This window comes from Manihot esculenta, chromosome 2 (genome assembly GCF_001659605.2).
Source record: "Manihot esculenta cultivar AM560-2 chromosome 2, M.esculenta_v8, whole genome shotgun sequence".
Lineage (NCBI taxonomy): Eukaryota > Viridiplantae > Streptophyta > Magnoliopsida > Malpighiales > Euphorbiaceae > Manihot > Manihot esculenta.
The window spans coordinates 36,670,571-36,742,659 of record NC_035162.2 but is presented as its reverse complement, the minus strand read 5'-3'; the positions used below and the strand labels follow the sequence as shown (position 1 = coordinate 36,742,659).

The 72,089-nt window shown below is 36.5% G+C and overlaps 2 protein-coding genes across 3 annotated transcripts in view; one reads left to right on the top strand and one right to left on the bottom strand.

Moving 5' to 3' along the window:
• Positions 1–9,186, top strand: part of LOC110609382 (26S proteasome regulatory subunit RPN13) — a 15,933-nt gene extending 6,747 nt beyond the window's left edge. Inside the window, exons 8-13 of the mRNA XM_021748924.2 lie at positions 1,622–1,740; positions 1,859–1,882; positions 3,517–3,611; positions 3,691–3,768; positions 3,852–3,906; positions 8,650–9,186. Of these exons, the coding sequence (XP_021604616.1) occupies positions 1,622–1,740; positions 1,859–1,882; positions 3,517–3,611; positions 3,691–3,768; positions 3,852–3,906; positions 8,650–8,786 (508 nt within the window). The 3' untranslated portion in view covers positions 8,787–9,186. The remainder of the gene's footprint in view (positions 1–1,621; positions 1,741–1,858; positions 1,883–3,516; positions 3,612–3,690; positions 3,769–3,851; positions 3,907–8,649) is intronic.
• Positions 9,187–46,593: 37,407 nt separating this feature from the next.
• LOC110609720 (cycloartenol synthase 2) lies at positions 46,594–54,810 on the bottom strand. Of its 2 annotated transcripts, none has more exons than XM_021749497.2 (19): positions 54,724–54,810; positions 54,424–54,649; positions 54,146–54,334; positions 52,656–52,745; positions 51,974–52,168; positions 50,695–50,779; positions 50,065–50,231; positions 49,752–49,940; positions 49,450–49,563; positions 49,218–49,343; positions 48,995–49,117; positions 48,565–48,663; positions 48,340–48,396; positions 48,212–48,258; positions 47,821–47,964; positions 47,437–47,614; positions 47,157–47,237; positions 46,956–47,039; positions 46,594–46,764 (listed from the first exon to the last, which is right to left on the bottom strand). In XM_021749497.2, the coding sequence occupies exons 2-19, from the start codon at positions 54,619–54,621 to the stop codon at positions 46,642–46,644; spliced, it is 2,289 nt and encodes a 762-aa protein (XP_021605189.1). In that variant the 5' UTR covers positions 54,622–54,649; positions 54,724–54,810; the 3' UTR covers positions 46,594–46,641. The 2 variants fall into 2 exon arrangements, with proteins under 2 accessions (XP_021605189.1, XP_043809688.1); XM_043953753.1 differs by having other exon boundaries at positions 54,424–54,661; positions 54,724–54,805.
• Positions 54,811–72,089: the final 17,279 nt, after the last annotated feature.

Sequence of the window (72,089 nt, the reverse complement as noted above, 5' to 3'; positions counted from 1 at the left end):
TATAGATTGAGTAAACTAATAGCTCAAAGTATAATTTTAACTCAAAACTAACACTTTAATCCACAAAAACTTACAAAAAAAAAGGAAAAAAAAACAACAATTAAAAACTAAAATAGATAAAATTTAACTAACTTTTTAGAAGAAATAAGCTTGGAAATAGAGTAGTTTATAATGGATCTAAGTTTATATGAGAAATATGCAAGGAAGATTGAAATTTGAAAGAGAAAGGGAAGAGAAAACTTAAAAAATATAGTCTTTGAAGCTGCTGAAAAGTGTAGAAACTAATGAAAATGAGAATAGGGAGCAAAAAATAAAAAATATAAAAGAATTTTAATTATTGGTAACGGCCATTACCGTTACGTAACGGTCGGTAACGGCCGTTACCGTTACGTAACAGCCGTAACGGCCGTTACGCATGCAAATCAGGAGGGGCCATTATATAACAGGATAACGGGTAACGGCCCCCCCAAAACCCGTTACATAACGGCCGTAACGTAACGGCCGTTATTTAAAACCATGCCTCCTATACTAAATTAATACTTATAGATATTAGAAATAAGCCTTCTGTTAGTCAAAGAGTAGTTTTTATCTTATTTTTACCTACTTTTAAGCTATGCTTAATTTGTAAATAAGTACTTATCAATTTTAGGCCAAGTTGGTGCTAAATTTTTACAGTGTAGTCCTATTCAGAAATGGTTTAATTTGAACTATTTTTATTTTGGCAAATTACTGCATGAACATGGTTTGCTTCGGGCGAGTATGAAAATTTTAACTAAATTGAAAAAACAATTGGCCAAAATATATAGTTTATCTTTAGTAAGGTGGGCTCCACAATTTAAAATTATATTTTGCTGACTTAGCATGCCACATAAGCATACTCGAACTCTTGACCCCTTGGTTAAAATTGTTAATGACCTTTCTAATTTGACTAAAATTGTAAAAAAAAAAAAGATTGAAATTGAAAAATGACGTTAAGGTTTGGCTAAAAATGATTGTTTACCCTTATTTTTTTGTATTGACTATAAAGGATCCTAACTGATTTGGGGCTGAAATTTAGTTTAGTTTATTTATTTATGTTTATGATGAAGGATGAAGGCATTAGAATTTTGATTGGGGTTTATTTTCCCTTGGAGTTCAGCAAGTGAGATGTCCATATTTGATCTTGCATGGGTATTTACATTTGATCCTTTAAGTAAAGCCATTTTAATATAATTTGAAATAGGTTTCTTGACAAAATCCAAATTATTGCTTACCTTTATTTTCTATTAATTCTTTTCATTAATTTAGCTTGATTTTGAATCATGGATCTTTCTTTCTCTCAATGGATGGATGGTTGAAGATTTGAGTGTTATGAAATTATCTCTATAAAAGTACATTGGAGTAGTCATGGAAAAAACTGATGACACTGATTTAACCAAACAAATTTGTAGGTTCAATGTTTTCTGGTTGTAACACTATTTGGTTTAGTTTGCTAATAATTTTTACGTATTTGGTGGGGTCTAAAAATTATGCAATAACTGATTGGATTGACTGATGGACACCCCAAGGAGCATTGATACTTACAAGATATAGTTTGGCACTTAATTTGTCATTTTGATAATTATTTTATTATAATTTTCAGGGCAGGTAACTTAATTGTACCAAATTTAGGTGCGGAAGTAATTAGTGATGTAACCTCTTCATCAGGACCAGTGAAATTGGAAGACCTACAAAGGATCTTGAATAATATTGGGCATACAGGTATTCCTACTCCAAACATATATTTAAACACCAGCCCCTCTTTCCTCTTCATCTCTCATCACTATCTTAGTGTGCTGGTTTAAGCTGACTGGTGTTATGTGATGATACATGGGTGCAGGTAGCGCTGGAGATCCAGATGGAGGTAATTATTTGGCATTTTACTGTCTATATATGCAATAGCAGAAAAGAAGTCCAAAACATTGATGATACAATTGTGTTCTGATTAATCTTGTATTTTTCATTGTTCCACCTATTAAAGATATAGCGTAGTCTCGTATAGTTTTTAAATAAAACTTCATCGATTGCTTTTATTTATTTATTTATTTATTTTAAAAAAAGAAGTCTCTTTGTTCTAGATCTCCCAAGAAGTAATCCTAGACTTCACATTAGTGTTAGTCTCCTTATATTTCTTCTAGTTTTGGTGCTCATGAAAGTTGTTTTGAGCATGCCCTAAGACACAAGGAAAGGAGCCAAGGGCGAACTGCTGTTTTAGCTGGGTTTATTCACCTCATAAATCTAGCTGTGGAAAATTGCAAACTGAACAAGCATCACATATTTAGTCATAAATTTTCATGATCAAATTTCAGTTTTTTGCGTGGTGCATAATGCCCAATTTCACCTTGCACTGTCATAAAGTTAAAAATTCTAGGTGATCATGGCATCCAAGTAGTTAAAAAGAAGAGGAGGAAATAAAATATGACCTGCTTCTGGTATGAATAGTTATTGTTCCAATTGTTGCTTGATGATCGAGTATATATTCTATAAGTAGAAAGTACATAATAAACAATAAATTTGCAGATAAAATAATATTCATCAAATGTACATGTTGATTACTTTCACTTGATTTCTTAGAACTTCTAAACAGTTTAAACCTTGGTACGGCCAAAATAAATCTGTATTCAGCATGTGAAACTTTTAAGTTGAAACTTATTTTCTTATCTTGCATTTTGTTTATTTCTCATGTAATTTGTTACAACATTGAAGGCTTTTTCGAAGGTAACTTTGTTTTAACAGAATTTTGCTTTGTTAAACTATGCGAGTGATCAGAGCAAGTCTTGCATTGTGGTGGGAAAGCAAAATGAAAGTGTTAGCATAAAATGGCACCTTATTTCAAAGATGTGTGCCTCTTTGGGAGTGTCCACCAATGCTTTATGCCTAGGTTTTATAGGTCTTCAGCAATTATATGTGCCTATGGCATTTAACTTTTACAAGCTATGTTAGGGTGTATATTAAAAGATACTATTTTACCAACAAAAGTCTTATGATGTTACAGTTTCACTACTATGAGAAATTTGTTACAACATTGAAGGCTTTTTGGAAGGTAACTTTGTTTTAACAGAATTTTGCTTTGTTAAACTATGCGAGTGATTGGAACAAGTCTTGCATTGTGATGGGAAGGCAAAATGAAAGTGTTAGCATAAAAAGGCACCTTATTTCAGAGATGTGTGCCTCTTTGGGCGTGTCCACCCATGCTTTATGCCTAGGCTTTATAGGTCTTCAGCAATTATATGTGCCTATGGCATTTAACTTTTACAAGCTATGTTAGGGTGTATATTAAAAGATACTATTTTACCAACAAGTCTTATGATGTTGCAGTTTCACTACTATGAGAAATTTATTCCAGTAATATTGGAACTGAGGGTTGCGACTTTTGATTGCTGAAAGGAAATATTATCATTTACTTGTCAGATTAGGGTACACTATGCTGTAGATGGTAATGCATGCATTACCACTTATTTTCTGATGTGAGTATTATGTTTTCTTTGGTTGTGATAGGCTTGGGATTAGGGGATATCCTGAAACCTGATTTAATAATGCCATTGATTGATACATTGCCGTTGGAAGAAAGACTAGCTTCATATTTGCCTGAGGTATAAAATAGCCTTCTGGTTGATATTACCTGGTATATTTTATTTTATCGCCATGATTTTGAGGAAACTAATGGTGCAGGGTCAGTGGACTCCAGAGGATATTTTGGAGTTGCTGCAGAGCCCACCTTTCCGTCAACAAGTGGATTCTTTTACTTATGTGAGAAAATGGAAACCTGTCACTTTATTTCCGATCTTTGATGTACCAGGCCATTACTTATGCAACCATTCCCTTGTTTGCAGGTACTTCGAACTGGACAGGTAGATTTGTCTCAATTCGGGATAGACCCTAGTAAATGTGAGTGATCTCAAATTCCAAATCTCTAGCCTTTATATTTCTTTCCTAGATTTTATTGTTCTGTTGAGCTAGTCTTTCATATATTTTTATCACCTGGATGGAACATCATATCATTTGAAGTGTTAAGCTTACCTTCTCTTAGGTATGCATGAAAATACATGTTAACTCGATAGTGGGTTATTGTCAAATTTAGCGTAGAAGATTCTGGTTACTGTCTATAGTGCAGAAGCAGACCTGGTTATTGTTCCATAGTGCTGTAGACCCTGCTACTGTCAAATTTAAATTAGAAGATTCTGTAAAACCCATTATACGGTAAATGAAACAAAAAAAAAGCAATTTTAAACTTAGTTAATGAAATATCTTTTCATTTATAGTATATCAGTACTTCAATTATAGTACATCAGTACTATTCATATCAGTTATAACTTTACAAATTACAACATAGCAATCTTCTTTCTCCTGAGAAACTTTTTTAAATTCTGGTGCAGCGTCTTCATAATGTTTTGTTTTGTCAGGTTCTTGTGTGTCTTGCTCACCAATATAGATATCCTTAATAAAATCTTGGACATTTTCTGCAGCAGCCAACCCCTCCAATTTTCTTATAAATTCACCGAAAGGAGCTGCTTGTACAATTATAAAACAAATGCTTAAACCATATGAGTGATATACCAGTTTATATCAGCTAATAGTAATATGTCAGTACTTAAATAGTCATCATTGTTATTCTGGCCATTATGGACTTGGGAAGTATGTTTTTCAAATAGTAATGAGATAAGGAAAAGATAAAAAGAGCATCATTATTGTATTTGAGAAATAAAACACCGCATATGAAAACTAACTTGATGTACTTACAAGATTAAGATATAATTTGCTTGCAAAATCATCAATCAATATTGTATTTGAAGCATCATACTCCTTATACTCTATCCAAACCTTTAAACATTATTTTCTTTCAAGGATTGCCAAGGATTCCAGTTTTGAAACGGTGTATTTATCTTGATTCTGCATAATACAACAATACAAATAAAATGTTATCCAAAATTCTACCAAGAGATAGATTTTTTTTTTTTGACGTTAAAGAGGAACTTGCTCAAAAAAAGAAGAATTTAAGATCCTCCTTTTCCAGCTTAGCTAAATGCACACCAATGAATTGTTGATCTAAGTTCTTTAAATTGAATTATTTAGGATATCAATAGGTAAGCTAAATACTTTAGATGATTGTATATAAAATAAGAATAGTCATAACAAGTTCAACATCATATCATCAGGCGAACATGAGCATAAAGATATTCGTGTATACATAAACCCACTAGCGGGTTAACATGTATTTTCAAGCACACCATATATTTGTTGATCTAAATTCTTTAAATGGAAGTATAGAGAAACCCACTGGTAGGTTAACAGGTCTTTCCATGCACACCATAGATTAGTTGATCTAAGTTCTTTAAAATGGAAGTAAAGATCAACCCACTGGTGGATTAACAAGTCTTTCCATGCACACCATAGATTAGTCGATCTAAGTTCTTTAAAGTGGAAGTAAAGATCAACCCACTGGCAGGTTAACATGTATTTCCATGCACACAAGATTTGTTTATCTAAGTTCTCTATATGAAAGTATAGACAACCCACTTGTAGGTTAACATGTATTCAGAGGCACACCAAGGATTTGTTGATCTAAGTTCTTTAAATGGAAGTATTTAGAATATCAATACCTAAGCTAAATACTTTAGATGATTGTATTTGAAATAAGAATAGTCATAACAAGTTCAACATCAAAAGAGCAACCCACTGGCGGGTTAACATTTATTCCCATGCACACCAAAGATTTGATGATCTAAGTTCTTTAAATGGAAGTATTTAGGATATCAATAGCTAAGCTAAATACTTTAGATGATTGTATATAAAATAAGAATAGCCATAATAAGTTCAGCATCATATTATCAGGTGAACATGAGCATGAAGAAATTCGTGTATACATAACCCACTAATGGGGTTAACATGTATTTTCATGCACACTATAGATTTGTTTATCTAAGTTCCTTAAATGGAAGTATAGAGAAACCCACTGGGGAGGTTAACAAGAATTTCCATGCACACAAACGATTTGTTGAGCTAAGTTCTCTATATGGAAGTATAGAGCAATCCACTGGCGGGTTAACATGTATTCCATGCACCTCCCTTAGCATAACCATGATCTGATCCCTGCCTTCAAACTCTATGGGCATATTGAAATGGTCAAGGGATTGGTGGAATCACCATTTTTATGGAATTGAATCACGGTCATGGTTGCAGTTTTTAAAAAATATTTGCCAAATTTATAAACTAAAGAGAAAAAGAGATGTTTAATGATATGGTTACAACTAAGATACACATCCAAATAATGAGCATAAATCCATCAAATAAAAAAGTTCAAATCCATCTTTATTTGACATCATTAGCAATAATCAATTAAGGCTAAAATAACAAATAGTAAAGAATAACTATTTATACTATAAATTTAACAAAAGGAACTTTGGCATAACATATTTTTGTTCAACAAATAAGTAAAAAACAACAAAAATAAAGATAAATGAAATAACTCGACTTTCAAAAATAAAGATAAATGACTCGACTACTGTAGGATATATATGTTGAGAACTAGAACTAGAAAGACAATCTTTGATTTTAGCTCAAGAGAGTAAATGAAAGGTTTGTGGATAGATAGTTAACTTTTATGGAAGTTTGAGAGAGAATGAGATGCAACAGCTTGAAACTCCCCAAACTAGAGAAGAGGAGGAAGATTTGTTGCTTCCATTTGGTCTTGTAGAAAAGGTGAGATAATGGACCGTTATCATTACTCAACGGTAAATAATGGCCCCGTCACTGTTAAATAATGGGTGGAATGGGTGTTCCAGGCTCAAATTTTCCTTTGCCTTTAATAATGGGTGCAATGGTAATGGAAGGGTCAACAACCTATAAATGATGGCACAACCTTTATTTGAAACCATGACCATTAGGGACCTTGACCAATTGTGGGAATCTTGGTTAGAGAATTAAAGGAATCTTGATGGATTTATAGCACAAAGAGCCATATTTGAGGGACTACTGAGAAATGTGAAATCTATTATTATTTAAAAACTTGTTTATGAAAAAACTGACTTTTTGAAGTTAATAATATTTTATGCATTAACTGGGTCCTGATTTGCTTATGTGGTAAACATCCAATTAATTTGGTTTAAATTATGCCAAAATTAAAATCCTTAGGACTCAGTATACCTCATGAACTTTAGGAGCTAAAATGACCAAAGGATTTTATAGTTTCTTTGTTGCTTTACTTTGATGATATGTTGAATAGAAGTTTGCTTCTTTTTTTTTTTCTTTTCTTTTGTTTTTATGCCTTTCACCTGGCAAGGACTTAAAAAAAAATAAAAAACGGATGAAAATGCATCTGGGTTTTTATTTTTCTGTTTTTTTTTTTTTTTTTTTTTTTGGGGGGGGGGGGGGGGGGGTGGTCCAGACTAGCTTGCAAATTGAGTAACATCTTAAATAACTTGTCCAACTTAAATTTCAAAGTAAAAATTGGAGATTCTAAATATAATTGAATTAAAAATTTTGTTGAAATAATTTGCTTTGCTCACGGGCTATCTTTTGTTTGTTTGTTTGTTTGTTTGTATATTATTTATGCATGCAATTTTGGTGGATCAATAGAGTTAATTTTTGCTAATTGAAGAGCACAAACTAAAAAGGATTGAAGTGTAAATTTTTGAAAGGTTTAAGAGTAAGAAAAGAAAATCTTTAGCATTTACCAGTGAATAGGTCCAATCTTGAACAATGTGATTGTAAAGGTTACATAGGATTAGGACTTGTGATGTTATGGCAGGAGCTTTAATGAAAGGTTAATTGCTAAATAAGAAGCTTTATTAAAATTTTCAATTGTCAACTATGAATTGTGTAGATGACCTTTAATATTCCTATCTGTTGTAGCATCTTGAAATCTCAAGTGGAATGGTTTATTATTAACGGTAACTCCAAATTTAATATCGACCAACGTCCAGGTCCAACCTCAAATAATTTTACAAATTTCGTGATTTGATTGTAAAGGAAAAAACATATAACTTTATTTAAGAAGGGTATAGCTTTAGGACTTGAGATGTTATGCCAGGAGGTTTTATAAAAGGTTAATTACTAAATAAATTGTAATCTTTATTAAAATTTTCGTCTTTATTTGGGGGACTATGAATTAATTTTGCAGATGAAATTTAATGTTTGTATGTACTGTGGCATCCTTGGCATCTCAAGTGGAATGGTTGATTATTAGCAGAACCTCCAAATTTATAGAGAACTTTAACTTCCATGGGTCCACTTCTCCTGGCATATCTAATTTATTTACATGCCAATTGCACCTCTCCTTAGTGCACCTGCTCCTCTCTTTCCACTGCTTATAGCAGTCATAACATCTATACAATTTCCTCTATCTTTGTGGACACTTCTAGTTGCAACATTTGGTCCACTATTCCACTTATGCCATAGATGTTTGTTAATCACACTTAAAGATGCGCAATGGTGTATGCTCGAATCGGAAAATCATGAAGTAGCTCATTTTCACATGAATATTAAGGTTAAGAGTAAATAGTTTTCGCAGATAAAGGAATTGATCTCTAGTTGAAGATTTCATGTTTCAGATTTATTTTTTTTACCCTTTTATTAAATAGTGATGGTCCTGATTACTTTCTAGTAATGTTGTGTTTTACCCTGATGTTGCAGACAAGTTCACAGTTTCGTCTTTTCTAGAAGCACTTGAAGATTCAGTTTCCAAGGTTCCTGAGGAACCAAGACAAGAGAACGAGGATTTAACATCTCGGTCTTGTGATCGAAATGAGCCCATGGACGAGAGCCATTAGTGGAGGCAGTTTCCTCCAACCCTGTTGTGCATCTCTTTTGGTGATTCATTACAGTAGAGACCTTCTGCCTGATATCTGTCTCACCCGTTTTTTGGGTCATTTTCACGTCTCTGGCATTGGGCAGGTGGAACAGTAACTAGGAAAAGGAAAGTGTTCATTTGGGTTTAAGTTTATGATTTATGTGAACATGGAACAAATCTTTTCTTTTCTTTTTTTTTTTTTTGAAAAAAAAAAAAGAAGAATTATTACATGTGCTCAAAACATTTAGGGGATGTTTTTTTGGTTCTCAAATCATTGTAGGAGGTGATATTTGACGGTTGTGATACATTGAGCCATTTGATTTTAGTATGGTTCATGGAAATTAATAGTGTGTGTAAATGATATATGTGTGGTGTTTGCATATGAGTAGCCAACGTTGATAGTGTTCCATTAATGTCGGGTTGGGTCGATGAACATTTTATAGTTTATTATCATTTTCAATGTTATGTTTTTCTTTCTCTAAGCTTAGGGATTACTCTCAAAGTTTTTAAGATAATTTGTCTGATTGGATATAAAAAAAAAAATTTTAAATTTTACAATATCTAAAATTTTTAATTTTATTGTAATTAAATTTAATTTTTAAAATAATTTTAACCATTTTAAAATTGATGCATTTGTTATTTTTTTAACTTTAATTAATTACATATTCTAAAAGTATTTAATTTTTATTATTTTAATTTATAATTTAAAATTAGTTAAATTTAAAATTTATTCAAAATGGAGATTTTATATTTTAATAATAAGACTGTTTATACTTTCAAAAAAAAAAGACTGTTTATATATATTTAATTAATATTTAAAAAAATAAATAATTTAAAATTATTAAAATTATTTAAAGGATCAATTATAATTATTTAAAAAAAAAATATAATTTAGTCTCTATTGCCATTAGGCAATAGTCTTTTCAGAAATTTATTAAAATTTTTTTTTTATCGACAAAATAATCCTTTCATATATTTCTGTTATAAAAAATATAACAAAAAATAAAATTATTTTCCATCTTCTCCTCTTCCTTCTCATTCTCTTTTTTCCATTCTTTCTCATCTTCTTATTTTTTTATTTTTCTCTTTCTTTTTTTTCTTTAAAGAGAGGAGAAAGAGGCGATTATTCTTTTTCTTCTTTGTTATCATCATTTTCTTCTTCTTCTTCCTCTCTCTTTTTTTTTTTCTTCTATCATCATATTTTTTTTTTTAAGAGAATGAAGAGGAGGGAGTATTTTGTTGACGGAGAAAAACGATAAGTACGTTTTAATAGATTTGAGAAAAGATAAAAGATATTTTAATAGATTTCTGGAAATATAGGGATTGACTTTTTAATAATAGTAATACTCAAAAACTAAATAAGAGATTTTATTTGAGAATAAAATTAGATTTTAAAAATTTTCTCTTTTATTTTACATCTATTTTTAATGAAAAAGAAAACGGAAGGATTATTTCGTTAATAGAGTAAACAAAATAAGAACGTTTTAATAAATTTTTGAAAATATAAAACTGACTTGTTAATAACGATAATATTTAGGGATTAAATAGTAAATTTTTTTAAAAAAAAGAAAAAAAATGTAATTATGATATTGAAAATTTTAAACATAATATTTTAAATTTTTATTTTTAATTAAATAAATTATTATAACAATTAGTTATAATTACACTAAATTTAAAATTATTTAAAGTTTTGACTTTTATTTACTATAACACGATAACGTAGGGAGAATTTATTACTGTAATATTCAAAAGCTTTATTTTCATTATTAAAAACAGTTACTTTTCTCTTATTATTTCAAAATAATGTTGTTTTTTAGAATTATTAATATTATTTAATATGCATTATATGTTTAATACTCATTATAATACTATGAATTTTATATATATACAATTATAATTATCTAATAATTTTATAATTATTTTTTATTTTTTCAATATTATTTAATGTTTAAATTTATCATTTTAATAATTTTATGCCATAAATTTAACTTTTTCAAAATTTGAATTTTATTAATGATAAATTAATTTAAATAATAAAATTATTATCTGTGAATTTTAATTTTAAAATTACCATCCATTTATAAATTTAAATATATATAAATTTTAAATTTTTTTAATTTTTAATCAATTTAAATGATAAAATCATTATCTACTTAAAATTTTAGTTATATATTTATAACTAATTAGATGAAGGTAGATTACATAATATATAAATTTTTTAAATGTTAACATTTATTAAATTTAATAAATTATTTTTAGCATAATAAGCAATTTAATTCTACCAAAATTTAAAATTAATAACATTAAAAACTAAATCCACTTGTATAATATTATAAATATTTTTTATTCTAAATAAAGATTATAATAAAAAATTACTATAGATATTAAATAAATTAATTTTATAATTATTAAATATTATATATTATAAAATAAAACATACAAAATTTACAATAATTATTAATTGTACCTATATTAATATTTATATTATTTTTAATATACTTATAAAAAATACTTTTTAATCAATGTAATATAAAAAAAAGTTTAAATAAGTCATTATAAAGTTTCTTTAGGGTTTGTACTATAGCATGGTATTTTATAATTTTTTATAGGAAGTAAAATATGGATTCTAAATTATAATTTAATTATCAGTAATTACTTGTTATTATAATAAATTTTAATATTTTATTTAAATATTTTCAATTTTAAACAATCAAACATTTTTTTAGAAAAAATGGATTTGTTTGAAATTTTTTAATATATTTATTAAAAATTTTGAAATATAAGAGATTACCGTCCCGAGTTTGTTTAAAAAAAATAATAAGATTATTTTTTAAATACTTTTTAAATTTTTTAAGTATTTCGATAATAATAAAATTATTAATATTTAAAATTAAGGTAATCACTTTGCTATTTTATTTTTTAAATTATTAATTTGTGATAATCATTTCATATATTTTACAATTATTATCTTTTAAATTTAAATTTATTATCTAATATTTTAATATTGTAATAATTATTTTTAATATTTTTAAATAATATTTAAATTTATTATTTTAGTAATCATATCTAAAAATTTTAATTTTTATATATATATGAATCAAAACCTATAAATTTAATGGCAAAATATGTTAAAAAATCAAAAATTTTAAAGACAAAATGCATCAAGATTAAAAATTTAAGATAATAATTATTAAAATATATTTAAATATTTAATTAATTGTCAAATAAAATTAATTAAGCTAAAAAAATTAACAATTTAAATATGATAATATGATATCATGATAATTATTTTAATATTTTTAATTAATATTTAAATTTATTATTTTAAAATATTATTTCAAAATTTCAATTTAAATATTATTAAAATTATTAATTTTTAATAATTATCCATTTTAAAATTTAAATTCAATTATAAATAATTAAATAATATAAATTAATTTTATAATTATTAAATATCATATATTATAAAATAAAATATATAAAACTTACAATAATTATTAATTGATATTTATATTATTTTTATTTTACTTATAAAAAATATTTTTAATCGACGTAATATATGTAGAAAATTTAATTAAAGATTAAGAATGCTATCTCTTTTAGTTCAATCACAGCTTATCAGTCAATATATTACTGATTTTAGATAAATGTTTTTTTAATATTCAAAAAAATTGAATTTATATGTAAATTTTAACAAAATAAAGTAAAATTCATACTCATGAATAAAAATATTATATTTATATATATATATATATAATTTTTTCTAATATAAAAAATTAAAACTACAAAAAAAATAAATTAAGTATACAGATAAACTATAATTTAATTATCAGTAATTATTCATTATCATAATAAATATTAATATTTTATTTAAATATTTTTAAATTTATTTATTAAAAAGATTTATTTGAAATTTTTTAATATATTTATTTAAAAAATTAATTCTCCATCAATATATATGAGTGTGTAATTAAGAATATAATTTTAAAAAAATAGATAGTAAGATTATTTTTTTTAAGTATTTAAATAATAATAAAATTACTAATATTTAAAATTGAAGTAATCACCTTACTATAGTTTTTTTTAAATCATTAATTTTTTATAACTATTTCATATATCTTACAATTTTTATTTTTTAAATTTGAATCTATTATTTAATATTTTAATATTGTGATAATTATTTTTGATATTTTTAAATAATATTAAAATTTTTTATTTTAATAATCATATCTAAAAATTTTAATTTTTTAATCATATATATATCTAATGATAAATATATTAAAAAATATCAAGATTTTAAATGTACAAAATACATCAAGATTAAAAGTTTAAGATAATAATTATTAAATTATATTTAAATATTTAATTAATTCTCAAATAAAATTAATTAAACTCAAAAAATTAGCAATTTAAATATAATAATATGATATCGTGATAATTATTTTGATATTTTTAACTAATATTTAAGTTTATTATTTTAAAAATCTTATCTCAAAAAATTTAATTTCAATATTTTTAAAATTCTTAATTTTTAATAATTATCCTACATAATTATAAAATAAAATAAATTAAACTCATAAATAACAAATTTAAATATATAAATATCTAAAACCATTTTAGGTGATATATGAATAATTTATTAATTTAAAACTATTTAAATAGTAAAATAATTATTTATTTTAAAATTTAATGTTAATTGTAAATAGTTAAATAATATAAGGGTAAGATTGGTAATCTATTATTTTCCTCTATTTTCACTTATATATATATATAAATTTAATTATTTTTAAAAAATTCATAGAAAGAATAAAATATCAATAAATTTAATTTAATTTATTAAATAATAATTAAATTTACTTAACAAAATTATTTATTTATTCTTATCATAAATTTAAAAATAAAGCGGCCAATAAAATATAAAAAATTATTTAATAAATATTTCTAACAAAATAAAATTCTAATGATAATAAATGGAATATTAAGCTATTAAAATATAAAAATAATTTTACAAAATAAAGATAAAAATGGAATAAAATATTTACAAAAAATTATTAAACAATTTATGTTAACTTGATCAACTAAACTGCACTGTAACCTTATAATTCTAAATTAATACACTTTCAACACTTTATAAAATCTCAAAATTTATTTTTATCAATCTATTTTAATAATGGCTAACTTATTAAATTAGCCGTAGAGAATGAGTTTTAGTGCATTTAATTTATAATTTTATTGGTTAAATTAAATTACATTTATAAAATATCATTTTTATAAAAGATAATTATCATTTTATAGGATATTATCATCATTGTCATTTAAAAGAAAATTATTACTTATCATTTATAATTATCATTTAAAAAATAAAATTATCAACTATCAAAATAATTAAATATTCTTGTAAATAATTTAAAGGATTAAGGGTATTATGGAAATCATTATTCCCCCTCTTCTCACTTTTATATATAGTATAGATTTTTATCCGACATGCAGATGTTAGGATTCCGCTTTTTCCCGAGTCTCTTCATTCTTCTTTTTTTCTAGTGCCTTATCTTTTTTGTCCACAGTTAGAGCTATCCTATCACAAGCTTGGAAATAGATCAAAAATTTTATTGTTACCACCAAATGCAATAATTCTTACCTTTTCTCGTTTGCAAAAGAAGATGTCGTCTTTGTCCTCAAGAATAGACCTTGGACCCTTCACTACTTTTTTTTGGTGATTTGTGAGTGGCTAGCTGACCTGCCTCTTGAGGAAGTTACCTTCAACAGCTCTCCTTTTTTGGGTGTATATTTTAGGTCTTCCACTCAATAATCTAACTACCCAAAATGCTCAAACAATTGGGAACTTCCTGGAGCATTTTCTAGAAGTTGATCCTTCTACTCTCTCAACTGGAACATCACATAGTCTCCGAATTCGTACTTTCATCCCTTTGGACAAAGTCTTTATTACGGGCTTCCACAGCAAAAGGAATTATGGTACCATTCACGGGGTTACTTTCAAATATGAGCCAATGCTCGATATTTACTTCAACTGTGGATTTTTGGGTCACTTCTGCAGCTCCTGTCCTAATCCACGACACACCACAGATGTACAAAGTACTAGAAAACATTTCGCTTTTGGGCCGTGGATGAAGATTAATTCACCAAGAAAAGACAAACCAACTACATCATCACAGAAGACGATGGACAATACAATGACCCATTACCATGCACCTGGAGTCCTAAAGAATCCCTCCTATCATGACAATCGGCTGCCATCTCCCCCCTCTGAGGTCAATGGATGCCCTCCGGCGAGCTTTGCTAATAAAGTAGCAGCGACTAATCAACCGACTGTTGGAATAGAGAGGCTCAATCAATATTCAATGCCACCTTCCTTTTCGGTGTTTACACAAAACCCATAGATGAGAGTGCCCGACACACTTCCCTGCCATCTTCATTAAAAGGAGTGCCCTCAAATCAAAATGGTGAAAACAACACCTTTGAATCTTGATCCTACAGAGATCCCTTAGCTTTTTAAATAATATATGAGATCCATTGGACGACCACATGCAGAATTCTCTTTTCAAAAATTTTCTTTTTTTGATCCAACACTTCCAACTTCAGGCTTTAAATGTTTGGTTATCCTCTGTGCCTTCCGTCTACTGTACGCCTTCCTCCTACTGCTGTTGAAGTTAATATAGACCGCCCTACTCAACCAGTGGAGCCTTATACTCATATGGGTCCTTTAATATTTTGCAAAAATGGATCTGCGAGCTTCCTAAGCCCATCTATGGAACCTGACAAAACGGGCTAAACTATAGAACTACTTAGGGATCTGGACCATAAACCCAGCAATGTTGAGCCAAATGTATCCAATGTCAACCTTGGGCTCAACCTGGCAAAGCAAATCTCTAGGCCTTTGCCATCTGAATAGGGCTTGGAAAAAGAGATTACTGAAGAGTAAAATGGTAGTATTCAAAAACAGTAGAGAAAATGGCACACTCTAAAAGTACAGTCCCTTTTCAAATGTCCTGTTATCGATATCCAATGGCACATTATTGGACTAGAGTATTTTGCTCTCTAGACCAACTGATTCAACTTGTTGGATTCATGGCTAGGACAGGTTTGCCTCTTGCAAATGGAGGAATATAAGAAGGAAATGCTACAATAAGTGCAAGTTAGGGTCAAACCTCCTTGCCCGTGAATGCCAAAAACACTAGAATTTGGAAGAGAATGGCCCAAAACCATCTTTCGAATGTATTAATTCAAGAACTACCTTCTCAACCAGGTGGTTTGACCAAGCACGATAAGCAAGATAAAGATGTGTTTTTAGCTATTGCAACCAAGAAAGCATGTGTTGCAGACCAATCTTCAGAAATGGTGGAGGAAGCCAGCTATAAATAGCCCCATTCCCATCCATGAAGCTGATCCCTTGGAATGATCAGGGTGCAAGGAACCCCTTAACATTCCACCACCTTAAAGGACTATGCAAATCCCGTTCCCCAGATTTTTTGTTCCTTATGGAGACAAAATTCTTCCTGCTTCATTAGAATGAAATGTAATTTTTTGGGTTTCCTTGATATGATTACAGTGGATCCATCAGGCACTGTGGGTGGATTGTGTTTCACATGGAAATCAATAATGAATGACACTCTTGTCAAATATTCATCTTTTTTCATCCATGCCAATATTTTTTTTTATCAATCCAAACAGGTTTCTTGGCTTATGGTGCTTGTTTATGCTAGCTTAGTTGAATAGGAGCGCATTGCTCAGTTGGATTTCTTGCTTAAATACAAACAACACCTTAGTGTTGCGATTCTTTTTGTGGGCGACTTCAACTCTGTTCTATGGACTTGAGAGAAATCTGGTGATAATGCTATCTCTTCCTCACAAGGTTTTAAGCTTAGGAATCTTATCAATACGGGTGGTTTGGTTGTCCTTAGGTTTAGAGGTCTGGTATTTACTTGGAACAATAGAAGGGACAGTCATCAGAACATACAAAAAAAAATTGACAGATCATTGGCTTCTTATCATTGGCTCTCCTTATATCCAAGTGCATCAGTTGAACATCTAGAGGATAGAGGTTTGGATCACCACCCTGTTTTAATCTCTATGGTACTCTCTCATCCAAAAGCTAAGAGGCAGTTACATTTTGATGAGAGATGGATTTCAATACTAGAAACATCACTGACCATTGAGGGTGCATGGAACACAACTGTTGTTGGTTTAGCTTCCTTTCAGTCCTTTTCTAAATTGAAAGTCCGTAGACACACACTCTTCCAGTGGAGTAGGAACAGATTCCACAACTCTCAAATAAGGATCTATCCAACTGCAGAGTAGACTTGAAAATGCAAAGAACACACCAAGCTGGGATGGTGAAGTTGTTAGATCCGTTGAAAGAGAATTATCAAATGAGATAAAAGAGGAAGAGCAGTATTGGGAACAGAAAGCCAGAATGAACTGGCTAAAATCTAGAGACTGAAATACCTCCTTCCATGCCAAGGTGATCCAGAGAAGGAAACAAAATTTTATCTGGGGCTTATATGACAATGAAGAGATATGGAAATCTGAACTAAAAGACATCCAAGGCATAGTTGATAATTATTTCAAGAACATCTATTCCTCACACCACCCTTCTGATTTAAGTTAACTGAGAATTTCTCTCCTAGAGTTTCTGAAAATGCTAATGTACGTCTTATTGCCCCAGTTACGACTCTGGAAGTTAAGAAGCTGTGTTTTCTATGCATCCATCTAAAGCCCCAGGCGAGGACGGGTTAACTGCTTTGTTTTATCAGAAATATTGGCACATCATTGGGTCTGATATCATCCAAGCAGTCTCCCATTGTTTTGAACGTGGTCATGTGCTAAAAAATATCAATCACACGGTCATCTCACTGATTCCTAAAGTGCAACAAGTATTATCCATAAAAGAACTTCGACCAATTGGCCTTTACAATGTATTTTACAAAATCATTGCAAAAATTATGTGCAAATGTCTTCAACTATTCATGGATAACCTTATTGACCCGAGCAGAATGCATTTGTTAAGGATTATCTCATTTTAGATAACATCCTTATAGCCCATGAACTTCTACATTCTACGAAATTGAGGAAAAGAAGCACTAATTATGACATGACACTTAAACTAGACATAAGCAAAGCTTATGAATGCATTGAGTGGGCCTTCCTAGAACACATGATGCAGCGTTATGGTTCCAAAAAAGATGGATTCATTGGATAATGCAATGTGTCTCCACTGTTACCTATTCGGTTCAGATTAATATGCATCGTTTGAGCTTCATTATTCCCTCCAGAGGACTTCATTAGGGAGACCCTCTGTCTCCATACTTATTTCTTCTGTGTGCCGAAGGTCTATCGCATGCCATTAAATCATTCAACCTCCAAGGACTATCCATCTTTAGATCGGGTCCAAAGGTTTCACATCTCCTGTTTGCCAATGACTCCTTCATTTTCTCATAAGCATCTCGGGCAGAGGCTATTGAGATAATCAAAGTGCTTCACCTATACTCCTCTGCCAGCGCCCAACTTGTCAATTTGAATAAGTTAGCAGTGATTTTCAGTTTATTGGGGTTCCCCATTGCCCATAACTAGGATTTTTTCCTAGGCTTACCTTTAGTGATCCCTAGAACCAAGGAACAAACCTTTACCTTCATTAGAGAGAGGATTGAGAAGAAAATAGCATGATGAAAGGAAAAACTTGTTCTATTAGCGGGAAAGAAATCTTGATTAAAGTGGTTGCTTTTGCTATCCCGGTCTACACTATAAATGCTTTCGACTACCCGGTTCCCTTTGTACCAAGATCAATAGCCTTATATCTAACTTTTAGTAGAGTGGTCAAAAGAAATAAAAGAAAATGCACTGGATCTCTTAGGAAAAAATATATGAACATAAACATCAAGGAGGCTTAGGTTTTAAAGATATGGCAAGCTTTAATAAGGCTCTGTTAGCCAAGCAGAGTTGGAGGTTGCTTTCAAAACCAAATTCACTGCTGGCTAGGTTATTGAAAGGAAAATACTTCCCCTATTCTTCATTCCTCCAAGCTACTCAAGGTAGCATAGCCTCATGAGGATGACAAAGCTTACTTTGCGGTCGTGATTTACTCAAACAAGACATGCAAATCTGATACTTGGGTTCCTAATTTGTACCCTCTAGTTCCAACTGTCAAGCCTAATCATCAACTGGGTATCCCAATCGATCCACAGAAATTCAACATCTTGGAAAGTTAATGTTTTGGAAGTAAATTTTATGCGAGACTCTGTCAATCAAATCCTGGCCATTCCACTTAGCTTGTCACTAAAGAAGGACCGTTACACTTTGCACTTGGAAGCTTTCGGGGAGTATACAGTTAAATCAGCATATAGAGTGGCAAGGAGCGTAGAGATTTCAACTCGAGTTATTATGGAAGGGGAACCGAGTCCAAACACAAACCAAAGAAATGTTCTTTTTTAAAAAAACTCTGGAGTCTTAACCTTCCAAGCAAGCAAGATCAAAAGTTTCTTATAAAGGTTCTATTTACAAAAATTGCCTAGCAATGCTAACCTCCATCATAAGCTACATCATATTAATCCTCATTGTGTTTTTTATGGGAAAACTATTCATCACATTTTCTTTGGTTGTCCTCATGTGGTAGGAATCTGGATTAATTCTCCTATTCGGCTAAGATCATCTTTGTTTCTGCACTCTAATATGCTGGACTATTTGGGATGAAGTCTGCAAAACTTTAAGTAGGAGGAACCAAACTTGATTCAAATAGCAAGTTTCCTATTGTGGCACATCTGGAAAGACCGAATGATACAGGACTATTTAGACTCCGTCAGGAGTTTCAACCAATATCGTTTTGTTAAGACGAAATAAGAGAAAAGATAGGCTAAAAGACGAAAAGTCTGATTGAAATTTTTTAAAAATTGGAAAGTGAGTTCCTAATAGCCAAGGGAGGCTATTTATAATAGAAATAAAACCCTAATATGCAGAAATAATCCTAATCCTAATAGAAGTCTAAAATCCTAATAGCTAAGGGAGGCTATTTACAATAGAAATAAAATCCTAATATGCAAAAATAATCCTAATCCTAATAGGAGTCTAAAATCCTAATAGTCAAGGGAGGCTATTTACAATAGAAATAAAATCCTAATATGCAAAAATAATCTTAATCCTAATAGGAGTCTAACTGTTCCATATCATTCCCTTCCACTTGTAAAGAACTCGACCTCGAGTTGTCTTCAGCAGGATAGTACTGAAATAGATCCGCCACGTTAAACGTCTTGGAAATTTTCATCTCATGTGGAAGGTCAAGAACATAGGCATTGTTATTAATCTTCTGAATGATCTGGAATGGACCAATCTTCTTGGCGTCAAGCTTTTTCTATCCTCCACCACGCTCCTTGCGTAAATACACCATAATTTGATCACCGACATTGAAGGATTTGAAACGTCTATGTTTATCAGCTGTAGCTTTATATTTATCATTGGCTTTCGTAAGGCATTGTTGTACTTGCTTGAAAACATCCACGTGCTGCTTTGCTAGGTTGCTTGCTGCAAGATGGTTGTGATAACCTGTGGGAAGTGCGATAAGATCAACTGTATACGCTGGGACTTTCCTGTACACAACAGCAAATGGTGACATCTTTGTGGAGCTGTGAATCGCACTGTTGTAAGCAAATTCTGCTTGGGCAAGAGCAAGATCCCAAGCAGTTTTCTTGTTATTGCAGATGCAGCGTAGAAGACTGCCAAGCGTGCGGTTTACCACTTCAGTTTGTCCATCAGTTTGGGGGTGAGAAGCACTGCTGTATCGAAGTTCAGTCCCGAAGCGTTTCCATAAAGTCACCCAGAAGTGAGCTAGAAACTTCACATCTCTGTCAGAAGTAATGGTTTTGGAGACACCATGTAAGCGAACAATCTCCTGGAAAAACAGTTTTGCTACATGGGAAGCATCATTAGTTTTCTTGCCGGGAATGAAATGCGCCATTTTAGAGAACCTGTCAACAACAACAAAAATGGAATCAGATCCACGTTGAGTACGTGGAAGACCAAGAACAAAATCCATAGACAAGTCCTCCCAAGGATGGGTTGGAATAGGCAGTGGAGTGTATAAGCCTGTATTCTGCGAATGTCCCTTCAGAGTTTGACACACTGGGCACTGCTGAACCATTCGACCTGTATCCTTTTTTAATTGAGGCCAGTAAAAACGTTCCTCCAACCCAGCAATAGTCTTGTCACGCCCCAAATGACCACTCAAACCTCCTCCATGGATCTCGCGAATCAACTTCTCCCGCAAGGAAGATCGAGGGATGCATAACCTGTTCTCCTTAAAAAGAAAGTCATCATGTATCAAGAACCCATCAATAGGCTGGTGAGTCTGGACTTTAGCCCATATATCAGCAAAATCATCATCTATAGCATATAAATCCTTCAGGAATTCAAAACCTACAACCTCCTGATTAACTGTAATCAACAGAGCAGCCATTCTACTCAAAGCATCTGCCACCTTATTACTATGGCCAGCCTTATGTTTGATGACATAATGAAAGGCTCCAAAGTAAGCTGCCCATCGGGCATGCATCTTATTCACATGTTTTTGAGTTTTAAAATGGATCAGAGACTGATGATCTGTGTGAATAATAAATTCTCGTCCCATCAAATACTGCTCCCAAGTTTTAAAAGCCCGGAATACTGCATATAGTTCATGCTCATAAGTAGACCACTTCTTTCTAGCTTCATTCAGTTTCTCACTAAAGAAGGCAATAGGCCTTTTAGACTGTGACAATACTCCTCCAATCCCAACTCCACAAGCATCACATTCAATCTCAAACAGTTTATCAAAATCAGGTAGAGCAAGAATAGGGGCAGAAATAAGCTTATCTTTAATCTCTTCAAAGCTCTTGTTGGCAGCTTCAGTCCATGCAAATTTCTGCACTCTCTCTTTCTTCAAGCAATCTGTGATAGGGGCAACGATGCTGCTGAAATTTCTGATAAACCGTCGGTAGAAAGTGGCAAGGCCATGAAAGCTGCGAACTTCAGAAATAGTTTTGGGGATGGGCCAATTCCGTATTGCTTCTACCTTCGTCTCATCAACATGTATCCCTTCTGCACTAACAACGAATCCCAGGAACAGAACGCGCTCCGTCATATAGATGCACTTCTTAAGATTAATAATCAACTCACTTTCTTGTAGCTCCGTCATGACTTGACGGAGATGCTGAAGATGTTCTTCCTCACTGCGACTAAATATCAAAATGTCATCAAAATAAACAACCATAAATTTGCGTAAGAAAGGACGCAAAACCTGGTTCATGAGTCGCATAAAAGTGTTAGGTGCATTTGTTAAACCAAAGGGCATAACTAGCCACTCATACAAGCCTTCCTTAGTCTTGAAGGCAGTCTTCCATTCATCTCCCTCCTTGATCCGAACTTGGTGATAGCCACTTTTGAGGTCGATTTTAGAAAAGACTTTAGCCCCGGATAGCTGATCTAGCATGTCATCCAATCGTGGGATAGAAAATCGATATTGAACTGTAATTTTATTGATGGCCCTGCTATCCACGCACATTCTCCAAGTCCCATCTTTCTTTGGAACTAATAGGGCAGGTACTCCGCAGGGGCTAATGCTCTCCCGAATATGCCCCTTCTTTAGTAATTCTTCCACCTGTTCTTGGAGGATTTCACTCTCCTTTGGACTCATCTTGTAATGAGGCAGATTCGGTAATTTTGATCCAGGAATGAGATCAATCTGATGTTGGATATCCCGCAGGGGTGGAAGCTTTGATGATTCCTCCACTATCTTAGGAAACTCCTTTAACAACTCTTTGACGGGCGGTGGTAAAGATGGTGCATCCTCCATTGTACCTTTTGCTCTCACCAATAAAGCTAGTGTGCCTCCAGATTTCTCAACTGCGCCTGATAGTTTCTGCACTCCCGTAGAAACAGCAACAACATTCTTCTCTTCCATTTTAGAATGTTTCGCAGAACCGGAAGGCAAGATAGTAATCTTCTTTTGATTCCACGTGAACATGTATGAATTCTCCTTCCCTTTATGCAAAGCATCAACATCGAACTGCCAAGGGCGACTGTAATACCCGGCTAGACTCCAGTATCGGAATTCCTACCGTCCGGTGGAATCTCGGATGTCGAAAACCTCTAGAAGGGTAAAATCATGTTTTATAAATGTTTTAATGTATTTCATGGGTTTAAACAAGAAAGAAATTAAGTTTGAATGAAATTAGTCTTGAGAGGAAGACTCAGGTTCGGCGGCCGAACCTCGGCCGCCGAACATGCATGCACTTCGGGAGTGCCTTAGGCCCCCGAAGGCATAAGTGAGGGAAGTCCAGGTTCGGCCGCCGAACTTTATGTTCGGCCGCCGAACATGGCATGCATGCGGAGGCACGTTAGGCCCCCGAAAGTGGCCTGGCCAGCCACCTATAAAAGGGTCCCCTTGTTCGAATGGGCGAGCTTTTCTCCCCATTTTCGACTGAGCTCTCCGCCGTCCCTCACCGATTTTGAGTCCTTTCCTTCAAATCTTTCATGATTTTCATGAGTTTTTACTTTGTTTTGAAGATTTTTGAGTAAATAGCAAGTTTTGGAGCTTGGAGGTTCAAGGAACTCGATCTCTCCCATCTCTGAGCTAGGGTCGTTTTTCCTCTCGATCTTCAAGAGGTAAGAGGCGATCTTGAGCTCATTATATGTTTCAAACAAGTTTTAAGTTGATTCATAGGGTAGAAATGCATGTTTAGGTTTTGGTTGGTTTTATGGGTTTATGTTAAGTTTTTTAGCAATGTATGATGTTTGTGGATGTTTGATGTGTTGTAGTTAGGGTTTAAGATAGTTTGAAGCCCCTAGGAGCTTGTATGCTTAAGTATGCATGTTGTAAAATAGGAAAATGCATGATTAAATGAGTTGGGAAGTTTTTATGCATGGAAGAGGCTGAGTTCTGCCCTTGGGAAGAACTCAGGTTCGGCAGTCGAAGGCTCTTTCGGCCGCCGAACCTGCCTGTGGAGGCCAGCTTTGGCTGCCGAACCCTGCTCCCGAAAAAGGACTTTCGGCTCTGAAAGGGACTTTCGGCCGCCGAAGGTGCCACCGAACATGCATGAGTTTCGTCTCTGGAGGGAACCTTCGGCCGCCGAAAGTGCCGCCGAAGGTGCATGACTTTCGGCTCTGGAGGGCCTTTCGGCCGCCGAACCTGCCGCCGAAAGTGCCCTGTTCAACCCTCCTTTGCATGATTTATGTGATTGTTTTAAGGTGTTTTAGAGGGTTTTTGGAGAGTATTTTAGAGTCATGTTTATGTATGTTTGGTCCCTCATTTGAGTCCACCTGTGTAGGTTCGGACCCGAGGAACCGAGGACCCCAGCAGTGAGATAGCTGTTTTCGAGTCTTGTCAGAGCTAGCCAGAGGTGAGTGGAATAACTCTTTATGTTCCAAAGTAAATAATGAACGTTTTAGCATGATTCACGCATCATGAATGCCATGGGATATAATAGGTTGTTGCATTAGAATCCACGAATATGTTGCATTGCATTCTTTGTTGTGGATGTGGGTGAATGCTGTATGATCCAATTAGTCCCTGAGGAAAGACTAGGACCCCATTCTACGGCCTGGCACGGTATGAAAGACCAGGACCCCATTCTACGGCCTGGCACTGTAACGACCCGAAAATCGGACCGCTACCAGCGCTAGGATCCAGGTCGACTTAAGGCCGCCGAGACCCGTAGCAAGCCTGACATACAACCTGTAAACCAGTTTAATCCCCATACATGATCAACATCACAAAAAAAAAAAATTAAAACTTTTCTTTCATTCATTTTCTCATACACCAAACTCAACTTGTCCATGCACTAAGCATAAACATAACCATAAACATTGACCCCCTCTTCGGGATCTCATCAGTGCCCCAACGGGTGACATAACCTGTGTTGAGTTGGTTTACATAAATATCATAAAACATCTGAGATCATGTATCAAAAGGGATAACAACATTCTATGGTCAAGCACACCTCTAACATCCATGAACATCATTACATTACATACTATACTAAACATAACATAACTATATATCATTTTACAATTTTTATCATGTCCACATTCTATCTATTACATACACAAGACTTCATAACTCTTGTTGACCTCCTGGTCTACCCGGTACCTGCAAGCCTGGGGGTTAAGGGAGAGGGGTGAGCTATAAAGCCCAGTGAGCAGAATAATAAAAACATTATATTAACATTTCATGCTCTCATGGAATGCATCACATCACAAACATATCACATTAAGGATGAGCTTGTCACCAATAGCCCTCTACATATCCAATAGTGCCAGAACGTAGAATGGGTCCTGGTCTTTCTCTTACATAGTGTCAGCGAACGTAGAATGGGTCCTACTGGTCTTTCATTCCATACCGTACATATCATATCGTCACATCATAGGTCGAGGGCTATGGATCATCCAACGTTCATCCACATCAACAATAAAATATGCAATGCAACATATTCGTGAATTCTAATGCAAACAACCTAGTATATCTCATGGTATTAATGATGCGTGAATCATGCTAAAATGTCCATTATTTACTTTAAAACGTAATGAGTTATTCCGCTCACCTCTAGATAGCTCTGACTAGACACTGGAGCAGCTGACTCACTGCTGGGGTCCTCGGTTCCTCGGGTCCGAACCTACACAGGTGGACTCAAATGAGGGACCAAACATACATGAACATAACTCTAAACTACTCCCCAAAAACCCCCTAGAACATCATGAAACAATCATAGAAAAACATGCAAAGGAAGGCTGGACAGGGCACTTTCGGCGGCAGGTTCGGCGGCCGAAAGTCCCTCCAGAGCCGAAAGTCAGGCAGGTTCGGCGGCACCTTCGGCAGCCGAAACTCCCAGACAGAGACGAAACTCATGCATATTCGGCGGCACTTTCGGCGGCCGAAACTGCCCTCCAGAGATGAAAGTCCTCTTTCGGGGGCAGGCTTCGGCAGCCGAAGGCTGCCTCCACAAGCGGGTTCGACGGCCGAAAGTTCCTTCGGCGGCAGAAACTCAGCTCCAACATGCACAAACGCCTCCCAAACCTTTCAAACATGCATAAACCTATTCTACAACATTCCCAATCATACACAAACAAGCATACAAGTCTATGGGGGTCTCAAACTAGCCTAAACCCCCAACTACAACACATCAACATACCCACATTGCTCATAAACACACATTAAACCCATAAACTCAAAACAACTTAAACATGCATTTCTACTTCATAAACTTGTATAAAAATTGTTTAAAACACAACATAAGCTAGAGATCGACTCTTACCTCTTGAAGATCGAGAGTAGAGGCGATCTAACTTAGAGTTGGGAGAGATTTTAGCTCCTTGGGTCTCCAAGCACAAAACTTGCCCTTTTGCTCAAAAATCTTCAAAACAAGGTGAAAACTAGTGAAAATCGTGAAAGATTTGAAAGAAGGAACTCAAGATCAGTGAGGGGCAGCGGAGAGCTCACCTTGGTCGAAAATGGGGAAAAGCTCGCCCGTTTTCGGCTAAGGGACCCCTTTATAGGTGGCTGGCCAGGCCACATTCGGGAGCCGAACGTGCCTCCGCATGCATGCCATGTTCGGCGGCCGAACATGAGGTTCGGCGGCCGAACCTGGACTTCCCTCACTTATGCTTTCGGGGGCCTAAAGCACTCCCGAAGTGCATGCATGTTCGGCGGCCGAACTTGAGGTTCGGCGGCCGAACCTGAGTTTTCCTCCAAGGCTATTTTCATGCAAAAACTCATTTCTTTCTTGATTAAAAACATAAAACACATTAAAACATTTTATACAAACATGGTTTTACCCTTCTAGAGGTCTCCGACACCCGAGATTCCACCGGACGGTAGGAATTCCGATATCAGAGTCTAGCCGGGTATTACAAGCACGGTATGGAACGCGAAGACCAGGTGCCCAGATGAGGCCCTGGGGCAATGGTAAGTAATGCTATGATATGACAGGAAGATCAGGACCCCATTCTACGGCCTGGCACGGATATGATGCTGGGACTATTTGGTGACAGGTTCACCCTTGATGTGACTTGTCTGTGATATGATGCATTACATGATGGCATATGTTTTAAATGATTCTATTATTCTGCTCACTGGGCTCTAGTAGCTCACCCCACTCCCTTAATCCCCAGGTTTGCAGGTACGGGCTAGATCAGGAAGTCAAGGAATGTAAAGTCTTGTAGATGTAATAGTTAGTGGTGGACATGATAGATTGTAAAATGATGTAAGGTTATAAACAGTCATGTTATGTAATATTGTTATTGAGGATTAGAATTGTGCTTGACCATAGTATGATTGGATAATCCCATGTATATACATGATCTATGTTTTATGATGTTTATGTTCAACCAGGCTTGATGTTTGATGAAATACCCCATTGGAGCATATGATGAGGCTCCAGTGTGTGGTTTATGTTTACGTTTATATGCATGCACAGGTTGAGTTGGTGAATGAAAAGAAAAGTTCAAAATTTTTATGTATGATCATGCATGGGATTAAACAGGTTCACAGGATGAATGTTTGGCTTGCTACGGGTCCCGGCGGCCTTACGCCGATCTAGATCCTAGCGCCGGTAGCGGTCCGATTTTCGGGTCGTTACAGCGATCTAGCAAAATTCCTCAGTAATCCATATCCACAACATCACAATTAACAGGTTCAGTATAAGATTTACTGATCGAGATAGGCACGCTACAGATTCTGTTGACCTCAATTGTCGGTCCTTCCTTAATCCATCCAACTTTGTATGGTGAGGGGTGAGGCTGTGTAGGCAACTGTAATTTTTCTACCAATTGCTTAGCTATCAAATTCTTACAACTACAGCTATCGATAATTAGCCTGCAAATTGCCTCTCCTACTCGACACTTGGCCTGAAAAATCTTCCTCCTTTGCGTCTCATCCTCCTGTTTAGTTGAGCATAATATTTTCTTCACTACATAGGTGGCTGCCTTTCCTTTATTGTCGACCACAAGATTGGCGGCCACAGGATTGGCGACTGGTTGGAGGTGTGCGGTGGCGGCGGGTTGGTGGATTCCCTGCTGCAAGATCAATTGTCCGATCATCTCCCTCAATTCTGCCAAAGATGCCTCAATCGCAGCAAGTTGCGCCTCTTGATTATCTGCCATGGTCGAACTTCGCTCTGATACCAATCTGATACAGGACTATTTAGACTCCGTCAGGAGTTTCAACCAATATCATTTGGTTAAGACGAAATAAGAGAAAAGATAGGCTAAAAGACGAAAAGTCTTATTGAAATTTCTTAAAAATTGGAAAGTAAGTTCCTAATAGCCAAGGGAGGCTATTTACAATAGAAATAAAATCCTAATATGCAAAAATAATCCTAATCCTAATAGGAGTCTAAAATCCTAATAGCCAAGGGAGGCTATTTACAATAGAAATAAAATCCTAATATGCAAAAATAATCCTAATCCTAATAGGAGTCTAACTGTTCCATATCACCGAAATGCTTGCCTTTTTGAAGGTAGAGAAACATGAGCTCATGAGGTAATTAGTGCTACCATTAACCATTTTAATGATTTTTCCATGGCCAACATGCTAGAGTCTAAAGTAACACATGCATTGCAACTAGAGATATCAGCCGAAACATGTTGGATAGCCCCTCCCCTAGGAATTTTCAAGATAAATTTTGATGCAGCAACAGATAACAAAAAATTCAAATGTGCTAGTGCAACTGTTGCTCGCAATTGGCCATATCTTATATTGAAGCTGAAGAATGTGGAATCATATAGCAGAACCTCTTATAGTGGAATGCCTAGCTTATAAAGAAGCACTATTTCTAGCTATGAACAAATGTTTTTAGAAAGTGATATTTGAAGGTGATTCCTTGATTGTCATTCGATCATGTTTGGGAAGACAAGCGCCTTTAATTATCCGGGACTTAATTGGTGACATTTTGACCTTAGCTCAGCAGTTTGATGAAGTGTCTTTTTATTTTGTTAGAAGGCTAGGAAATCAAATGGCTCACGTTTTAGCCAAAAAAATTTATTTCTAATGATGTTTTTAGATGTAATACGGGTAACCAACATCTTTTTACATCCTCAGCTATGCCGTTTTAATGGCTTTAATGCAATCTAATCTTTAAACAAAAAAAAAGAAGAAAAGAATACGATAAAAAGTCTAAATCAACCCTTAAATTATATGTCAATGTTCAAATAAGTCCAAAATCAATTTTTAGGCCTTATTTACCACGAACTCTCTATTAAAGGTCAAACTGATCCTACATTTAATGATAAATGTGCGCATGCATTTAACATTGATCTCCGGTGAATACATATAATTTGTTTTAGTTTAATATTTTTTAGCTGAGAAAATAATTAAAAATATTTTTTCTTTACCTTTTACACTGTGCTTTACTTTCTCTTCCCTGATATGGTCCTTTTGATCTTTCTCCATGATTTTTCTGTTTTTTTAATTTGATATTTTCTCTCTAATTCTAATCAATTCGTTAGATTTTTTTTCTTTTTCACTTTGTGAACCGTAGATTACTATACTTTTAATTAAGAACAATAAAAAACACTAATCTTACAAAATCCAAAATGCCAACTCAATAAAATCCAAGAAGACCTAAAATCAGAGATTTAAATCATATAAAAATGCAAGAAACTAACACAAAATACAAGCTCATCAATCCAATGACAATGGAGAACTCAAAAATTTTAAATTACAAGTTTAAAACTAATTGATGATCTGAGATCCAATAGAATAGGGTTTTACAAGGGTTCTTGTATTACAGAATAAGGCTTAAAACTTTCTGAGGAGGGGACTCCTCTTTTATACATTGTCTTGCTTGCTGGTGACGTGTAAAGGTCTCTCCAGGATTGGGCCACGCGTCTCTGCCATACAGATTCGGGTGTACTAGGGTATCAGCTGCCTGCTACATGCGTAACGGCCTCTGATTCTCCTCATGCGTACGTTCGAGCGGATCTGCCAGGCTGTCTGGTGAGTACTGTTCTGGACCCCGGGCTGGGCCGAGAGTTGGGCTGGACGCTGGGCCTGAGAGGGGTCTGCTGGTCAGGGATCAGGCTGGACTGAGTGAGGAAGCTTGGTCGAGCCCGGCCCGGAAGCTGGAATGAGCCAGGCTTGTTGGAGGTATCAAGTACGTGGGCCTCTGTGTCATGGGCCTTTGGCTGTGGTCAAGCCCCTGTTCTGGGGTGAGGAAATCCAGCGGTCATCAATTGCCCCTTCACCTTCTCGGGAGTTATTGCTCCAACTGCCGAGGGGGTGAATATCAAGAACCATCATGGCCGCGCCTGTTCGTGTCCAGGTGTCTTTATAATACTCTTTCATTTTTTTATCTTTGCGCAGTTTCTGAATCCTATCTGCTCTTTCCTCTTTCGGACTTTTCTTTATTCTCCGCGTTCTCGGTTATTTTTGCTTTCCTGTCATTGTTATCTGGACATGTCTTTTCTTTCCTTTCTCATGAACATCTTTTAAGGATTCTGACAGCATTAATTGAGAATTCGGCTCTACCTTGTCCTGCAAAACATAAACTTTTGGATATATATATTAATCTCACCTCTTTACCATTCCCAGGCACTTTGTTGGAACAGAGAGATTTTCTTGTTTTATCTGTGAAGGATCCATTTGGTGCCTTCTTCAAGCGGGCGAAGGCGAGCTTGATATTACCTTGCTGTGTTGCCCCAGGAATTTGTTTTAATCTTACTTTTATCATCTCGACGGAAAATTGTGCTAACTTATCTCTGTTTTGGGACTCTTTCGTAGTACCTGAGACGAAGATGAGTCAATTCAAAATTTCAGAGGAGTGGATGTTACCTCTAAGGAGTTTGAATGTTGCTTTGGAGATCCGTCTGGTAGGGCGGTCGATGGGTGGGACCATTCGGCAAGTTGCTGAAATTATTTTGCCCAGATCTTCTGGCCGACCTCCCCCGTTGCTGCCTTCTTTGGATATAAATGGAGGGGGCTCAAGTGCTCGGCTTGTTGTTTTCTTTGATGTGAAGCACCAGTATTATTAGTCTCTTTGATGTGAAGTACCAGTATTATGCGAGATTGAGGTCTGCTATACTTAGTCAAGCTTCTGCTGGTACCTTCACACGTTAGCCCGACGATCCTCCTGAGGTCGTAATCTGAAGCCTGTGTTTTTTTATGCGTGATATACACACAGCATATGACATGTGAGTTTGTCACGCGTATCACACTTGGGCAACCGAATGCCGACCTACAGAGGATCCATGGGAAACGCTTATGAGGATTAACTTCTTGGCTTTCTGCAGCTCTTTCTGCCAAACTCACATATCAAGCTGCGAGAATTGCTCCGAACTGAAGACCGAAGTAATAGGATAGGCGATAACGATGTAATCGTAGATGATGACGTATGTGGCTATGTAAATCCTTTAAGAATAGTCTTTCGTCCCGTAGTGTAGGCCTTTGTAACGTGCTGTAATGTGCTTTTCTTTTAATGAAGTTCTTGTTCTGCTCTCATACTCAAGCTGTTCTTCCTTTATCATGTGTGAAATACTTTAGATTGCTCGCCTTATAATTTTAACCAACTGAGCTCTGTCCTTCTTTTTGCCGAGCTAACCATATCTGCGAGCTCTGATGAGTTGCACTCCGGATCTACTTAGTCAACTGGGCTTTCAAGTTTCCGAACTGGACTGTCTGACCGACCTGTGAGCTTGGTCTTTACTTCGTGAAATAAGCTATGAGTCTCCTTTATCTGGCCGAGCTCTTAGGCCATGTTGTCCGAGCTGGACAAACCGACCTGAGAGTTCTGTCTTTACTTAGTGAAATGAGCTATGAGTCTCCTTTATCTGGCCGAGCTCTCAAGTCACGTTGTTCGAGCTGGACTAATCCGACCTATGAGCTCGGCTTCTGATGAGTTGGACTCTAAGCTCTCAGCTCAGTATAGATCCGAGGTACCCTTGTCGTCTCTTTCCGATTGCGTAACCCTTGCTTTAACTATAAGTCAAATTCTATGTGATGAGTAGGTCTAACCTTTATCACGCTTTCAACTGCTTGCCTCTTTGAGTTTTTCCTTCTATTTCCTTGATACTTACCACGAATGTGGTGAAGTGATGAATCTTGTGGGTTAAGTTGTCTTGGCCGAAGATCAGGTCCGAACAAGTTGGGCTTGCCTGGGCCTTTAAATGATGGGCTATCATTGTGGACCTGGCCCTTGATAGATGTAGACAACCCCAGCGATCATCCTTTTGCCCCTTTACCTTCTCTCCGGTTATTACTTAACCGTTGAGAGGGTAAACTTCGAGAGCAATTAATGATCGCGCCGCTCCAAGACAAAACTGTTCAGATCAACGTTCCGTCTCATCATTGCCTTTCATTTCGAATTCCTTCTGTCTTCCGAAGGAATTAGCTCTCTTCTGCTCTCTGTCTTCCTGCGACTCCTTTTGGGTTTTTCACCTTATTGTGTTCTCAGGTACGCTCCCTTGTTCTTCAATGGCAAGTTCAAAGCTTCCTGATGTTGTTAACCTTGAGTCACGTATTACGTCTTCCAATATAACTAATCACATCTCCCGGAGGCTTTTAGATACTCCGTTGTATTTTATTCGAGCACCTCGTCCAAATGAGAGGATAGTTCTTCCTTACTCTCCCCCTCCTGGTTTGATCGATCCCCAAGAGAATCGCCGTATAGTATTTTTTCTAAAGCAAAGGGAATTTGGTCTGCCATTTCCTTTTTCCCCTTTCTTTATTGAGGTCTTCGAATACTTCGGGGTAACTCCTCGGATGTTATCCCCAAACTCTATTTTATTCATGTCTTGTTTCGAGTCTATCTGTCTGGGTTGGGGTTTCGCACCTACGGCCTGTTTGTTTGCCACTTTTTTCCGCCTGGTTAGGGCGAAGCAAAACTTCTATTACTTTTCCCCCCGTAATGGGCTATCTCTTCTTACGGGCTACAAGGATTCAATAAAGGGATGGGTAGAGAATTTCCTTGTGGCGGAGCTGAAACTGGGGTCCTGCCGATCATGGGATGTGGACCTAAGTTGGGGGGAGATCTTTCCGGGCTGTAACGATCTGCCCGAATTGAGTCTTATTGAGCAGGTCGGGTTGTTTCGACTGACTTCCGTTGAGAGGAAGTATGACGTCGAAAAGTGTATGTTCGCTGCCAATCTTAGGGATATCCGTGATATGGGTATAGTGTTTTGTCCAGTTATTCTGTTTCTTCTTTTCTCATAATATCAGAAGATATGCTGACTCTTTATAACTTCTTATTTTTTGCAGCTTCTGAGGTAAAAATGGATGGCATCAAATTCCCCAAGAACTTTGCCCTGTCTCGGGAGAATATGCATGCAATTTTTGACGCCTTTGGGGATGGGCGTTCGGTAACTGAGATTGCTGCGGAGCTGGCTCAGGCCGCTTCCTCCAAGAAGGTCAGCCGACCTCCTGTCAAAGCTTCTTCTCGATCTTCCAAGCCGAGCTCCCGCAGCTCCAAGTCAGTTCGGCCATCTAACCGTGATGGGTCGAGCTCAACTTCGACGCCTGCGGAAGGATCCAGGGAGACTTCCTTAGCTATTGTGGAGCAGGCCCAAGCTACTGGACAAGTGGGGCAAGATGTTGCCCATTCTGCTGAAGAGGTGTTAGGGGGAAAGTCTCAATCCCCTGTTGAAGACAAAGAGACCTCTGGGACTGGGATGGAGATCATCCTCCTAGAGGATCAAAGCCCAGAGGTTTCTGTTGAAGGTGCCCCTGCCCCTGTGAGAACTGAGCCTGAGGGCACTCCAAAAACTGGGGAGAAACGTTCAACCCCTTCTGGAGCGTCTGCCCCTTCTCCTGCCCGGAAGAGACCCAGAACTGCTGCCAGGCCTTCTCCACCTCTTCCTCCTATTGGGAAAGGGAAGGGCGTTTCTGCTGTCCCTTCGTCATCCCCTACCGTCGACGTTCTAGATCCGTCAGCTATTACCTCTGAATCTCCGGCCAGTGCCGTTGCCGCTCTTCTCAGGAAGCGAATGTTCAGCGGAGCAACAGAGGCTTCGGATCCTCGCCTTCTGGCTCTGACTGGCCATCTGGCCAGTTCGACTAAAGAGCAGGTGTCCTTCCGGTCTCGCTCTCGTGAGGAGCTCGGATCCACCATTAGAGAAATGCTCCTGATGGTAAGTTATTTTTTCATTTCTCTCTGTGTTTGGTTTATTTCTTTTTCCTAAATGTTGGCTTCTCTTACCAGGTGACAGGTCTTTTTATGGAAGTTGATGCTCGCGACCACTCTCTCCGGGAGTCCGTGGATCGCCAGATCGAAGAGGCGCGACGCGATGAGAACCTGACTGCCACCAGCGACGCAAGAGGTCACCTGGCCGCCGCCCGGGAGCAGATCCAGACTCTCCAGGTGGAGTTACATTCTGCACGGGAAGCCACTAAAAAGGCTGAAGACAAAGCGGCTGAGGCAGCAGAGCACAGCAAATCCCTGGAATCAGAGCTGTCCCGTACTTGCGGGATTCTCCAGGAGACTGACAAGAGGGCAGCTGAAGTGGAAGCTCGTTGTGTAGAGGTTGTGAAACAGCTGTCCTCTATGACAGCGGCCCTTCAGGAGAGGGATGATGCTATTGGCCAGAAAGCTGAAGTCCAGCGCCAATATGAGGCCTTAAAGGCTGATTTCGAAAGACTTCAAGCTTACCTGGATGAGGTGAAAGCTCAGAAGGGAGGTGCCCTAGCCCGGGTGGAGGTCCTTGAGCAGGAATTGGGTGCAAGTTCTGTGGAGTTCAACCTTCGCCATCAACAGCTTAAAAATGAAGTCAGGGCTGTGGAGCGTAAATGTTTAGCCCTGCTCGAGGTGGTAAAGTATGCCGAGGGGAAGGCTCAGCTAAATCGTGAACAGTATATAGCGGAGTATCAGGAGTCTGATGAGCTGAAGGTTAAAATCGAACAGGCCTGTGAAGCTCATCTTCAGGACTACAAAGACTCTTCTGAGTTTAAGGAATTTGTAGCTGAGGCCTGTGAAGAGCATCTCGATGAGTTTAGAGCTTCTGGTGAGATGAAAAAGGCTATCCTTGATAAGGCCTTCCGCATGTATGCGACTGGCTACAATCGCGGTTTAAGAGAAGCTAGACAGGCTCCTGATATCCCTTTGGCCAAGCTTCGCAAGCGAGAAGTGGACTCAGATGGTGAGTCAGTGCTGTATGGGGAGGATGATTTCCCTATGCCTCGAGGAGATTCCCGGAGGAACCGAGATCGGCCAGCTGAGTCTTGTTCAGAGGAATCCGAGCTAGGGTCGGAGGAAGACGACTCTGATTCTGTGAAAGAGAGCCTTCACCCTGGGTCAGATGTTGCTCCTGTCATTAATGTTGCGAGCTCTGGCCCAAGGGACACCGAGCTTCCTTCTGAGGGGGCTGTAATTAGAGATAATGTAGGTGAGGGTGTTCTCACTGGTGTAAGTCCTTTAAGGGCTATTTATCCTTCCACCTTGCCGGAGGGATAATTTGTAATTATCATCTTAATGAAATATCAGTTTCCTCTACTATTCTTGCTCTTTATGTGTCTTCTTTATGTATCTTTGAATTCATCTTAAGTTGCGAACTCAGCTCTTTAGTCTGATAGTCAGAGAGAGCAAATCTCATACCTTTTTATTGGCGACTTTGCATGTTTGCTTTTTAGCCCTGCCTTCTTGGCTGTGACTTTGTATACTTGTTCCAGATAAACTGATTTAGGCTTTGATTACAGCCGTAGTATCCTCCTAAGGATTTCATTTATGAGTCCTTCTATTGAGGGAGCTCGGTCTTTCTTCTTGGCCTTTATGTCTTGATCTTGAGGATATGAATCTATCCGAGCTGGGAGCTCGGTTTTGGGCTTTTAAGCATATCGATCCGAGTTTGGGAGCTCGACCTTGGCACTTCTTTAGCTGTGACGTCCCTTTAGTAGGTCGGACCCTTGAATTTTCTTAGCGGCTCCGGGCCTCTCTGTTTTTGTGAGGTCGGAAATATATTGTTGTAAATTGTCCCTGTATGGGAAATTTTTATTTTTGGGAGGCTCTTAAGTCCTTCGCCAACTAGTTTTGTTTCCAGGAAATCTTGGGGATCCTGGTCTTCTGCCTCACCGAGGTCTCTATGTCTCAGTAAGGTTTTCTTTTGCCAGGAGATCTTGGGGATCCCGGTCTTCTACCTCCAGGAGGTCTCTATGTCTCAAGGAGGTCTTCTAGTGCCAGGAGATCTTGGGGATCCTGGTCTTGTATCCGGGAGATCTTGGGGATCCCGGTCTTCTACCTCCAGGAGGTCTCTATGTCTCAAGGAGGTTTTCTTTTGCCAGGAGATCTTGGGGATCCTGGTCTTGTAATTCCGGGAGATCTTGGGGATCCCGGTCTTCTACCTCCAGGAGGTCTCTATGTCTCAAGGAGGTTTTCTTTTGCCAGGAGATCTTGGGGATCCTGGTCTTGTAATTCCGGGAGATCTTGGGGATCCCGGTCTTCTACCTCCAGGAGGTCTCTATGTCTCAAGGAGGTTTTCTTTTGCCAGGAGATCTTGGGGATCCTGGTCTTGTAATTCCGGGAGATCTTGGGGATCCCGGTCTTCTACCTCCAGGAGGTCTCTATGTCTCAAGGAGGTTTTCTTTTGCCAGGAGATCTTGGGGATCCTGGTCTTGTAATTCCGGGAGATCTTGGGGATCCCGGTCTTCTACCTCCAGGAGGTCTCTATGTCTCAAGGAGGTTTTCTAATTCTTGTTCTTTCTTTTTCAAAGAGAAGTAACATTCATAATGGGGATAACATCATGGCGTTATTTTATTTATTTGTGCTTTTCAGGGTACAATATTTTTCTTTACACATATTTCAAGGGAAATACCTTTTTAAGTGCTGGATGTTCCAAGCGTGGGGCTCGGGGTTTCCTTGCATGTCTTCAATTCGGTATACCCCGGGCTTAACCACCTTTGTTACCTTGAACGGACCTTCCCAGGTCGGTGCTAGCTTGCCTGCGGCTGCTCTTTTTCCTGTGGCTTCCAGGTTTCTTAAAGTCAGGTCTCCCACCTTTAAGCTTCTTTCTCTGACCTTTTGATTGTAATACCTTGCCGCTCGTTGTTGATAAACAGCAGTTCGGACTTGGGCTTCTTCCCTAACTTCTTCAAGAGCATCGAGGTTACTTCTTAATTTGTCCCCATTGGTATCCTCACTGACAAATTGAATTCTATGAGTGGGGATCTGTAACTCAATGGGAACTACGGCCTCTGTACCGTAAGCGAGTGCAAACGGTGTTTCCTTAGTGGGTGTTCTGGGAGTAGTTCGGAGTGCCCATAGGATGCTATTGAGTTCTTCTGCCCAGTTTTCCTTTGCACCGTCCAGCCGCTTCTTTAATCCTTGGAGGATTGCTCTGTTAGTGACTTCCGTTTGGCCATTGGTCTGAGGATGGGCTACAGAGGAGAACTTATGCCATATGCCAATGTTTGTTGTGAAGGCTCTGAAAGTGCTGCAGTCAAATTGTCTACCATTGTCTGAAATAAGTACTCTTGGTATGCCAAATCTGCAGATGATATGTCCCCATACGAAATCTATCATCTTGCGAGCTGTGATTGTGGCTATTGCTTCTGCCTCTGGCCACTTCGAGAAATATTCCACAGCCACTACTACAAATTTCCTTTGCCCCGTAGTCTTGGGGAAAGGTCCTAGGATGTCAATTCCCCATTGTGAGAAAGGCCATGGACTGGATATGCTTGCTTGAGGAGTGGCAGGAGTCCTGATGGCATTAGCAAATCTCTGACATACGTCGCATCTTCGGACGAACTCTTCTGCTTCTTTCTTCACAGTGGGCCAGTAGTATCCTTGTCTGAATATTTTGTTAGCTAATGTCCCTGCTCCCTCGTGGGCCCCACATAGGCCTCTATGTATTTCCTCCATTACCTTTGCAGCTTCTTCTGGACTCACACATCGGAGCCATGGGCTGGACTTCCCCTTTCTGTACAATGTTCCCCTTATTACTTGGTAGTTGGCAGCTCGAGCTGCTATCTTTTTGGCTTCGTCTTTATCTTCAGGAAGTTCGCCCTTCTCTAAATATTTCAGATAGGGGCTCATCCAAGTTAAGCTCTGTTCCACCTGCAATACAGTGTTTGTTTTCTTGTAAGCAGGTGTGAGGACATGCTGTATGTATACTTCGTCAGGGAGCTGCTCTAACTCTTCTTTGGTCAATCGACTAAGCAAGTCTGCCTCCTCATTTTCGTCCCGAGGTATTCTTTGAAATCTGACGATAACTCCCCGTTCTGTGAGCTCGGCTTCTATGGTTTTTACTTTATCAAGATAGTTCTGCATGACGGGATCTCTGGCCTGATATACCCCCGTGACCTGGTTGATCACCAGCTGAGAGTCACTATTCACCTCGAGGTCGGTTACCCCTATTTCCGAGGCTACCAACATCCCATTCACCAAGGCCTCGTACTCGGCCATATTGTTAGAAGCCTTGAATTCTAATCGCAAAGCATAACACACTCTGAAGCCCTCCGGCCCCTTAAGCATTATCCCCGCGCCGCTGCCCTCAGAGCCTGATGCTCCGTCTACATATAGCTTCCAGCTGAATTCTCGGGAAAGCTCTCCCTCTCCTTCCTTTCTAGGTATCTCCGAGGATGATCCTTCCTTTTCCTCATTGAATGAGCATTCTGCTATGAAGTCAGCCAGCGCTTGAGATTTTATAGCTGTCCGAGGTCGGTACTCCAGACAGTAAGGGCTGATTTCCACAGACCATGCTAACATCCGTCCTGAAGTTTCCGGCCTGCGTAAGATCTTCTTTAAGGGTTGGTCCGTCATTACAACTCCCTGGTGGCCTTCCAGATAAACTTTGAATTTCCGAACTGCCAACAGCAAGGCATAAGCCAATTTTTCAATGCTCGAGTACCTGACCTCAGTGTCTCTGAGTACCTTGCTGATGTAGAAAACAGGTTTCTGCTCGCCTTCTTCCACCCTTACTAGTACCGCGCTGATTGCCTGTTCTGAGGCTGCCAAGTATATCAGAAGCTCTTCCCCTTTTATGGGACTGCTGAGCACATGAGGCGAGCTAAGATACTTTTTAAGTTCCGCGAAAGCTTCTTGGCAATCCTTTGTCCATTCAAAATTCGGAACCTTCCTCAATTTTTTGAAGAATGGCAAACACTTTTCTGCCGACCTCGACATAAATCGGTTAAGCGCCACTACTCTCCCAGTTAATCTCTGGACGTCCCTTACGCAGGTCGGCTCTGGCATATTCAATATGGCTTCTACTTTCTCCGGATTGGGCTCAATGCCTTTTCCACTCACCATGTATCCCAAGAACTTTCCCCCTCTGATGAAGAAAGCACATTTTACTGGATTTAACTTCATTCTGTATTGATCTAATACCCCAAATATCTCCTTTAGATCTGCTACATGCTGTTGAAAAGTTGAACTTTTAACCACCATATCATCCACATACACTTCTACATTTCTGCCGATCTGATTCTTAAAGATTTTATTCATTAATCGTTGGTAAGTTGCCCCGGCGTTTCTTAATCCGAAGGGCATAGCTTTGTAGCAGTAAGTCCCATCTTCAGTTATAAATGAGGTCTTCTCCTCATCCGTCTTTTCCATTGGGATTTGGTGGTAACCAGACATAGCATCCAAGGAAGACATGTAATCAAAACCGGCCGTTGAGTCGACCATCTTATTAATATCGGGGAGGGGGTAACAATCTTTAGGACAGGCCTTATTCAGGTCGGTAAAATCTATACACATCCTGTATTTGCCATTGGCTTTTTTGACTAACACAGGATTTGCCAACCACTGTGGGTACATAACCTCCCTAATAAAGCCTGCCTCTTCTAGCTTCTGCACTTCTTCCTGGGTAGCCTGCTGCTTCTCTCTTCCCACTACTCTCTTCTTTTGCTTTACTGGTCTGGCCTCGGGGAGGACGTTCAATCGGTGTGTCATCACTTTGGGGTCAATTCCAGGCATGTCTGAGGGCTTCCATGCGAAGGTCAGCGCGTGACTTCGAATCAGGGTCATGACTTCACCTTTTTGTTCTTTGGTAAGGCTGGCATTAAAACTGAAGACCTTGCTTGCATCTGCTTCTGATAAAGGGAAGGTCTCCAATTCTCCGACTGGCTCTGTCCGGGCTTCTTTTGTTTCATCTCTGACCTCCAGAACTTCCGAGTCAAGTGCTTCTCCAGTTGAGCTTGGCTCTGTTACCGTGGCCAAGTATACCGCCCTTGCTTCTTCCTGGTTGCCCCTGACCATTCCCACTCCTTCTTCCGTTGGGAACTTGAGTGCCAAATACCTGATGCTAGTGACAGCTTCAAAGTTGAACAACGCCGGCCTCCCCAAAATCACATTGTAGCTCAGCGGGAGTTTGACCACCACAAACACCTCATGATGGGTGCGAGCTCTGGGTGCTTCTCCCAAAGTAAGGGCCAACTTCACCTTCCCTTCTACTAGTACTGGTGCTCCTCCGATCCCTTTGATGGGTGACTGGTCTCGAACAAGCTGTTCCTCTGGGATTCCCATCTGCTGGAAAACCCGATATGGCAATAAATTGACCTTACTCCCATCATCCACCAGAACCTTTTTCACCCGAAAATTATGAATGACTGCTTCAATGACAAGTGCGTCATCATGGGGCATCTGGACGCCCTGTGCATCTTCTGAAGAGAAAACGATGGTCATGGGAGAATGTTCAACGATCTGCATAACCTCGCCGTTGCTGGTCTCCCCTTCCCGGTTTCTCTTCTTTCCTCGACGGCTCATCCGTCCTCCGGTTCCTCCAACAATCATATTAATAGTCCCACTAGACCCATCATTCACTGGTCCGGCTCCAGTTCTCCTGGGCATCTGGGCTGCCGGACCGGGCTGAGGCCTCTGCCCCTCCGGTTTCTTCACAAAATTTTTGAGATGCCCCCGTTTTATCAGTCTTTCAATCTCCGTGATTAATTGAAAACAGTTATTTGTGTCGTGGCCATGTGTCCGGTGGTACTGACAATACTTGTCGGGATTCCTCTGATCTGCTTCCGACCTCATGGGTTTAGGCCACTGGAGGAACTCCTTATCCTGGACTGCCATGAGCACTTCGGCTCTAGAAGCGTTGAGGGGAGTAGGCTTCTCGGGCACCCAAGGAGGGAGCACTCGTGGTTCATGAGCCTTGAGAGGAGGGGGAGGCCTTTGATCTCTTCTTTCCCAGGCCTGCTTGTACGGCTCAGACCGCTTTCCACGCTTCTTCTCGTGTTTCTCCGGCCTCCCCTCCTCTGGGGCTTTCTCCTTTTCTGCCACCCCTTTGGCAAATCTACTCGTTACTAAGGCGTCATCCTGCCTTATATACTTTTCTGCCCTCTTCATCAACTCGGCAAGTGAGGTCGGAGGTTTCCTGCTCAGAGAACCAAAAAACTCGGCAGAGGTTGTTCCCTTTTGCATGGCCTCTACCGCCCTTCCTTCGTCAAGCTCGGGGATCTGCAAGGCCTCCGTGTTGAAACGGGCGACATACTCTCTGAGGGATTCACCAGCTTTTTGTCTCACTGTTTCCAAATAGCTCGTCTTTCTTTCTGCTGGTACCCCGGCTACAAAACGGCTGATGAAGCGGATGGCAAGATCTCCAAAACTCTTAATGCTTCCGGCCTCCAGGCTGTTGAACCATGCCCTCGCTGGTCCCGAGAGGGTTGTTGGGAACACCTTGCACATCAGAGCATCCGACATGGTTTGCAACTCCATGAAGGTCTTATAGTTCATGACATGCTCCCTCGGGTTACCAGCCCCATTATAGGCCGCCATCGGCGGCATCATAAACTTTTTGGGAACGGTCTCCTGCTGCATTACCTTTGAGAAGGGAGAAGAAGTAGGCAAGGAGGTTTGACTCTGATCTTTCTTACCTAGCTCGGCTAGGAGCTGCTCCTTCAACCTTTTCAGTTTTTGGTTCATTTTCTCGTCTTCTGGGTTGGATCTTTTGCCCAAACTACATTCTTCCTCCTCTGTTTCAGTTCCCGTTTCCCTGGTTGTTTCAGCAGAATAGTCGTCCACCTCTTCATTTTCTATCATCTCTCTTGCCCTTCTCCCATGGATTCGGGCCTCCGGTTCTTCCTCTTCTCCGGCATCGTGGTTGTTAGTTTGGAGGCGGATAGAGGTAGGTCGGGGTTCATCGGTTCTGGGTTCCTCCACTACTGGGAGTGCGTTTACTGGGGTGCTAAGTCCCCTCTGTTGCATTATCTGCCCCAACCAGTGAGCAGTGGTCTGTAACTGGAGAGCCATGGTTTGAATGTCTTGATTAGACAGGGTCATGGTAGGAGTATTCCCTGCCAAGCTTGGCGAGGGATTAAGGGAAATAGGGGTTTGGTTATTCATTGTTGTAGGGCTAGAAAAAGAGAACTGCTGCCCATCTTGGGCAGAGCTCAGGTCATTTGGAATGTTAAGGTTACTTTCTTGGTGGTTTGCCATCGTGGATCTCAGTGGGTTTTGAAAGTGAAAACTCCGGTGATGAAAAGATCTCCTTCGTTTCCCACAGACGGCGCCAATTGATGATCTGAGATCCAATAGAATAGGGTTTTACAAGGGTTCTTGTATTACAGAATAAGGCTTAAAACTTTCTGAGGAGGGGACTCCTCTTTTATACATTGTCTTGCTTGCTGGTGACGTGTAAAGGTCTCTCCAGGATTGGGCCACGCGTCTCTGCCATACAGATTCGGGTGTACTAGGGTATCAGCTGCCTGCTACATGCGTAACGGCCTCTGATTCTCCTCATGCGTACGTTCGAGCGGATCTGCCAGGCTGTCTGGTGAGTACTGTTCTGGACCCCGGGCTGGGCCGAGAGTTGGGCTGGACGCTGGGCCTGAGAGGGGTCTGCTGGTCAGGGATCAGGCTGGACTGAGTGAGGAAGCTTGGTCGAGCCCGGCCCGGAAGCTGGAATGAGCCAGGCTTGTTGGAGGTATCAAGTACGTGGGCCTCTGTGTCATGGGCCTTTGGCTGTGGTCAAGCCCCTGTTCTGGGGTGAGGAAATCCAGCGGTCATCACTAATAAAAAAAAATAAGCTACAACTCAAAAAATTTCAATATTAAATAACAATTTCGAATCAAATATCTCTTTTTTTACAAAAATGAAAAATTAATATCTAAATAACTATTTCAAATCAAACACCCATGATTTACTTGCCTTTTTTAGTATAATAGAATAATAAACTCTATCTTTAAGAATGACGGTAATTTGTTGTCATATCTATTCTATCATGTTAAGAATAGATCTTTGATTTATCTCAATTTTATCGAATTTGATAATCTTTGTTCAACCAGATTTGATTTTTGATGTAGTATCATGCAGTCAAGTTCACCTAACTATGAATGCATAAAGGTTAACTAAGAGAGAGAAATAGAAAAGAGGATAACAGAGAAATCGATAACAAAGAAAAAAATGGCAGAAGATGATGAGATTTAATTTTTATTTTTATAGAAATTTTTATTTTAAAAATAAAAGTAGATGAGTGGTTCTATTTTTATAGATTGTTCCATTTTTATGGATGGAAATAAGAGTATTGGCTGCAAACGAAGTTTTAAAAGATTTATATGATTTAATAGGATTTTTTTTAAAAAAAAAAAAAAATTGGTTAAAATTCAAGAACCAGGTTTAGTTGTCAGTTTTTTTTTTTAATTAAAAATAACATATAATTTTATTATTTTATAAATATTAAAATATTATTTTATTAATAAATATAAAATCCAATTATTAGATTTAGGCACATGTTAAGGGAAAATATTTTCTATTATTCTTTTGGTGCTTATATTATATACACATGAGTGTTGTAAAAAAAGCTGTATTTGATTTTTAATGGAGAGTTTAGGGCTAATATGACCTAAAAATTAATTTTGAATTTATTTGATCCTTCACATATAATTTAAAGGTTGATTTAAATTTTTTGCCAAAAGAATACACTCAGAAGGGTTTAAGTAAGATCTCTGATTTGGTAATTATATAAATTTAGTTGAAAGGAGATGAGAGAATAAAAAAAAATAGGGTACCATTTTGAGCACATGAGTGGGAAAATTTACCTAATCTCTAAGACCCTCCATGGTGATGCCAATTTCTCTCTTACCTTTTTTTTTTTTCTCTTTATCATTTATATAATAATCTTTTATATTCCCTTTCATCTATCATTTTTTTTATTTAATAGATAAATTGTAATTTACAAAAATTATACATGGATAAATTTTATGTAATTTATAGTTTATAATTATTTTTTATTTAAAATGTTTCATTTTATAGCACTAATATTATATTTAAAGACACCATGATTTTATTAAATTAGAATATAGCATAATTGTTAATATTGTTGGATTATTATATTTATTTGTGATATTTAATTTTTAATATACTATATTTTTTATTAAAAAATTATTAAAATAATTAAAAAATTTTTTTAAGTGATGAGATATTTTAATATCTAATTTAATATAATATTCATTATCTATATTATATTAGTGGTAGGATACTCGGTCATAAAATCTTTTTAAAATTTTTTATTTTTATTTTTTTTAAAAGATGCAAAGAGACTGATTTATATTATTAATGTAAAAAGGCAAAGCATCATATAAGAAAAAAGGAGGGCATACTCTATGAGAACCCAAGCATAGAATCAGTCGTTCTAACAATAGTATGAGCGACTTAATTCATTGATCTCCCAATAAAAACATAAGAAAGCCACAGCTCATGAAATAGAGTCTTACAATCATGAATAATCAATGCAAAATAAGAATAGTTCCTTAAAATGGAGAAGCTAAAGCTTGATCCACTACTTCACAATTCATCTCAATACAAACAGGAGAGAAGGGCAATAACTTTAACCAACTCAACACTTCTCGAAAATACAAAACCTTCCCGATTTGTGAATTCCAAAACCTGGAACTACTACAAGTTGGCTTGTACAAGAACTACCTCCAACATCACGAACTATTATACCTAATCCATACGAACCATCTGGCTAAATAGAAACATCCACATTACATTTATATTGACCAGGAAGAGGAGGTTTTCAAAAGACAGACGACATGATTGTTGCACTACAAACACAGCCTTCGCAACCTGCCAATCATGCAAACAAGCTCTAGACCTATTAACCACCATAGATGGGCTCCGAAATTGCTGCCACCATACCACATCGTTATGGTGTATCCAAATACTTCAAAGGACCATGAGCACCTCCTCTCGCTGAACCATGGGCATTGAAGAAATAATACTTTGCAACATAGTCACTAAACTCGAATGATACATCCAACCCACAGATGATAAAAGCCAACAAGACTTAGCAAATGTACAATTATAGAGAATATGTAGATGAGTTTCATTTGCAAAGCCACAAATTGGACATATCTCATCAATATCAATGTGTCGACCTCGAAGTGTGGATTTACAAGGGAGCACTCCTCACAAAATGCGCCAAACCAGCAGCTGGACTTTAGCAAGAACACGAACCTTCCATATCAACTGCCATGGAAAATTTTGAACAATAAAATCTTCATAAAAACCAGCCATAGCAACCCGAAATCCCTCCTTCACCAAATACTCACCCTCTCTATTCAAAATCCAAGTCCAATCATCCAAACAGTTTCTAGTAGTTAACGGAATACTTAAAATCACAGAAGCATCTCTAGAATTAAAGATTTGACAAACCAGAGAAGCATTCTATCAATGATCAACAATCAAATCAGAAGCTGTAAAATTGATAAGCCATCATGGACTTCGATTTAAACAAAAGGATCCTCCTCACAGAAAAGCCATGGATCCTCCTCACACAAAAGCCATGGATCTATCCAAATACTAATTGAAGCACCATCTCCAACACATCTTCGACAAGCTTGCCTAAAAATAGACCGTGAGGCACAAACACTTCACCGTATCTAATTAGGGCTATTACCAACCTCAGTATGAAAAAATTCAAAGTATGGAAAATATTTAGCTTTTAGAATTTTAGAAGCCAATGAATCAGGAGACTTCAAAATTTGCCACTCTTGTTTTGCCAATAAAGCTAAATTAAAATATCTCAAATCTCTATAACCTAACCCTCCCTCTACCTTTATATTATACCTTCTCAAACACTAAATTTAACACTATAACTTTTACTTCTCTTCTTCCGCATAAAAACTAAAATAAAAGTTATGCCAAACAAGCTCTTAACATATTTTCTTAAATTTAACCATGTATTTAAATGGAATATAAAAGAGTTATTTAAAAGTAAAATAAGGTAAAATATTATAACTTTCTCGATCCATAAATATAGTATATCTAAATTTTCAGTGTACCATCTTGGCTTCTCTAGCTTGAGCATACCGTACGTGAGTCGATGAGATCTTATCGTATGGCAACCAACAACACTAGGCCACAAATAAGTGAAAAACCGATGAGCCCTTCAATATTCCTCATTTTTGTTATTCTCTTTTTTAATGATTCGTCCTCTTTACCATCCTATTATAAATTTTTTATTGCTAATTTTCTTCTCTTTCATCTTTCGGACATGATTTTTTTTTCTATAAGATAACCAAATAGCGCGTTTTTATAGTGGTTATTGATTTTTGGTTTCTTGTTTAGTTAGCCTTCAAAATTTCTTATCAAGGACGAGAGGTAACAACATTGCAACACCCAAAAATCGGGTTTGAGTTCGAATTTTTTTACCCAAGAGTAGCTAGGGTTTGATTTTGTGTGAGCTTTGGGCTTGCTTATTTCTTATTAGGTTTGAGTTTTGCAATAATAGGTTAAACTATAACATATCCATGGATCATCACCATATATTCATTTTTTAATGATGAAAAAAATTTAAAAAGTGAACATTTTAAAACCTTTAAATTCTTTAAAAAGGAAAATCCTTCTCTCAAACGGACTATTAAACGACAATCAAACCAAACTCATTAATAAATTATGCATTGTTGATTTTGCATTTACACATTATTTTTAATTTAATGGGTTTGAGAAGACAATAAGACTCGGTTAAGGTATTCTCCAAGTGCCCATATTGGAAAGATGTTCCTATAATTGGAGTAACTTATCATACAATTCTTGTTAAAAACTCCCATTATTTCCTGTACAAAATAAAAACAAATAATAATTAGAAATAAATATCCCATTTCATAACTGACAATAAAATAAAATAAAATATCATTATTCATATTTACCCTTAAATTCAACTTATTATAATTCTTTAAAGAAATGGGAAAAAAACATCTCTTAATAAAAAAAAAATAGCATAATAAAATTTCTTGAATAATATTACCTGTTGTGGAAAATCACCATTGTCCATCATTGAATTGATTAGCACCTTCGCTGCTCGATGTAGAGGCTTTGGGTCCCTTTGGGCCTATTTTACCACAAGTCCATAAAAACCTTAAAACTCTTAATAATTATAATTATTAATAATAAATAAATAAATAAATAATGCTTATTTACCAAAAATATATATATAAATCTTAATTACCTGCCCAGCTTCAATGAGAGCTAGCATTGCCCATGCAGTGTTCACAGTATGTGATTTGCAGTCTTTTAAATTTGTGTACACCTATTAAACAATAATAGAATAAAAAAAATAAAAAGATTAATTGAACAATAATTAATTTCTTTTAAAAATAAAAAAGGTTAATACTAAAATTTTAATATATTAAATAACCAAATTTAATATTTAAAATACTATTAATTAACTATTATTAGAACAATTATCCGTTATTAAAACCGTTAATAGTTCGGAAAGGCCGGCTTACCTTATCTTGACTGGAAAGATAGCTCTCTCCCCAACCACCAGAGGGAAGTTGTTTGGATAGCAAGAATTCACAAGCTTTCCTTATGCAATTGCTGTTGTAATAATTTTTTCCACTTGCTATTACCCCTTTTATTCCAAACCATGTCCCATAAGTGAAGCAAACACCCCATGATCCATACCTAGTTGGAAAATCAATTTAATTATTTTTATGTAAATAATTAAAAAAATACTTTAAAAAATAAAAATAAAATTGTGAGAGTAAAATAATTTTTAGTGAAAGATGAATGTTTTTCTAAATTTAAATACTGAAATAAATAAAGAATTTTGAAAAATAAAAAGGATTTTTGTGTAATAAATAATTATAAATATGAAAAAAAAAACATACCATGAGCCATCAGGGCGCTGTATAGACTCAATGTAATGAACTGCCTTGGAAATACATAATTGTATTTCTTCTTTTCTGTGCTTTGGATATAATTTGGTGAATGATTTTAGTCCTTGAATTGCTGCTGATGTGCATTCCACATACCTACATCATCAGTGGAAATTAATTTAGTAAAATTTTATTAATAATATTATTTAGAAAAAAACTTAATATATAAATCCAAACATGTCTAGATTTTTATAATTTAAATTTTAATTATTTCAGATCCTTTCAATTTTTAAATGGGTTTTATAAGTTATTTTACGTCAAAAAAGTTAATATTTTTACAGGGAAAAATTAATTTATTAATTTGATTTTGGGGTTAAAATTTAGAAAAAAAAATTGTTCTTACTGATAATCTATCATGATATCTCCAAATACTTCAGCAGGATTAAGCATCTGCAAATTAATTTCAACAAAAACTCACATTAAATTTTTACAAAATTACAAATAAAAAGAAAATGTTGTGTATATTAATACCTCTAACCACACATATGATCTGGTGAGCTCATATGATGCAAATCCTCCACTGTTGTTCTATCATATATTTAAAAAAAAAAGTAAAAGTATTTATTTAGATCATAGAGAAAATAAATACAATAATTATAAATTAATATTAATAAAAAATAAAAAATTACTAATTAAATAATGTAATTATCCAAAAGAAGAAGCATATATATAATATAAAATAAAACAATAGAATACCTGTAGTGATAGTATAACGTTAACAGCATCAAATAATTTAGTTGGTTGTATTGCTTCTCCCACAACATCTGCTGCCATTTCAGCTAATAATAATGCTGTCTGCACACCCACAGAATAAATCAAGAATTTGATTCACCAAGACACTTGGATATTTTAATCGAGTGATTTTAAATTAAAAATAAATTAATAAAATTTTTAAAAAATTTTATGTTATAATAATAATAACAGTTCAATTAGAAATTAAGAATTAATTTTTTTTTAATTGAGAATTGGAAATTAAGTGAGTAAAATTTGAGATATCTCAAATTTATTCAAATGCATTTTTTGCTATATTAAGTTTGAGAGTGCATTAAAGATTAGTTATTATAGTGATATTTGAATTATGTGTGAATGTAGGGATTAGTTGATGGATTTGAAAGAAAAACAAAACCTTGAGAGCTTCAGATGTACAATCAGAGACTGGCCAACCATTATCAGGAGTAGAGAAAGGCCATCCTCCCTTTGAAATATGTCTATACCATTGCTTCAAATCCCCTGAGCTGTTTCTCTTAATCTTCATTCAAAATGGAAAATTACAAATTACTTCCTCAAATTTTATTTCATTATTAATAAATTAATCCATATCATTTCATTAAAAAAAAGAAAATACCCACTTGTGTATTTTTTATGAAATTGTGTGCTTTGTTCAGCATTGAACCATAGTAATCTTCACCAAGTTTGGTAGAAAGGATTGCTTGAACAGCAAAAACAACATCCCACAGTTGAGAACCATTATAACCCTGTTATTAATTGATTGAGTAGATTTAATTCTAATATTATTTTTTTAAAAAAAGAAATTATTATATTTAATAATCTGAAAATTAAATTTTAGAATGAATAATGTACCTGCATTTTCATTCCATCTTCAGCCATCCATAGGTAATCTTTTATTCTTGGGAGATGAAACTTGAATGCCTCTGAATTTGGATCCTCCACCCAACAGCAAAGCATGTTCAATACCTATATCATTTGTTTCTATTTTTTATTATATAAACTAATAGAAAAAATTATAAAATTTAATAAGATGAATTTTTTAATTGAATTTTCAGAATTATATGAAATATTTGATATATTTTAGAAAACATAAAAGATTATACAAGTAAATTAAATTGTAATTTTTTTTTTGAAAATAAAAGAGGGGAACAAACCTTATTAACAGGGCCAATGCAGATATAATTAGTATTTTGATCCTCATAATTGAGATGTTTCATCACAGTTTTGAGAGCCAATGGCCTTAGCTTAGAGAAGGGCCACCTTTTAAGTATGGGCTCCACACCCTTATGAAGGAATTCCCATACCATGTCTTGTATCTTTCCATGTGGATAATACAAGTCTTCCTGCCAACACCAATTTTTCCATAATAAATAATTTATTTTTTATTATTTAATTACAATATCAAAAAATAAAAAATATGAAATATTTTCCGTAAATAATTGAAAAGGGAAAGGGAGAAAAAAAAACCTTGGCGCAGAGTGACCTGGCAGTGTCCCAATTGATGTGGTGGTAGGGAAGGGTATAGAGCTCTTTTCTTAGCGATAAAACCAGGGCTGTGATGGGACCCACAAATCTCTTCCCATATAAATACGACATTGGCAGATATACCATACGACAATGGCACCACATTCTTCCTGCAATCCCCTTTCTCTACTTTTATCAAATTTTTTTTTCTATTTCAGAATATTAATTATATATAATATTACTATAAAAAAAAATGAAAATGTCCACATCAATATCTATATATATATATATATATGAATAAATGAGATTCTCAGCTAAGCAGTCTTAATTATTAAACCCCAATTATACGATTGAGATTGGACTTTCTGCAACTAATTATTTATATTTTAAAATTAAATTTTATTTTTTAATAACGTCTTAATAATTCAATTTTCAAATTAGATTACTTGAAATATATAAAAAGATCATGTTCCTATAAGAGAATCTAAATCCTATAAATAAATATTAATTAGTTTATTGACTAATCAATATTGATATTAGTCAGGGTAAATTTTACGTAATATTTTTTTAAAAAAATAATATTCATTGCTTAAGGATAACGTTAAAAAATAAACAGTGTTAATAAAACAGGACCTGGGTGAATGGGAACAACGTAAGGAAGAAGCCATATCTCTGGGGGCAATGGATTATTCCCTCTCCATTCATACGCTCCGAGTACCTATCAAAAATATCAATACAAAATGCCTCTTCTCATCAATTCTATTTTAATTAATAATTTAGATATTTTAAATAATATTTTAAAATTCATTTATTTCACATAAAATATAAATACTCTTTTAAAAAATATTTTCTATATTTTTTAACATTTGAAACACTCAAAAAATTTAACCAACAAAAAATATTTTTCTAATTTTTAAATATTTTATTAAGATTTTTATATAAATTTATTAATATATTTTACTTTTTAAATTAAAATTAAATAATAAAATATAAATTATTTTATTAAAAGATATTTTTTATTATAAAAAATATTTTCAAATATAAATTATTTTTCATAAATAAATAGAACCAATGAATGTCTGATTTTCTTCTATTTCAATTTCTCCTTGTTTATTGTTTCAATTTTGAAGTGACTTAAAAAGATATGTATTTTAATATATAAGCCAGTGAAATCAATTTCTTATAACTCTAAATATAAGTTGAGGGGTGGAATTTTTATTTTGATACTTATAAAAATTAAACTATTTACAATTTAAAAATTGGAAAAAAATGAAAATAAAAGTTGACGCTTTTGCGGAAAAAAAGGGGATTTGACAAGTAATTTATTCTTATTACATCATTATGATAATATATATGTACATGGACCACTAATGAATTATAATGCATTAGCTTCTGTTTTTGTTTGATTGAGATATTATGTATTAAATAATATGTAAATTTCAATTTATATATACTTAAATAAAAAATTTGCAATAATAAATCAGAACCAGACATAATTGACAAAATTTGTCCACCTTCATTATAATTATTTTATATGTTATATATATTTTTTGAAAAAAAACAAGATAATATCATATGATAAGATTTTAAATAAATATTTATTAATTAATTCTTTTTTTTTATATAATTATGTAATTATTAAACTAAAGTCTTGTCTTTTATTTAATGTCTAATTTTAGACAATCACGCTGTCTTCACTCTAGAAAACATTATTCTTATGATATGATTTTATTTGTTTGGTATTATGGTTGAAGTTATTCTTAAAAAAATAAATATATTAATAAAAAAATATTAAAATATATTAAAATATATTGCTCTAAAAAATCATTTAAGTAAATAAATCAAATTTGCTAATGTAAATGATTAAGAGTTTTTTTTTTGTAAGTAAAAAGAAAAAATTATGCATTCTTACTGAAAGCCACATCTTCCCCCATGAAGGAATGTAAGTGACCCCACCATGATCAAGAATCCATTTTCTTGCTTTCTCTAGGACACCGTTTCCACCGTTGATATCTTCCCCAAGCAATCTGAGGGTGACAAATGATAGAGCAGTGCAGAACATGATGCTGCACCCCTCTATATGTAATCCCCACCCCCCATCTTCATTCTGGTATCCAAAATAATATATCCAATCACTAATAATAATAATAATAATAATCATCATCATATAATATAAGAAATTTTTTCAATTAATTTTTTAATTTTAAAAAATATATTAAAATATTATTTTTTAAAAAAATTTACATAATTAATCTATTTATTAATTTTAATTGTTAAATATTTATTATCTAATCTATATGATATAAGAAATTCATTAGTGATTAATTTTTAAATTTTAAAAAATAATTACAACATTCTTAAATTTTTAAAAAATTTTAATTATTTTTCTGTATTAAAATAATTTTAATTTTTTTAACATCTAATGGTTAAAATTAATGAATAAAGCAATGAGTAAATTTTTAAAATTTTTCAATAATATGTTAATGATTTTTAAAATTAGGATATTAAATAATAAATTTTTTATATTATTATAAATTAAATAATGAATTTTTAAAATATTATTATTACTAATATTAAAATAAATAAATAAATACCTGGTGATTATAGAGGTAACGGCGCATTTCTCGACGATGCTCGTCCGACAAAATGGCATTCAAAGCGCCCGTAATATATAAGCTAATCACCTGTAAGAGAAAGACCATATTTTTATTATTTACGCTAAAATTTATTGTTAATTTGAATGTCGATTTTAATTTTATATTTAATTAATTAACCATTTACTTTTTATTTAACTAAAATAATTTTCATATTTATAAAAAAAATTACAATCTTAATTTTTTTTTCACTTAATAATGAATAAACAACCCAAATATTTCAATATAAATAAAATAAATCTTAGATTTGTAATATATTGTTCAATGATAATAACATAATATTTTGTTACATAATTATTTAAATATTAATATATATTATGATAATTTATTTTTATTGGTTATTTGAATCCGTCTCACAATTTATAAAAGATTAACTTATCGAGGTTTATAATTTTTTTTTTCTTTCTAAGAATCAAGTACAGATTTTCTCTTGGGATATGTTTAATATGGTCAAAGGAGTTATATATTATAGGATTATTGTAGGATAATAATTAATCTTCTCTAGTTATAATTAATTTCTAATTAAAATTTATATTAAATTTATATATCAGCTCTAATAAATATATATTCATTGAAATGCAATATTTGAAAGAATAGTAATACTATGAGTTAAATTTTAAGCTCTTAATTTTTTTATTTTATTATATTAAATATAAAAAAAATTGATGGGTTAATAATTAATTTTATTTTTAATATTAAATTAAATATTATGAAAAAATTTATTTTAAAGAATTAATTATTATTTCATAAAAAATAATTAACTTTATTTTACTTAATCCATATTAATATTCTCTTCATTCTAAAATTTTTATACACCGTATTACATATATTAAAAAATTTAATTATTTTTATTAACTTTTTAATTATATTTATTTTTAAATATATTAAATATTAAAAAATATTTTAAAAAGTTAATGAAAAATAAAATAAAATTATAATAATAGTTTAAAAAAGAAAAATTGATAATTATTTTAAAATAATAAAAAAATAAATAAAAATAATAAAATAAAAGGAGTATATTTTTAGAAATACAGCGGAATTTACTTCTGTGCCCAACATCAATATTAGTATTTCTTTAGTACTGTACTCAATAGTCAACGCTATACCCAACGCTTATTAAAAAAAAATAATTAATGGAGATACGTTTATATTTTTTGAGATACACGGATATGTTTCTAAATATAATATATACTCTCTTTTCTTCTATAATTTTTATCTGTTTTATTTTTTTATATATATTTAAAAAATATATTTTTTATTATTATATTTAATTTAATTTTAAAACACAAATATCAACTAGTTAATTTTAGGGTATGATTTGAATATTAATTTTTCTAAAATAAATAAGCAATTCCGGAGTCAAGTTGGACGTGGGAGATATGAATGGAAAATGATGATTAAGCAAGTGTAAGCAAATTGCAGAAGCTTACCAAACCTGGTAGAAGAAACAAAGGGCCACCATAATCACAAGGCCAGAAGCCATCTTCAGCTTGCAAACTTGAGTAGAAACTTACTGCCTTTCTCAATGTGGAACTCACCATTTCCTCTGTAATCTCTTCTTCACTTTTCACTCTCTTCCTTTCTTCCTTCATCTCACATGGATTCTTCTCCTTTCCAAACTTTTCAAATTTTCTTTTTTCAATTTCTTAATCTCTCACTTTATTTTCCATATATAAAAAACAAAAAAAAAGAGAGAGAGAGAAAATACCTGAAGCCTCATTAGAAGATCAGAACTTTGTTTAGCTTGAAACCTGTTGATTGAGAAGTGATTCCTGAGGTTTTCAACTTGAGCTAGCTCTTCAGGTGTTGCAGAATGAGGATCAAATTCCCAGAATTGTCTTCCAATATTATTGTTGGTAGTTGTAAGCCAAGGCTCATTTCCTTCTGACAGCTTCAGCTTCCACATTCTAAAATTCTTGTAATAATCCAAAAACCTGCAAGAAAACCTGCAAGTTCATGTGTTGAGCCTCAAAGAAAATACATAAAAAATAAAAATTGATTTTCTTACTTTTAATAATAATTGAGAATTTTAGCTTATAATAAGGTGGTAGGAGAATAGAAGGAAGAACATGAAACATATGATATATTTGTTTAAAGGTTTTGATATAGAAAGACCGTTTATTCAAGTTCTTATATAGACATGTAGGGTGAAGATTAAAAATTACCAAAATGCCCCTCTAATTAAGAATTTTTTTTTTAAAAAAAAAAGAGAATATCAAGGGTAAAGTGGTTCCAAGATGCTTTTCAAATAGTCCAAAACATTGAAGAGCTTAATTTTAGCCTACTTATAAAAAATAAGGACAATTAGTTTTGGTATATGTGATTTGCACCAATCATTTGAGCTTTATGTACAATCATGTCATTTTCAAAGTTTACACATTAAAATAATAAAAGATATTTATATTTTTAATATTAAATTTAAATTTAGAGTACACTCATAAATATAATCTAATGAGAAATTCATCTCAATAAATATAAAAAACTTTAACTTCTATTTCTCTTGTGGCATTGAAAAAAAATTTTTTAGGGTGAAAAATAGGACTTATATGCTTTTTTTCTAAAGATATTATTGTAAAGTTGTCATAAGTGTGAGATTTTCTATTGCAGCTAGATTTAGTTCATAATCAGTGGTGCAGTGAGTGCTCTTTGGTTTCAGTGCCGTTAAAGTAGTAATCTTAATCAAATACTAAAAAAAGTATTGTTATATTTTTTTTTAGAAGGAAAGGATTGGTTACGTAAATTGAGATATACGAGATTTACGAGAAATATTATTAAATATATTACGTCATAATATTCAGACAGTACACTAAATTAATAATATTTTAATAAATAATTAAAAAAAATTAAAATTAACCACTAAATTAATATTACCATTAAAAATTATGTTTATGCGGAAGTTAAATTTAATTTAAATTATTTTTATTATTTATTTGAATATAATTAGTTTGGTGTACAATCTCAAGTATTTGAAATATTTTTGATATTTATAATTAGAAATAATTTAAAATTATTTTTTTGTATATGATTAATCAATAAAATTAAAATTAATTCTTAACCATTTTATATTATTTTGCTTTTTCAAATTAATTTACTTTATTTTCATATTAAATTAATTTTTATTTTCTGTTGCAATCAAAACCCCACTTTAGTTTGATTTCTACTTTTATTTTATATTTATTCAATAAAATTTATTTTTTTTTCAGCCATACTCATTAATATTGCAATTTATTTTATTTAAAAAAAATTATTTTGGTGATTTTGACATTTATTTAAATAATTTTATTAAAAATATTTTGGCAAAAATATCTTTTAAATATAAATTATTTTGGCAAATAAACATAGGCATGCTTAATCTCACCCCATATTTTGACTAATTTCTCCCCTTCTTTTTTACAAGCAGTAACGTATATAACAAAATAACATGGGTTTCACATCCTCATGAGTTATGAGTTTCCACGCTGCTCTACCTAATAATTTTTCATATCCTTGTCCGTTAGCTTACCGTTATAATAATTTTTTATTTCTTTCCATACACAAATATAAATAGATAACATGTTATTTCCCCTTACTTCTTTTTTTTTTTAAATAGGGGTGGGGAGTCGAACCTTTGACCTCACAGGACTACAAGGATGCACTTTTCACCAGACTAAGCCTCGAAATGCTATTTCCCCTTACTTCTGAAATGCCGTAATTCCCTTAGCTAACGTAAACCATTTTAATTTAAAAAGTTTTTTTTTAGAACGTTTTATTTAAATAAATAATTTCACTTAATTTAGGAATATTAAAAAGACAAAGTATAAAAAATTTTAAATATCTCTAGATTACCATTATTAATTTCTTTGACCAGATGAAATAAACGACAACAATTAGATGGACATTAACTTAATCTGACTAAAATATTTGTAGTTAAAATAGTTTATTTTCGTTGTTTTTTTTATCGTGTACAACTATTGATTACTACACTCATATTAGTTCATTCATTCATATAATTAAGTAATTATAGCAAACTGATAAGTCTATGTAATTTAAAAAATATGATGATGAAAAAATGGTATACTAGTCATACTATATTTTATTTAAAACATTCAATATTGTGGTAAAATTGAAAAAATATGCACACTTTTTTTTTTCACAATTAGTGCTAATATTTTGATAACAGAATAACTTCATTAGTCTCAGAAGCTTTTTTGGTTTTTATTTATTCTTAATAATGTGCAAGAGATCATGGCAATTACTCTCTTCAACTAGCAGCTTTGCAGAGTAGTCGTTGGATTCTTACTTTATTTGCTCTTTTAAGTTGTAGGTGGAAAATCCACCATTGTTGTTTTTCCTTCTTTTTAGCTGTGGGTGTTTTACAAATTCTGTATTTAAAGGTTGGTAAATGAATGAATAAAGTTATCTAGAATTATCAAATTTGGCTTCTCCTTCTTCACTCAATTTCCTTAAATTCTTGGTATCAGTGGTATCAAAGCCGCGTTGGCTCCGATGGGAACTCATCAACAAACTAATGTTGAGTTTTGCAATGAGGTATAAGAAGCGCTCGGTTGGTATAAATTCATATTTGATCAAATTCATTGAATTATGCAAACCTTGCTTTCCAAAATGCAGACCCTTGAAATATCTCAATAGAATTCTAGCCACGCTAATAGAGAAAATAAAAACCCCTTTGGGCAGAGGTCTCCAAAAAATACCTCTCACTAAGGAACACTTTCCATATTAACAACTAGTAGAAACTTAAGCTTCACTTCCAAAAGTTTGATGGCATAGATGCTCAAGGGTGGTTGTACAAAGCATAGCAGTATTTCAAGTTCTGGGGTATTGCAACTGATCAACTAGTCGACCTCACTTTCTTTCGTCTTGAAGACATCACCCTACAGTGGCATAGGTGGTACGATAAATTCCAAGGTTCCGTAACATAGGAGGAATTCACTAAGGCTCTTCTTATAAGGTTCAGTCCTACAGATTATGAAGACCCTTCAAAAGCAATCACTCGCCTTAGACAAACCTCTACAGTTGCTGCTTATCAAGAAGAATTTGAGAAACTTTCTGATTCAATTGATAATTTGTCTCAAACCTTTTTGGTGGGATGTTTTATTGTAGGACTTAAAGATGATATCCAGTTAGACGTAAAAATCAAACAACCTCGGCGTTTGATAGACGCCATTGGAGTAGAAAAATGGATTGAAGAGAAGCTGAATTTACAAAGAAAAAATATAACTGGTGGCCTTATCACTTGGACCAGCTAGAGCAACGTGCAATCGAGCATTTCGGGTCCTCCACCTGCTTCCAAAACCTCAAACAATCAGTCCTCTTTCTATAGAATTTCTAGCTAGGAGGCAAAAGTGAGAAGAGATAAAGGATTGTGTTACTACTGTGATGAGTGGTACAACCCAGGCCATTGCTGCTAGAGGCCTCAACTCTTCGCCATAAAAAATAATTTAGAGCCTGAGATCGAAGAGACTAGCCCGCTGGAATTTACAAAAGTGATAACCGACATATCATTACATGAAATGGTTGAATCGGACCACCCTCAAACCTTGTGGTTATAGGAAAAATTAAAGGGGTGAGATGTAGCTATTCTCATCGACAGCGGTAGTACTCATAATTTCATGGATCAAAATTTGGTCGATTTATGTGGCTTAATTGTAACTCAAAGTCAATCTCTAAATTACTATTGCTAATAAAGAAAAAATAACTTGTCATGGAAGATGCCTCATCCTCTCATTGATCATTCAAGGATATCATACTACAATTGATTTTTTTGTTCTCTCAATTGCACCATACCCAATTGTTTTGGGAATTCAATGGCTAGCAACTCTCGGACCTATAGAGACCGACTATGCTGCTCTCAACCTAATAGCAAACCCATCTCAGTAAGACTATATCGTTATCCTTTTTATCAAAAAACTGAGATTGAAAAAATAATACAAGAGCTGCTCTCATTAGGATTGATTCCTCCTAGTAGGAGTCCCTTCTCATTGCCAGTTTTGTTAGTAAAAAAATCTGATTGAAGTAGGAGATTTTGTATTGATTACAGGGCCTTGAATGATGTCATGATAAAGAATAAATTTCTTATTCGAATCATTAATGAACTTTTGGATGAATTGTATAGCGTTGAAGTTTATTCAAAGTTAGATTTACAATCAAGCTACCATTAAATTTGTGTCAAGGAAGAGGATATACACAATATAGCCTTCAGAACACATGAGAGATACTAGGAATTTGTAGTAATGGCCTTCGGAATCACAAATTCCCTAGCCACTTTTCAAGCTTTTATTAATGAGATTTCGCCCATATTTAAGAAAGTTTTTTCTAGTACTTTTTGATGACATTCTTGTGTATAGCAGGAATTAGCAGAAACATGTCATCCACATGGAAATTATTTTACAAACTCTCACTACTCATCAATTATTTACCAAGTTGACAAAAATTCCAATTCAGGATTACTGAGGTGGAATATTTGGGGCACTTGATTTCAAAGCAGGGAGTAGCAGTTGATCCAAAAAAATAGAAGTGATTAAAGATTGGCCAATACCTACCAATCAAAAAGGCATACGAGGATTTCTCGGTATTATAGGCTATTATAAGAAATTCATCCAAAATTTTGGAGGTGTAGTTATCCCTCTTATTTGTTTATTAACTAAATATGTATTTTCTTGGAATACAACAACAGCAGAGGCATTTGAGAAGCTCAAGGAGGCACTGTCATCTCTTTCTATATTAGCCTTGCCAAATTTAACTCAAGAGTTTATCGTCAAAAGTGATGCATGTGGTATAGGGATAGGAGCAATTTTGTCACAACATTAGAGAGCAATAGCCTATTATAATGAAGCATTGAAAGGGGCAATGTTAGTGAATCCAGAGATCACAGTAGACCAAAATACACAGCAGAATAAAAATTTTGATCTCTAGATTACCTCCCAAGAACCAAGTGATCCGTTTAATTTGAAAAGAATGATTCAAATTCTAACATTTTAGAAGCTTTCAAAATATTTCGTGAACTCCAGGTGCTGCTTCTTGCGAACACTTTCTGTCGGTATCCACACGAATGGTTGCCGTCTAAAGTGCTAGCTCTTCAAAAACGACTAGGGATTCTCTACTTCCCTTTCACTAAAAAGTGCATGAGTTCTCAACTCTCTTACCCATAGAGAATATATTTCTATTACATGTGTTCTAACAAAAAACAAATACTGATATATTTATCCAATTCAAATTGGAATGAAGAGAGAAACGGTTGATATCCTATTCATATCAAATACATGTTGGTTTATTAATATTATATAATAATAATAATAATAATAATAATAATAATAATAATAATAATAATAATAATAATAATAATAATAATAATAATAATAATAATAATAATATTATTATTATTAATATTAGATTAATGGACATCAAGTCTATTAATAATGCCCAGCTCAATAATGCATTCTTTGTATGTGATCCGATAGGCCCACATCAATTGGTAGTAGGCCCAATTTTTATGAAAGCCTACAAGTCATAAGTGGCCTCTAGCAAGATATTATAACTATCCAATTAATATAAGGATCGATTGTCCAATTAAAACTTTATAATAGAACATGCATTAATCCCTTTATCACACAATATATAGTTTGAACATAAGTCATGTTTAGTATGATACTCATATTATTCAAACTTATGATTACTTGATCTCAAAGTAGACTGATAAAATCAAATGTCATTGATAATACTATCAATTTATTTGAGCACGACCATGCATTTTTCAGTCTGACTTATCGAGAGGTCTAGAAGATATTTCTCTCAGAGAGGGACAAATTCTATTTTGATTGTTTAATATCCTCTACATAATTTCTATAATGCCTAATCATAATCTTTATGATTATCTGATTAAAAACAACATTTGATTATGTCAAAACATAATAGTCCTTATATCGGACACTATAACAATCTCAAGTCTAATGATGAATTTGTAACTATTATGAGATTCATTGGAGATACTAAACCATTTAGTGATCTCAGTGTGGGTCTATCCAATACTTTTTCTCTAACAAGCATTTATGATATTGATTTGCATCACCATACGCATAATCATCTCATGATTATGCATACTAGTCATATATATATTACTATATCTATAATAATAAAAATTAGAGATATAAATCATTATTATATAATATGCAAACAAATAACAATGATGATAAAACCTCTTTATTAATAACAAAATAAGTAACATAAAGGTCCAAATTAATGGCCTAGGGCACATACACTAACAACGTCACTACATCTTTCTACATATGAAAATGAGATGTTGGCGATAGTGAAGACAATTTGAAAATGGTGTCCTTACCTTCTTGGTCAGCTATTTATTATTCGAACGGATCAAAGAAGCCTCAAGTACCTTTTGGATGTGTAACGACTCGAAAATCGGACCGCTACCAGCACTAGGATCCAGGTCGGCTTAAGGCCGCCGGGACCTGTAGCAAGCCTGACATGCAACCTGAAAACCTGTTTAATCCCATACATGATCAACAATATACATAAAAAAATTAAAACTTTTCTTTCGTTCATACACCAAACTCAACCTGTGCATGCACTGAACATAATCATAAATCATAAACATTGGCCCCTCTGTGGGACCTCATCAATGCCCCCAATGGGTGGCATAACATGTGTTGAGTTGGTTTACATAAGCATTACAAAACTTCTAAGATCATGTATAAAAAGGGATACCATACACATAGGGTCAAGCACAATCTCTAATCCTCAATATCAATACATTACATAACTATTCATAACTTTACAATTTCATCATGTCCACATTCTATCTATTACATAAAAACGACTTCAATACTCTTGCGGACCTCCTGGTCCACCCTGTACCTGCATACCTGGGGTTAAGGGGAAAGGGGTGAGCTACTAGAGCCCAGTGAGCAGAATAATAAAGCATTTAAAACATATGATAACATGAAATGCATCACATCACAACTAATCATATCAAGGATGAACTTGTCACCATTTAGCCCTCTACATATTCCAATCATGCCAGGGGCGTAGTGCAGGCCACACCTGGTCTTTCTCTTATACATAACATAACATACATAATCCATGGTGCCGGGGGCGTAGTGCAGGCCACGTCCGGTCTTTCTCTTACATAGTGCCAGAGGCGTAGTGCAGGCCACACCTGGACTTCCATACTATATCATCATGTCATAACATATGAGGGCTAATGGATCATTCAACATTCATCCACATCAACAACGTATTATGCAATGCAACATATTCGTGATTTCTAATGCAAACAACCTAAAATATCACATGGCATCCGTGATGCATGAACGTGCTCAAAACTGATTTATTTACTTGAAACATAAGGAGTTATTCTACTCACCTTTGGCTAGGTCTGACACTGACTGAAGCAACTGACTCACTGCTGGGGTCCTCGGTTCCTCGGGTCCGAACCTACACAGGTGGACTCAAATGAGGGACCAAACAACTAGAACATAACTCTAAAAACATCCCCCAAAAACCCCCAAAAACACCTTAAAACAATCATGCAAAACATGCAAAGGAAGGCTGAACAGGGCAGGTTCGGCGGCACCTTCGGCGGCCGAAAGTCCCTCTAGAGCCGAAACCCAGGCAGGTTCGGCGGCATCTTCGGCGGCCGAAAGTCCCAGACAGAGACGAAAGTCTCTTTTCGGGGGCAACTTCGGCAGCCGAAAGGCCTGCCTCCCAGGCAGGTTCGGCGGCCGAAAGTCCTTCGGCTGCCGAACCTGGTTTCTGCCAGAGGGCAGAAACTTGGTTCCCTTTGCACAAAAACCTCTCATTCTCATTCCAACATGCATATAACTCATTCAAATCATGCAAATAAACATACATTGGTTCCTAGGGGCTTCAAACTATCTTAAACCCCAACTACAACACACACAACAACACATTGCTCAAAATCACAACATAAGCTCATAAACCTAACCATAAGCTAAACATGCATTCTACCTCATAGATCTTACATAAAACTTACTTAAAACATGCAATGAGCTTAAGATCGGCTCTTACCTCTTGAAGATCGAGAGAGAGACGACCTAAACTCGGAGATGGGAGAGATTTGTGTTCTTGAACCTCAAAGCTCCAAAACTTGCTCAAAGCTTGAAAATCTTCAAAACAAGATGAAAACTTGTGAAAATCGTGAAAGATTTGAAGGAAAAGCTCAAAGATTGGTGAGGAACGGCGGAGAGCTCACCTTGGCCGACACTGGGGAGAAAACTTGCCCGTTTTCGGCTAAGGGACCCTTTTATAGTGGCTGGCCAGGCCACGTTCGGGGGCCGAACGTGCCTCCGCATGCATGCCATGTTCGGCGGCCGAACTTGAGGTTCGGCGGCCGAACCTGGACTTCCCTCACTTATGCCTTCGGGGGCTAAGGCACACCCGAAATGCCTGCATGTTCGGCGGCCGAACCTGGGTTTTCCTCCAAGGTTGTTTTCATGCAAAAACTCATTTCCTTTTTATTTAAAATCATGTAAAACATTAAAACATTTTATGAAAACATGTTTCTACCCTACTAGAGGCTTTCGACATCCGAGATTCCACTGGACGGTAGGAGTTTCGATACCGGAGTCTAGCCGGGTATTACATTCTCCCCCCCTTAAGAACATTCGTCCTCGAATGTTCCTCAAATAACACATGCAGGGCATACAACAAAACATACACATAAAACACATGAAACATATAAGAAACTAACCTTAGAAAACGTAAGGGTACTGCTGGAGCATGGACTCCCGTGTCTCCCAAGTGCATTCTTCCAAGTTGTGGTGGTTCCACAGGACTTTCACCATCGGGATTTCCTTGTTTCTTAGCTTTTTGATCTAGGTGTCTATGATCCGTACTGGCTGTTCAACATAGGTGAGATCTTCTTGGATCTCCACATCAGGTTCACTAAGAACCTTGCTCGGATCTGACACGAACTTCCTCAACATTGAAACATGGAAAACCGGATGGATTCTTTCCATTGAAGCAAATAAATCCAGCTTGTACGACACATTCCCAATCTTTTGCAAGACTTCGAAGGGTCCGATGTATCGTGGGGCTAGTTTACCTTTCTTCCCAAAGCGAACCACCCCTTTCATTGGAGACACCTTGAGCAATACCAGATCCCCCTCCTGAAACTCTACCTGCCTCCTGCGGATGTCTGCATAACTCTTCTGTCTGCTCGCAGCAGTCTTGATTCTCTCTCTAATTACGGGTACTACCCTGCTGGTAACCTCTACTAGCTCAGGCCCTGCCAAGGCCTTTTCTCCAACTTCTTCCCAGCAAACAGGTGATCTGCACTTCCTCCCATACAAAGCTTCATATGGAGCCATCCCGATGCTAGCATGATGGCTGTTATTGTAGGCAAACTCCACCAAGGGTAGATGCTGCCTCCAAGAACCGCCAAAGTCCAGCACACACATTCTGAGCATATCCTCTATTGTCTAGATGGTCCTTTCTGATTGTCCATCCGTCTGTGGATGGAAAGTAGTGCTAAAATCCAACCTGGTACCCATGGCATTCTGCAGACTCCGCCAAAATCTGGAGGTGAACTGGGGCCCTCTATCCGACACTATTGAAACAGGAACCCCATGCAGTCTGACGATCTCATCGACATACACCTGCGCCAACTTGTCCACATAATAGCCACTCCTGACAGGGATGAAGTGAGCAGATTTGGTGAGTCTGTCCACAATCACCCATATGGAGTCCAATCTGTTGGACGCTGCCGGTAACCCCACTACGAAGTCCATAGCTATATTCTCCCATTTCCACTCTGGAATAGGTAGCGGGTTAAGCATTCCAGCCGGCTTCTGATATTCCAGCTTCACCCTCTGACACACTTCGCAGGCTGACACAAACTGTGCCACTTCTTTCTTCATAGCTGGCCACCAATAAACCTTCTTCAGATCTTGATACATCTTGGTGGCTCCGGGGTGAACGCTGTATCTTGCATTATGAGCCTCTCTCATAATGTCTCCTTTTAGCCCTATGTCATCTGGTACACATAGTCTGCTTCCATAGCGGAGGATCCCTTTGCTGTCGAATCTGAACTCCCTATCATTGCCTGATTGAACAGTCCTGGCAATCTTCACTAACTCTGGGTCCTCATGCTGTTTTTGAGCTACCTGCTCCAGAAACACGGGTGCCACTCTCATCTGGGCCACTAAAGCACCTGTACCAGACAACTCCAACTGTAGACCTTCCTCAACGAGCTTGTAAAACTCCTTCACCATTGGCCTCCTCTCTGCTGAGATGTGGGATAGACTGCCTAGTGACTTCCGGCTTAGGGCGTCTGCCACAACATTCACCTTACCCGGATGATACTGAATCTTGCAATCATAGTCACTCAGCAACTCTACCCATCTCCTCTGTCTCAAGTTCAAATCTCTTTGACTCGGGATGTACTGCAGGCTCTTATGATCTGTAAAGATCTCACATTTGACCCCATAGAGGTAGTGCCTCCACATCTTGAGCGCAAAGATTACTGCTGCCATCTCTAGGTCATGTGTGGGGTAATTCAACTCATGCTTCTTCAGCTGCCTGGAAGCATAAGCAATCACCCTCTCATTCTGCATGAGTACACAGCCCAGTCCCACACGGGACGCATCACAAAAGACTGTAAAGTCCTCATCACTAGATGGCAGAGCTAACACTGGTGCTGAAGTCAACCTCTTCTTAAGCTCTTCAAAACTCTCTTCGCACTGGTCGGTCCACACAAACTTTTGATTCTTCCTAGTTAGTCTGGTCAGAGGAGTTGCAATCTTTGAGAAGTCCTGAACGAACCTCCCGTAGTAACCTGCCAAACCCAAGAAACTTCTAATCTCTGTCACTGAAGTGGGTCTAGGCCAGTTAGCCACAGTTTCTGTCTTCTTGGGGTCCACCTCTATTCCATTTTCTGACACGACATGCCCCAAGAATGAAATGCTCCTCAGCCAGAACTCACACTTAGAGAACTTGGCATACAAGCCATGTTCCCTCAAGGTCTGCAGAACCAACCTCAGATGATGGGCATGCTCCTCTGCATTCCTGGAATACACTAAGATATCATCTATGAAGACAATAACAAAGTGATCCAGGTATTGGCTAAACACTCTGTTCATGAGATCCATGAATGCTGCAGGGGCGTTGGTTAACCCGAACGGCATTACAAGGAACTCAAAATGCCCATATCTGGTCCTGAAAGCTGTCTTTGGCACATCATCTTCTCGGATCCTCAGCTGATGGTACCCTGATCTCAGATCTATTTTGGAGAAACACCCCGCTCCTGATAGCTGGTCGAATAGATCGTCGATCCTTGGCAATGGGTACTTATTCTTGGTAGTGACTTTGTTCAACTGCCGGTAGTCGATACAAAGTCTAAGGGATCCATCCTTCTTTCTCACAAACAAGACTGGTGCACCCCAAGGTGAGGTGCTCGGTCGGATGAAGCCCTTTTCTACCAGCTCTTGCAACTGTTCTTTCAACTCTTTCAACTCAGCTGGAGCCATCCTGTAGGGAGGGATAGAGATCGGTCGGGTTCCAGGCATCAATTCTATCTCGAACTCTATCTCCCTAGCAGGCGATAAACCTGGTAGCTCGTCTGGGAAGACGTCTAGAAACTCTCTAACCACTGGAACCGAGGCGGGTTCTCTAACCTGACTGCTAAGCTCCCTCACATGAGCCAAATACCCCTGACATCCCTTCCTAAGCAACCTACGAGCCTGAAGAGCTGATATCAGACCTCTAGGTGTACCCCTCCTGTCTCCCCTGAAGACAACCTCTGACCCATCCTGACCTCTGAACTTGACTATCTTGTCCCTGCAGTCCAAGGTAGCACCATGGGTAGATAACCAGTCCATCCCTAGAATGACGTCAAAATCTGTCAAGTCTAGAACCACAAGGTCGGCGGAAAGGCATCTTCCCTCAACAAAGACTGGACTGCACTGGCAGACTGACTCTGCCACTGATGGATCACACTTGGGTCCACTGACCCAGAGAGGACACTCTAACCCAGAGATCATCAACCCCAACCTCTGAACGGCTCTTGGAGCAATAAAAGAATAAGATGCACCAGGGTCCATCAAGGCATACACATCTGAACAACCAATGACTAAGTTACCTGCCACCACGGTGTTAGATGTGTCTGCCTCCTGCTGAGTCATCGTGAAGATCCGTGCTGGAGCTGATGGACCTTCACCTCTGAAACCCGCTGAAGAAGAGGCTGCCCCTCTCCCTTTACCTCTACCACTGGCCTGAGTCGCGGCTGGAGCTGCTGGCTGAGCCACACTGCCAGAAGCTGTCTGCTGAGACTGTGCTCCAAAAGCTGCCCTAGGACACTCCCGAGCCATGTGTCCCTCTTGCCCACATCTGAAGCAGGCTGCTGTCCCAGCCCGGCAAACTCCCCTGTGTGGCCTACTACACTTTGCACAAACTGCATTATCTGCACCAGAGCTCGAGCCACTCCCTAGTCCCAGACTGGACTTAACCTTGTTCTAGAACTTGTTCTTCTTAGACTTCCTGGGACCTCTGTCCCACTTCTTGCTACCTGAAGCTGCTGCACTCATTGAAGAAGAGCCTGGGGTCTTAGAACCAGAAGGTTGTGCCACTGACTGTTTAACTGCCCCTTGAACGATGGCACTGGCCTCCATTTTCCGGGCCATATCCACTATGGCATGGAAGCTCTCCCTATCTGCTGACTGGATCAAGGAGGAATATCTGGAGTGGAGTTTCATGATATACCTCCTTGACCTTTTCTGGTCTGAGTCAAGGTTTTGCCCTGCAAATGGCAACAGCTCCAAGAATCTGTCTGTGAACTCTTCTACACCCATCTCATCAGTCTGCCTCAACTGCTCAAACTCTATCATCTTCAGCTCCTTTGAACTATTTGGGAAGCCCATCCTGCAAACTCGTTTGCAAACTCCTCCCAAGACATGCTATCCACTTTCGGGTTCACATAATTCTTGAACCACTCTCGCGCCTTCTTGCACTTAAGTGTGAACCCAGCCATCTGAATGGCTCTACTATCATCAGCCCCAATCTCATCTGTGATCACCTTGACCCTCTCAAGATACACAAACGGGTCATCCCCTTTTTCATACTGGGGAGCACCCAACTTCATGTAGTCGGTCATCTTGACCTTGCTCCCACTGGCTGAGCTAGGTCTAGAAGGTTGAGCAACTGGGGCTGCTGGTTCTGTAGGTGGTGGAGGTGGTGCAACATTTTTCGAGGTAGGGTTTGCTGGATTTGGATAGTAAGGTGGGGGTGGATACAATGGATACTGTGGGTATGGTGGATAATAAGGTGGGTATGGCATCTGTGTGGGATAAGAGCTAAAGCTATGGTAATCCGATGTGCCTCCCATCGAATACCCAGGGTTTTGTGAGAAGGGTGGGTAGTAAGGTGGCTGAACAAATTCCGAGGCCTGAGTGCCTCCTTGGGATTCTCCCATTCCTTCTTTTGACATGCTAACTCCCAGACTGCCATCCCTCCTCTGCTCTACATCCATATCATCCCCCATGTCCTCTGACGCTCCTCCCTGAACTGTTCCTCTGACTGATCTGCTTCTACCCAGATCCAAAGACCTTCTAGGGTCTCTTACTGCTCTTTCTCTGTTAGACCTACTAGACATTGCCCTAGGCAATGCTGGAGGACGGGCGCTCGTGCCCTCATCCTCAGGTGGTACTCCAGTCAATCTTGCTGATCGACGAGTTCCTCTCATCCTGTTTTCTGAAAAATAGTACACATCACATAAACATTAGCATCATATGGTTCATGTGGGCACACATGAACCCGCATCACACATCATAGCATATCATTAATGCACATGTATATAATCATGGCATTTCACATCATCATGTAAGACAGAACTCCACATCCTATCCTAGTGGACATGATCTTCCTATTGTGCTTGACCTTCTAACACAACTATGAGCCCGACACTCTAGGTCCGACCATATGAACCTAGTGCTCTGATACCATTCTGTAACGACCCGAAAATCGGACCGCTACCGGTACTAGGATCCAAGTCGGCTTAAGGCCGCCGGGACCCGTAGCAAGCCTGACATGCAACCTGAAAACCTATTTAATCCCATACATGATCAACAACATACATAAAAAAATTAAAACTTTTCTTTCGTTCATACACCAAACTCAACCTGTGCATGCACTGAACATAATCATAAATCATAAACATTGGCCCCTCTGTGGGACCTCATCAATGCCCCCAATGGGTGGCATAACATGTGTTGAGTTGGTTTACATAAGCATTACAAAACTTCTAAGATCATGTATAAAAAGGGATACCATACACATAGAGTCAAGCACAATCTCTAATCCTCAATATCAATACATTACATAACTATTCATAACTTTACAATTTCATCATGTCCACATTCTATCTATTACATAAAAACGACTTCAATACTCTTGCGGACCTCCTGGTCTACCCTGTACCTGCATACCTGGGGTTAAGGGGAAAGGGGTGAGCTACTAGAGCCTAGTGAGCAGAATAATAAAGCATTTAAAACATATGATAACATGAAATGCATCACATCACAACTAATCATATCAAGGATGAACTTGTCACCATTTAGCCCTCTACATATTCCAATCATGCCAGGGGCGTAGTGCAGGCCACACCTGGTCTTTCTCTTATACATAACATAACATACATAATCCATGGTGCCGGGGGCGTAGTGCAGGCCACGTCCGGTCTTTCTCTTAAATAGTGTCAGGGGCGTAGTGCAGGCCACACCTGGACTTCCATACTATATCATCATGTCATAACATATGAGGGCTAATGGATCATTCAACATTCATCCACATCAACAACGTATTATGCAATGCAACATATTCGTGATTTCTAATGCAAACAACCTAAAATATCACATGGCATCCGTGATGCATGAACGTGCTCAAAATTGATTTATTTACTTGAAACATAAGGAGTTATTCTACTCACCTCTGGCTAGCTCTGACACTGACTGAAGCAACTGACTCACTGCTAGGGTCCTCAGTTCCTCGGGTCCGAACCTACACAGGTGGACTCAAATGAGGGACCAAACAACTAGAATATAACTCTAAAAACATCCCCTAAAATCCCCCTAAAACACCTTAAAACAATCATGCAAAACATGCAAAGGAAGGCTGAACAGGGCAGGTTCGGCGGCACCTTCGGCGGCCGAAAGTCCCTCCAGAGCCGAAACCTAGACAGGCTCGGCGGCACCTTCGGCGGCCGAAAGTCCCAGACAGAGACGAAAGTCTCTTTTCGGGGGCAACTTCGGCAGCCGAAAGGCCTGCCTCCCAGGCAGGTTCGGCAGCCGAAAGTCCTTCGGCTGCCGAACCTGGTTTCTGCCAGAGGGCAGAAACTTGGTTCCCTTTGCTCAAAAACCTCTCCTTCTCATTCCAACATGCATGTAACTCATTCAAATCATGCAAATAAACATACATTGGCTCCTAGGGGCTTCAAACTATCTTAAACCCCAACTACAACACACACAACAACACATTGCTCAAAATCACAACATAAGCTCATAAACCTAACCATAAGCTAAACATGCATTCTACCTCATAAATCTTACATAAAACTTACTTAAAACATGCAATGAGCTTAAGATCGGCTCTTACCTCTTGAAGATCGAGAGAGAGACGACCTAAACTCGGAGATGGGAGAGATTTGAGTTCTTGAACCTCAAAGCTCCAAAACTTGCTCAAAGCTTGAAAATCTTCAAAACAAGATGAAAACTTGTGAAAATCGTGAAAGATTTGAAGGAAAAGCTCAAAGATTGGTGAGGAACGGCGGAGAGCTCACCTTGGCCGACAATGGGGAGAAAACTCGCCCGTTTTCGGCTAAGGGACCCTTTTATAGTGGCTGGCCAGGCCACGTTCGGGGGCCGAACGTGCCTCCGCATGCATGCCATGTTCGGCTGCCGAACTTGAGGTTCGGCGGCCGAACTTGAGGTTCGGCGGCCGAACCTGGACTTCCCTCACTTATGCCTTCGGGGGCCTAAGGCACACCCAAAATGCCTGCATGTTCGGCGGCCGAACTTGAGGTTCGGCCGCCGAACCTGGGTTTTCCTCCAAGGTTGTTTTCATGCAAAAACTCATTTCCTTTTTATTTAAAATCATGTAAAACATTAAAACATTTTATGAAAACATGTTTCTACCCTACTAGAGGCTTCCGACATCCGAGATTCCACCGGACGGTAGGAGTTCCGATACCGGAGTCTAGCCGGGTATTACAGGATGAGCGAATCACAACTCTAGCTTAAGCTAAATGGTTACCAAAACTCCTTGGATATGATTATAAAATAGAATATTGGATAGGTTGCGAGAATCAAGGTCTTAATGCTTTATCAAGTTTGGGGGAATTTCAGATGACTGTAATTACCTTACCTGTAGCTGATTGGTGGAAGAAGATATAAGCAGAGGTGAAAGAGGATTCTTTTTATAAAAATTTTATCCAACAACAACCCATTAAGTGTGATTTTCAAATAAATGATGGTGTTCATTTTTCAAATGAGAAAATCTTCTAGAGTTCTCATAGCTCTCTAATTCATGCGGCTCTAAAAAACTTCCATTCATCACTATTGGGAGGACACTTCAGTTATGACAAGATTGTATTACAAATCCATCAAAATTTTCGGTGGCCAAGGCTTCATCAAACAATGAAGGAATTTATCAAGGCTTGTCTTATCTGTCAGCAAAATAAATATAAAATATTGAAGACTGCAGGACTCCTACATCCTCTACCCATTTCAATAATGATTTGGACAGATGTATCAATGGATTTCATAGAGGTTTGCCTTCTTCCCATGGTTACGCGGTTATACTGGCGGTGGTTGACCGTCTCTCTAAGTACTGCCATCTCATTCCTTTGCGTCATTCTTATATGGCCATCACAGTTACTGCTGAATTCACTAATCATGTAGTCAAACTCCATGGGTTCCACAGTCCATTGTTAGTGATCATGATAAGATTTTTATAAGTTTAGTCTGGTCTCACTCATTTAAACTGCAGGGAACCGAACTCAAGATGAGCTCCAGTTATTATCCCCAAAGTGATGGGCAGACCGAAGTTCTCAATAGAATTTTGAAACAATATTTACTATGTTTTGCAGGAGAGTAGCCTCGTAAATGGAGTGAATGGCTACCTTGGACTGAGTTTAGTTACAATTCAAGTAAACATTTGGCAACAAAAATCTCTCCCTTTGAAGTAGTGTACAGGAGATTGCCGCCCACAGTAATTCCATAAATTCTGGGCACGACATAGGTACCTGCATTGGATGCTAATCTTAGAGATCGCACCGCCATCTTACGCGATTTGAAGAGAAACTTACAAGTTGCACAAGTACGCATGAAGATCCAAGCTGATAAACAAGAAGAG

What these genes read in the sequence shown, in the direction of transcription:
- LOC110609720 (XM_021749497.2), bottom strand. Translation starts at nt 54,621, where the DNA reads ATGTGGAAGCTGAAGCTGTCAGAAGGAAATGAGCCTTGGCTTACAACT. An exon ending in GGGGGAAGATGTGGCTTTCA is followed by an intron (nt 50,780 to 51,973) that starts GTAAGAATGCAT and finishes TATTTTTGATAG; the next exon opens with GTACTCGGAGCGTATGAATG. An exon ending in GTACATCTGAAGCTCTCAAG is followed by an intron (nt 48,664 to 48,994) that starts GTTTTGTTTTTC and finishes GTGGGTGTGCAG; the next exon opens with ACAGCATTATTATTAGCTGA.